Raw genomic sequence first — 54,959 nt, forward strand, 5'->3', positions numbered from 1 at the left:
ATAATGGTATAGAGTGTCATGAGTTGAAAGTCACATTTCAGTAAAAATGGTGATATGAATAATATATAAGTGAAAAAACTTATAATATATAAGATAACAAAACCTATAGGGTATACAGTGCCAAGAATTTAATATAAGCTCGAATTTGCTTATTAGATAAATGATATATATAAGTAAAGATATTTATAAATTTGTCTTAAAATTTTAGGTTGAAAATAGTTTGTTTTTATCTTATACATTTGTTCACATCTTTTTTGGTGTCCAATTTTTCTGGTATTTTTGATATTTTTCATGACTTTTGCATTATTTTTTGCCTAATCAGAAAATTAGAAAATTAATCTTTTTTCTTTTGTGAAATTTCTATATAATAAACATTATTTTCTGTTCAAAATTTAGTATACGTGAAAATATGATGAAAAATTAATTATTTCTATTTTCTCAATGAATTTGAAGAAAGATACATATACTTTTGTCACAATTTTAGCAAACTTCCAGAAAAAAAAAGCTGAAAATGTCTTTGAGAATAAATTAATGCTTAAAATCAGTGATGATTTCAATTGAGATTTATAAAATTAATAATTTACAAATATGCAATCTTATAATATATAAATTATTTCCTATCGTACTAAATTTATAGATTAAATTTACTAGTTAAATAGAATTTAATTAATCCGTTTGTTAAAACAAAATATATTAATAAATAAATTTTACAACTTGACCCTTAAATAAACTGCGTAACTGTCATAGCTAACATTGCGAGTAGCTGTTCAAAATGCATGACCTATTATTGAGGCAGGAGAAGGAGAAACAAATATATCGTGTTGTCTTAATCAGATAATTTTTTATCAGAAATATTATTATTTTTTGTATTCATAGTGAAATTGTTTTCGATAGAAACCCAACAAATTTAGCAACACATGCATATTTTCTATACACAACAGATAAAATCGTAATAATAACATTATCAAATAGTTTTTCATAAGCAAATATAAAAAATAAGAAAGAAAATGTAAAAATTAAAATTACTTTTTATATGCAAGAGCTCATTTATTGATGCTTTTTTGTCTCTCTTTTCTTTTTTAGTTTTGATTTTTAACTTGTATATATCTTATAAAAAAAATTATGGAAAAATTCACTTAAGAAATCCAAATTTTACTTCTTTTGAGATAAAACCATCGTCTACATCCAAATTTTGGAAATTGAAATTAGTTTAGGTATGAATTAATTTGTAAATTAAACTTTTAAAATCTTTTATATTCTTAATTTATACTTAAGCTGATTTTGACTTCATTCCAGTTTGTGTAATTTTATAAAGTTTCACAAATGTGTTTAATTAAATTTACTCGATTTATTAATATAAAAATAATGACACTATTATTTTGACACATAAGAAAAATAGACACATTTTACCTCCATTATTTTATTCTTAAATATAAAATCAATTTTTTAATGATGAAAATAATGAGTTATGTGCAAACAATAGATAAAAAAAACATTTTTCTAAAAATAAAACAATGTAGATATATTGTTTCACTGAAAACATAGTAACTAAGAACATTATTTTTATAGTACAGCAGACAACTAAGGTCTGAAAAATTACTCCCTTCTTCTTTGACAGACACACACCAATCAAACAGACATTAATCGACAGACTTCATGGTGTGACTAATTAATCTGTTGGATGTAATCCAGAAACAGTATGGTTTAAAGTTTAAAGTTTGTAGATTGGAAATTGAAGAAGTAAATGGAAGGAAGATGAAGGAACCGGCGACAAGAGAGAAAATTAGGCAACCCCATTAGCTATTGTCGCAGTTTTGGAGTAGTAAGATGACGACGACGTTTCAAAGAGAGGGTAGAGGTTCCACGCGTTCACCTATACATGCGGGACAGCGCTGTCTAAGCTCATGTGAATGCCCTCTATATAAACCACTCCTCCTGCATAATTTCACTACCACCAGTGCTCTCATGGCTACTCAAGTATAGACTGCATTCACGTAGCACAGCAGATACAGTGAAGATGGACGAGGGCAAAGCAGCAGCTCAGAAATCTGTTCAGACTTTTGATCCTCAAAAGGCCCCCAAAAGGAACAAGTTTGCTTTCGCTTGTGCCATATTGGCTTCCATGACTTCCATATTACTTGGCTATGGTGAGTGAGTGTTAATAATAAGAACAACTGTACGTAGACATGACATGCATGAGTAAAAATAACGTTTTTTTTTGCTCTTCTGAACTAAGTACTATATATATATATATATATATTGCTTGTGTATTTGATGATGATGACGATGATGTGTGAGTTTGGTACAGACGTTGGGGTGATGAGTGGAGCGGTGATATATATAAAGAGGGACCTGAAACTGACGGACGTGCAAATCGAGATCGTGGTAGGAATCATCAACCTTTACTCTCTGATTGGTTCGTGTCTCGCCGGGAGAACCTCGGACTGGATCGGTCGGCGTTACACGATCGTCGTGGCCGGAGGCATCTTCTTCGCCGGAGCCATCCTGATGGGATTCTCTCCAAACTATCCCTTTTTGATGTTCGCGCGGTTTGTGGCGGGCGTGGGCATCGGTTATGCTCTGATGATTGCTCCGGTCTACACGGCGGAAGTGTCCCCTCCTTCGTGTCGTGGTTTTCTGACCTCCTTCCCCGAGGTAGTGGAGATATATATTTGAAAGATGATTTATTATGAGAGAATAATATTAGTAACGATAACTGATACGGTTGATATTGATGAAGGTATTCGTGAATGGAGGGATATTACTGGGATACATATCAAACTACTGCTTTTCGAAGCTGCCACTTCACCTGGGATGGAGGATGATGCTGGGAGTGGGGGCGGTGCCTTCGGTGATCCTGGCCGTGGGAGTGTTAGCCATGCCGGAGTCACCACGCTGGCTGGTCATGAGAGGTAGGCTCGGCGAAGCCACAAAAGTTCTCAACAAAATCTCCGACTCTCCCCAAGAGGCTCAGCTCAGGCTAGCAGATATCAAAGCCGCGGCTGGGATCCCGGAGGACTGCAACGACGACGTCGTTCAAGTGACCAACCAGAATAGCGGCGGCGAGGGTGTATGGAAAGAGCTAATCCTTTACCCTACACCCGCGGTGCGTCACATCCTCATCTCCGCTCTGGGCCTCCACTTCTTCCAACAGGCTTCCGGCATAGACGCCGTGGTGCTGTACAGCCCCGAGATTTTCAAAAAGGCTGGCCTGGAATCCGACGCCGAGCAGCTTCTGGCGACCGTGGCCGTTGGATTCGCCAAGACCGTTTTCATCTTGGTGGCTACGTTTTTGTTGGATCGGGTCGGGCGTCGGCCCTTGTTATTGACCAGCGTTGGCGGCATGGTCTTCTCGCTTCTCACGCTGGGCGTAAGCCTCACCATCATTGATCGCTCACGCGCCGTGATCAAATGGGCCATTGGCCTGAGCATAGGTATGGTTTTGTCCTACGTGTCGACGTTCTCCGTTGGGGCGGGTCCCATAACGTGGGTGTACAGCTCGGAGATCTTCCCGTTGAGGCTACGCGCCCAGGGTGCGGCTATGGGAGTTGTGGTGAATAGGGTGACGAGTGGAGTTATCTCAATGACGTTCTTGTCCCTGTCTGATAAGATCACTATTGGTGGGGCCTTCTTCATCTTCGGGGGAATCGCGATGTGTGGATGGATCTTTTTCTTTACCATGCTCCCCGAAACACAGGGCAAGACCCTTGAGGAAACGGAAGGGTCTTTTGGTAAATTCTTGTCATGGTCCAAAAGCAATGGTAATAAGGACAGTGAGAACAATGCAGAGATACAACTGGCGAATTAGGAAGAGCAAGACATAATAATGGCGCTTTAATAGCTTTCAGTACTAATTGTCTACTTCAGATTATATTGGTTTGGTATTCTACAACGTAGTATTATCGTACTTCTCTTTATGAAAGTATGGTAACATTTCAACATTCGAACCAAAGCTACGCTTTTAAAATACTAATATTTGTAATGTAACATTTCCTTTTCCCCTCGATATTGTTTGAACATTCGATCGAATTTTATTACCTACTCCATCGGCTTCTAAATCCGTTGCGTACTTTATTTCAATTACAAACACATTAAAAGAAAACAAAACTAATTCACTCACGATGATGGCAAGTGTTCCTAGTGATTCTAACCACATCAAAAGTGACCATCAAATACGAGTAATATTTCTTTCATTTAATTCCATTCTCTATTAATGTTCATAAATGATCTGCAGTCCCATCGTTCAAGTTTATTCCCTTCAATCTAAATTGACTTTAGATGATGATGATAATAATCAACAATAATTTTAAACTGCTAATAAAAGGCCCTTAACAATTCTAAGTCAATTTAGACTCAAGATACAAAGTCATATCGATTTTAAAAACTAAGATATAAAGTGAATTTGAAATTAAGTGATAAAATTTAATTATTTACTAGTAATGAGACAAAATTGAATATAATTAATAAACAACGAGGAAAAAAGAATAATTAAACCTTATTAATAAAATAAAGATTAATTTACTCTCATTATTAAAGTAGTCAATGTCTGGTAAAACATATAGTGCATTCAATATTTATCATAAACTCAATCTGGTAAAGAAGGTAACGGGAGAGCTTGTACGAATGACCTCAATGAATTGTATTTACCATTAATAAATAAGATTACAAAGCTGTATTTTTACACTATGAGGAACCCTCAAAAAAATATTACAGAACTTGTGAATATTCATCGCACTTTACTACAATTCCCTCAATACCTACTATAACCGTGAAAATTCCTCAAAAAGAAAAAAAGTAAAGCATATAACAACAATGAAGGTAAAACTACAAGCAACCATGTACATTTTAGGTAAGGTCTATAGTATCTCACTTTTCGATGCCTTGCTGCAGATATTGTATCAAGTCATAGCCAGCAGTGGTCCACTTATTGTAAGCATCTTTACAAACATGGGTCATGAAATTGGCTGCTTCACGCTCACTCATCTCCGGATGAAATCTCTTCCGAAGATTGCCAATAGGATCACCCCTGCTGAAGCAAGGCAACCCGCTGTCTAGCATTAAAGCTACAGTGGTGATGATCCCATCCATACGTCGACGGGCAGCAAGGTACCCCTTCACACACAAACTAGATGTACACGAAACAGTGTAAGAACGCTTAGTTTTCTATATACATGACTTGCAGGGAAAAAAAAAGTAAGTTCGGAATGCCATTACTACCTTAAAAATTGGCTCCATGTATCACTCTTCATAACACCAGATGGATCTAGTAATTGTGTCATCTCATGGCTCAGCTTAAAATGAGCACTTTCGAAACGCATATTCCCACCCGGAGAAGTTTCAAGGATGAAACCGAAATCAATATGAACTAGCCTTCCAACACTGCATCAGCATTCATATTAGTCATTCTATTTATGGGACAAAAAGGCAGAAGGGGCAGGGGGGCAAACAATGAAGATGTTCTAATACTTCAGAGGCATCTAAAGCTAAATTCAGATCCACTAGAAATTATGACTGACTTTGCTGACACAGTAATAGAAGAAAGACAGTGATCATACTTATCAAAGAGAAGGTTGCCATTGTGTCTATCCTTTGGTTGAAGCAAAAGACTAGCAACAGCATAACCAGCACTGCTAATGATGAAGTTCTGGCGGGCAGCCTCAAAACTGGCAGATCCTACAGGTCCAAAGTCTTGTTGAAATATCTCAAACAAACCTCCATCAGTCGTTTCCCCCATCTGACTTCTACTACGTGAATTTGGCACAACCTGGAAAAGTAAAAAAGAAAAAAAATTACAAAATCCACAAAACAATTAGGACCAAAATATTTTGAAGAGATACAAGGCTAAAATACAAGTTAAAAATTTACATCAAATAATAATAAGAGAACTTTTTAACCTAAATGACTTTCAGTATAGTTAGCTAAACACTTATATTATTTGTTAGTTTAACAAAACATAAAATAATAATATTATTGTCCATAAGAAAATTAGTATCATAGGCCATCATACGCGTGTTGCAGGAGTACCCAACAAAATCAACCAAAATTGTTTGCCTATCAAAACAGTGTGTACGAGCTTGATAAAAAAAAACTTCACATGTAATTCAACTTGTTTGTGTCCAAGGATCGTAAAACTTGTGTTTAACATGATAATTTGACAACCATGCCAGTTCCACGTCCTAGACTGAGAATCCAATTGCCCAAAAGTACACTTCCAAGGACTACCATAAGTTAGCAGTTGTCACTGCACTGGCATTCTCCATTCTGATCAAGAAAACACTTAGACTGATGAACCAAAGAATTCTCACATTGTTGTAGCATAACGATAGCGCACTCACCTCTATTATACCTCTCTCAGGACCAGTTGGCAGAACACCATAAGGATATAAGTAAAGATTAATTCCAACAGCTTCAAATATATCACTAAGTAGTGATATTACTTGAAGGGCGAGAACATCTTGTCTACAGTCATCTCCGACCTTCAATGCAATAAAATAGTCAGCCCAAGAACCACAAAACACTCAAATTAAACTTAATTGACAAGAAGCAAGAAAACAATCACGCGTTGCAAAAAAATTGGTTTATCCAAAAACTAACCATACTCCAAACATGTTGCTAACTACTATTTATTTTGCTCATATTTCACATGAAACTATCTCAGCATCTACCAACCCAGTCCTAAAAAAAAGGAAAAAATCTATAGCGTACTTTAAGAAAATATACATGTATAGCTAGGGTATACATGAGCCATACTAAGAGTATAGTTTGAAAAGGGCTAATTTTCCCAAGTCATACAGCGGAATGTTCTGCAGTTTTGTTAACAGGATAACAACTAAAAATCTTGAAATGAGCCTACAAAGGATATCATGAATAAAACCCAGCTAACCTTGAAAATGCAAGCTTGTGGCTTTTCATCACTTCTGTCCCCATCTCGATCTACTACATTAAAAGTAATCATGATTGGGACTTTTGCAGCTGATTGTAAGGGAATACCACTATCCACTCGAATTCCCGTAACAAGTTTGTTAGGAGCTGTTGGGAGATAAAGGTCCTCGCCATCCAGTTCAATTTTCTCCAACTCCCTAGCAGATGGTAAATATAAACACTAGCTTCCACCAAAAAAACATTGAAAAATTAACTTAATTCACAATTAAAATATGCCTTCAGACATTTGCCCAGTACCTCCGAATACCAGCTCGGCGTTCTTCTTTAGGGAGTGGAAATAGTACACCAGAGATGGATGTAACTTTGTCAAAGAAATCAAACTCTCTTTTAAATATGTCAAGTGCCTTTCCCCTAAAACCGTCAATTATGCGCTGCCTTACAGCTGGCAGCAGTTCTAGAAATGAACCATTCTGAAATAGAAACAGAAACAAACGTATAAAGCATGATTTAAAAACAAAAAATCCCGCAGATTCTATGCTAAAAATTATGAATTCACATCGAATATATTTAAATGTTAGCTATACATTTTCTTATATACTCTAATCTAAATTGTAAACTACAAAGTCATGGACAGGTTCATTAAGCTAGGCACGGACCGGAAGAAATTGTTATTTTTTGGACTTTCAATAAATTTCTGTTAATAATAAAAATGTGATTGAAAGAGTGTTATAGTGTTTGATGCTAATATTTCCCCACTATATTTCTCACGAAGTACTGAAAGTAGTGAAGCATATTTGAATGCCAAGTGCCAAAAATTACAGACAACACTAGGATGATGTCTCTGCAAATTGAGGAACTTAAGGTAATGTGAGCAACAGCCATGTTGATACTAACTCGAGATAGTGTTTTCTCATTGCATCTTATTGATTGACTGTCAGGACAACAAGCAATTAAACAACATAATTTGATTGCGGGCATACCGATCTGACAACTAAGAGACCAAATAGTTGATACGTAGAACCTCATCTTTAATTCTGAAGCCAAGAAATAGGTAAGGACTAATTGTTATAACCGTAAGTCTAAAACAAAAACTATATTTCCTCCTATTTATGCCTTAATCACCTGCTTTGGAGTCCAGGAATGCATCTCACTTTGATTATCAATACGACAACTTCTTGCTTCACTCTGTTGCTCTTCTCTTTCAATTTCAAAAACAGAGGATACCTTTCACAGTGCTTGATCTGATGCCAGATAAGTTGTTGTGTTATAACTTATTCTGTGTCATAAATAGCTGTATTTTTTTCTGTATCTATTGTATCTTATCCCAAAGTAGGCTATAGGTACACTTCTTCTATCATATCGATCACACACACTTACAAACTTGTCCCTAATTTCTATCCGCTTTTGACTAATTCAAACAACCTCCTTATTCACTATAATTCTCTTTGCTTTCTTTTTGCACTATTTCATTTTCCATCTCTCTATCCAAACAAAGGCTAAGGGTCACTTTGTTAGGCATACAAGAGAGGGGAAGCCAAACTTGACTTAGAGTCAATCAATATAAAAAAAACTCTTAACTAATTAACTACACAGCATATGAAGAAACATTCGTTTGGGCTTTAGCATACCTTCCCACTGTTTGGGTCTTTTCCTGTCTCAGGTACAGTCTCACCCTGCCAAAAATAAAATCAGTGTTATTAAACTAAACAAATAACTTGCAATGCACACGTTAACGATAAAAAAAAAGGAGGGGGGGGGGGGGGGACCACAGTCTGAAAGTAAGAAAAACATAATCACAAGTCATACCTGCAAATGCCAGATAAGAATATGGGCAAATATGTCACTTCTTTGCGCAGCTCTAAGCAAATAACCTTCAACTAATTTCTGCAAAAAATAAATTTACGCATTTGGTTCTGAGAAAAATCATTGAAAGTCATTACTGACCTTTTATTATTTACACCTTCCCCGTCAATTATTAGACATTGACTTCAGAAAATGTTAAATTCAAACAACATTAAAAAAAGGTTAGAAATTTTCATTTGTTAAATGTCTGAGCTGAAGATGTTTTCCTCAATGAGATTTTTCATGAAGTCAAGATATATATTAGAAGTGACTAAAAAAGTAAAACAACAACGCATAATGAGATTCAACATGGAGAAAAATATTAGTTTTACTGACGTATTTTTGTTTTAGCTCCAATGCTATTTTGAAAAATCTAAAAGTGGTCACGACTGTAAAATTACAAGGCTTATTTAATGGTGAAAGAAAAGGTAAATTGGCTTTTATATGTCCATCATGCAACAGTAGGAAGAAAGCACACACAAAGGGAATAATTCATGAAAATAAATTTCAGTAGATATCTAACCCCTTCATCATGTCGCAAGGACTGCACCAGCTGTGGCATGAAAAAAGTTACTCGTTCAGGAGGATAGGATTCCAAAACCCTTAGAACATATGCCATAACCCGTGGGTGTCCCTTGTATGCCGGAGTAAGGAACTCTAGAGCTTGTGTAATAGAACAAGGAGCCCAATGAGGCAATTGTTGCAAGAGCACTGAATTATCATCAACTGCCTTTGGGGTGATAAAGAAAGGTAATGCTTCTGGTATGTTGCGGACATCCACTATATTTTCCTGTAAAGCAGAGACTGGTAATTAAATAGTCTTCGAAACATGACAAAAAATATAGCTCAGTTAAGGCTGATTATATTCCCTCCTTCAACACAAAGCATATTACTTTTGAACGATAACAATATAACTATGAATTTCTTAGTGGAATTTAAAATGTATGAAATTTCTGTTCAGGATACACAATTTAACAGCTGAGCAATGGATGTATGCGTTCACTTTGGGGGTGTTTGGTAGAGGGGATTATTGTAAGCTTCCCACCCTAATTAAAGTAGCTTCAATAACTCCTTTCTTGTTACTTCAGTAAAATGTTTCCCAGTGTTGAAATAATCAGTAAATTTATGTAATCATTACGTCTAAGGTAGGGGATTGAGTGTTAGATAACCTGTACCTAGTTCTCTGTCCAAGAAGTCTAGGACAATGCTTTTGGTGTCTCATCTCCCTATTGTATCAACCTTCAAATATATATGAATAGAGAACCATGAGAGGGGTTCTTTAACCCTGCTAAAAATATATTTCTCTGTTTTAATCTTAATACCTAGTTCTTGTAGTCACTCCATAAACTTTTTGGAGCACCAACTCAATTGCTTCCCTATCAACATGTAAAGCTTGTTGGTTGTTTCTTGTGAAGCTCATATTGGCGACAAGCCAGCCAGTGTTAAGTTCAACAAAAATAACATCTACCTATCAATACTGTCAAGCATAACCTGGGTCACCTTTCCCATTGCTGCAGCAGCTGCATAACTTGTATCCCTTGGCTCATCATTTTGCCTCCCTTTTTCTTTAATGAGTTGAAAATTTTTTTAGTCCTTACAGCAGGTTCAACAGTTCCATTCTCAGGAATTTCATGTCCTTCTAATGGGTCCAAAATATTATACATTATTCATGACTTACCTCTTCCTGGATGGGGTATGTCACAAAAATAGGCCTACCAATTAATCCAAGGAAATTATATGGGTGAGAGTCCAAGTATCCTTGTGATGTGACATTCGTTTATTTTCTTCATTGAATTGGGCTAAGACCACGAAGTCACTTGAAAGACCCACACTGGATTATTACTTCACTGCCCACCCTTCCCTGTGCTTTATTTATACATATCATTTCTTCAATGGGATGTGACATATAAGACTCCTCATGCAATTAGCTACTCATGATAATCTCTACCTACATTTTCTATCATAAACCCTGGGTAGAAAGTGGACTTTAAAACTAATCTAACCTCACCCAAAACTAATTTGTGAGGTAAGATTTGTATATTCACATTGAGGACTAAACATATCGAGCACGAAACTAGGTATTTGTAGGTTGTTTGATAATGGCCCAATAACTGATGGCACAAGGATAAGCTCTGATACCATCATTAGGCAATGGACTTTAATTCTAACTTCACTTCAAAAATCAGCTTGTCAAATGACATTTACATCCACTTGTATATAATAATTTGATTTTATCTCTGGGCTTGGGCCCATCTCTTTATATTTTTTCTTTATAAATGCATGACCCTATGTGCTCAATACACATTAGGGATACATCCTATGTTTCTCTTTCTTTTATTTCAGCAATCTCTAATCGATGTAAAATTTCCAACAACATTTTATTGTCTGACAAGACTCAAGAGAACATAGGCAACAGAAGTTGCTCAAAACATTTAAACGTTAATCTTAAACTTATTAAAAAAATTGCCACTTTGAAGAAACTAAGCATTAGGGCTTCCAGTTAATCTTTATCACTGAAAAAGAACATACCTGTACAAGCTGAGTAACTTCTGTTTTTATAAATGTATTGGAAGGGAACCTTGAGGCCAAAGATAAAGCAATCCTAGGATCCACAGAGAAGGCAGTCCTAGTATATTCTACCCATTTATCTGCACTAATCTTGGGTCGGGAACTACTTTCCCTGAAAATACATACCAGGTATTTGAAAGCTTAGGACAAGTAACACAAAACATATAATGAAATTCAAGTGATCAGAAACAGATAAATATATATTTATATACTTTGTGTTAGTTGGCTGTGCCCAGACGTCAAGCCTATCAGCCTCATACTGGCATAGCATTAAAAGTAGCTGCCTCCGCTTTTCTCTTCCTAAAGCATAGTTCTCCATTTGACCCCAAACAGGATGATAGAGATCACTCTAGCATAAATGTAGAAATTCAGATTAGGATATATTGAAGTCCATTTAAAAAATAAAACAACCTTCATAGACAAAGATAAAAAATTAAAAGGACACGATAACAATTTTAAGTTTGAAGGTAAAAAAATTAAAATTTCAAAGTCAACAGTGTAAGTTGATGATAATTTTAGTCATAAAAATATTACCGTATCAGTCAAAGAGTTCCCATTTTCTTGTCCATTTCCTTTTGACCCAACTTGAATGGTATCTCCTTTCATATTCGTGAGGTATTGAACAAATAAAGAAACAGACTGGGCTTCACACTGAGCAAAGTTTGCATAGTTTGTGTCATACCATTCAAGCTCAAAAGCAAACCAACCCAAAGCGGCCCTATAAAAGCACCAAATAGCATTTGCAATTAACCCAAAGAAAGGTGAACATGATGAATCCAATCTATCTCTGAAAGAAACTAATTGTTCCAGCAGAATAGCCCACGTAAATGTAAAGATGCATCATCTGAAAATGTTTATAAAAGCCTAAAGACCTACTTTATTGTAGAGCTAACATGAAATGCTAGCTAGGCCTTTTGCAGTTATACCAGGCCCCGGACTCTCACACATTCAGCTGATTAATCTACCAAAATTTCCAACTCAATGAAATAAATGACAGGTCTAGCATTATTAAGACACATTTTTATCAGTGGAACAGGATATAGTTTTGATTTTCAGTAGAAATGATAAAATAAAAAACTACAGAAGATACACTGAATCTCTTTGAACAGGGCAAAGCATTCAGCTTGAAAAAAAAAATTAAAGCACGCATTGCAAGCATTGTGTTAGGAATCTAGGTAAGAATCCTAACTTTCTAACTCACTCACACACCTCAGTAAAACTCACAACAAGAAATGGTAATGAATTGAACTATATTCACATCAAAGAATCAAGAATACAACTAGGAAAATCTAGGAGCTTAACCTCCTCCACCAGGTCTGAACCGGTCTACAAACTCAAAGGTAAAAACTGTCTACTTGTAACTACAAAAGAGGTCCTTTTTATAGACCTTTTCCCGCCCCCTTAACTGCTCAACAGTTAAGTACTCATCTTTATTTCTCAACTATCTTTCTCCTTTCATAAACCCTCCAGGTCCTAACACACTGTTTATTGGTTAGAATTGAAAGATGAGGGATGATAATTAATGATATTTAAGTCACGAAAAACATTGGAATATTTGGCATACAAATTTCAGGGGATGGGGATAGAGACTGATTTGACTCAACAAGCAAAGTTAATCTACGTAACTTCACCAGTTCCATGTTCTAACTCATCCCAGCAAGTCCAGACAAACTTGACCATCTAAAAAGAGCAGGCCAAGTTGTGCAGTTTCCAGAAAATGTTTCAAGCCACCATGATTAGAGAATTAAAACAATGCAACAAGAGAGGAACTGAATAATGAATACAATTTATGATTACGACCTTTCATGAATTATGGTAAGAACTTACAAAGTACATGCTTCATGAAGAGAAGGGACAAATTGATGAATAAATAATAGCAAACAAAGAATATCGCCAGCACTACTAGCAGTTAGCACTTACAGAATTTGTATATTTGATAAACTAAACAGAAAAACTGAAGGATTTTATTATTACTGATTAGTGATGAATGGTACAAATTTATAGAAGAAACTCCAAGAAGTGTCTTGATGAAGCTAGCTATAGTGCTGACTGCGGGTTGACTTGATGCTGACAAGACTACAACTAACTTGTAACAAAGTCCTAACTGACTGACAGTAGGTTACAGAATGAAAAAATCACCTATTGCAAGCTTTACAACAGTACTTTAAGCATTAAAGGCATGCAATCTAACACGCACATATAAAGAAAATGAAAATTTTAGGAGAAATTCACCAAGAATGCCAAACAAAAAACTGTCACTTGTGTTCACCTATAAATCCGATCTTCCAACAACTGAAGCCCCAGATGAAATTTTTGCAAATTTCCCTGAAACTGGCAAGAGCAGTACTTGAGCCCTAGAAGCATCAGAGTGAAAAAAGTGCCAGTGGCTGCAGGATGGTGTGAAAAATTCCAGGGAAGCTTCGTTGTCCCCTGAAGCAACCTACCAAGGAGCAGGAGTTGCTCCACGCTTTGGTGTCGAACTACCTACATGATACAGGATAAGAAATGATTCAGGGAAGTAATGCAAATAATGGAAATATTTTAAGGTTGAAACTAGATTCAGCATTTTACAACATAAGGGGACAACGCCTCCCTCAATCACGATGTGTATCTATATACTGAATGCTTTAGAAAAAAAATGTTACCAATTAGTACAATAAAAACACTATAAACTAACATTTGGTGGCAATTTAACTCGAAAAAATATACAAGATCCACTAGTCACGAATTAAGTATCAATCTTTAAATAAAGGGTGGTTCATGAAATATGTTTCTTAATTCAATAACCCATATCAAAAAACTATAACATAATTGTTCACTATAAACCCAGTAGATTTATAGAGAAATCAAAGATTTCACATTTAAATATGGCAATTTAAATATAGCACCAAACAACAGAATTTCCAATTTAAATGAGTAACTTCAACTGATAATTTATTGACTACTAATGTATTAACAATCAAAATGCAAACAGTGATTTAAATTCCTGTCTTAGGTTCCTCAAACTAAATAACTTACCCAATAGTTAGTTGTGAATTTCTTTTGCGTGCCATACAAAAATGAAAACATACTATGGGCACTTAGGATCAAAACAAACAGTTACACAAAACAATTTAGACAGAGTGGAAAAATGAGAAAATGCATGTTAATAAATAGAGGAACCTCGAAGCAATCAATGCCTAACCTCAAAACGATCAATAAGAAATCCAAGCCATAGTCGATGAGCAATTATTTGCTCAACAGGATTAATGTCAGGCTGCAATTCAGGTTCCCCAGGTGAAAGGTGAGGCCTGAGTTTTGCAGCAGGTCCAGAAAACCTTGCTTCAGAGGCAAAAAGACCCCTCTTGGTGTCAAGTGTCCATAACCATGCATCAACAAGCTCGGCAAGAACGAGAGCTCCAAGCTCTGGTGCAGCAGAAACCAACCATGTCCATATGAAAACACCAGTTTCCATTGCATCATGGGTAGAAATGTAAGCAGGACACCAGCAAAGAAGACGAAGAAGTTGCGAGAAGCCCTCCATGTTTGATTTGGATCCAGAACTCTTGTCCATAAGAAAAAACATAACTCAGATAAAGGTATGGCATATAGATTCCCTGAGTTCTAACATCCAGTATAACCAACTAAAATACTAGCAAGAAATGTATACCAAATGTGACAAGAGCAGCACAGTAGCCTGAGAGCAAGTATCACGAAATTCAGATCTGACCACTTCCCCACCTTTCTCTGCTACGTTGACAAACTGCTGAAGCAAACGCACAAACTTATTAAGCAACATTCCATTAAAAGAGTCATCCTCAGCTTGTGGGTGCTGAGGAAAAGCTCCCGATATAATTCTCTGAAGTCCAGCTCCAAGTCCAAGACCACCAGGAGGTGCAGTACCGGACTGAAATCCACCAATGCTGTTATACAACCTTCTCATTCCAGCAATTTCTCCAGCATGGTTGCACTTAACTGTTGCTGCAGCTTGGTTACACTTACCAGAACTGATAACATCTAAGTTAAAAGACTCAGATACTTTTAAGTTTGCCCCAGAAGCTGCAGCTGCTGCAGCCATTACCGCAGGAATATTTGCTGTTTGTATTGGCCATTCATTTTTCCCAGTGCCAATTTTTATCTCAGATAAAAGTAAAACAACATCAATTGTGGGCTGTGCTCTTTGCCAAGTATTTGCTTTACAAAGTTTATCCTGATGTGAAATACATACACACATAGTGCAAAGAGAAACTTGTGAGGACTTCATAAAAATAAAGACATAATTACACTGTCACCAATATATACATACACACACACACATATTAGAAAGTAAGTAATAATCAAAATGAAAGGGATTTAGGCACAATAAAATACACGCAACCACCACACTTTTGGACCAGTTCCGAATGGAAGTTAAGTACAATCAGATTTAAGTACAACCAGTAGAGAGCAAATCAAAGGAATTTCAACAGAAGGCGCAGAAGCATAAAATCAAACCTTAAATTTTCTAATAAGTTACTTTTTTGTGCAGAGAATGACTATAAACCCAAGCAAAAGATCATCAAGCATTTGACACTGGCATAAAAAACGGATTTGAATTATAATTTTCAAATAAGCTTACAATTATGGTCTTATAGGAAACAGCATATCACAGCATGCCCTCCATATTGTGGAGAATATGATTGTGATGATGATGACAAGGTAACTACAAAAACTTAAAATATTGGTTTTCAACAATGAAACAGATAAGCCCAACCTGAAGAAGGCCCTGGCTAGTGCATGGAGCACTTGAAAGTGATTTAATTATCCAATCTCGAACAATTCTCTGATACAAGGTACGGACTGTGGCTGTCCAAGCAGGATCATTGATGATGGTAGTAGAAGAGTCGTCACTAAATGAAAATAGCATAGAGTCTATGCAGGAAGTATACCATAACACCTGCAAATATACCATTAATCTTAAATATATTCCAGATGTCAAGAAAGAAAATTGAGAAGGGAAGTAACTAAATATACTGTAACCATAATCAAAACAGATACTGTTGAAAATTTACCTGTGGAAACTTGTCTCTCAGTTGAGTCAACAAGTTCTCTGCAATATCTCGTATATGATCCTCCCTCTGGGACAGACTCTTTACTAGAAAACAGGTATGCATTGTAAGAACTGAATCCCGGGTCTCAGCATCATGCCCTATTTCAGACAATCGTTCTTCCTGAAGCCAGACCAATCAGTTGTGTCCATAATCCATATGGTCAAAGACACAGAAAACAACACAAAAATCAGTCTTTAACCCCAGAAAACATAAACACAACATAAATGAAAGAACCTGTACATAATCACAAATGTACACCTAATCTACACTGTAGTGTAACAATTCATAATCACTAAACTGGGCATGAACCCGTTGAATTTGTCAATACAATTATTCAACTATAACAATCTTCTAGTTTTCCTTAAGGAGTTCAATTTTGGACATAAAAAAAAAAGCAAATGCAGATGTTAATTATTTAAAGAGTAAACACTGGCCTTTTGGGCTTCGAGTCCAATTCAACCCCATAAGACACGCTGGAGGTGATCACAATTAAGAGGGCTTTCCAACACATTCTCTCTCAATACCGAGGTTATAGACTGAAAGTGTGACAATGCAAGTGACCCTGATACCAACTTAGAAAATGACCCAAAGACTTAACTCCACAATTTTTCCGGTCATCCCTACATAGGTTGCCCTTACCAAGACACTAACAACCAATTCTAATATACACTGCAATTAAGCCAGGCTAGCGATGACCACAATTAAAGCCACATATTTCAATCCTCTTTTATCACCACTTCAGTTCTCCACAAGAAAGAATCAGGTGACATTTTAGATGCTTGTGGGACTGTTCTGAACAAACTTCTTGATGCCACTTAACAAAGAATTATGAAGTTGCATTCATAAATATAAAACAATTGGTGCAGCAAAAGTTACTTGCTTCAAACAAAAAACAGAGAATATTATAGACTTGTTATACACACTTGGCCATTTTTCATACCACCTTAAATATTTGATATGAATAGTAAGCAATTGCTAGATCAATTTAGACAGTAGCTGCTTATCACTAAGTAAATATGTCCAAGCTTCATGGGTTGAGGTTTACAGGCCTCAGGATGAGTACACAAAACGGGAAGTATTAGCAATAAATGAGGTCCAAACTTTAAACAAATGCCTACCAGCCACAACACAGCTGTTTCAAAAGCCCTGTGGACAATTGCTGTTAAACACTGAAAGACAGCTGGCATTAAATTTGGAGTCTTGAGATATTCAAACACACAAGTAAAGGCACTTCTTGCAGCATCAATAGCGGTGCCACCATTTAGGATTCCACCATTGCTGATGAAGCGGATGATCTCAAGAAAAGCTACGGCAAGAAGGTAAGTCGCCTTCACTCCTGCAAAACAAATAAACATAAGTAATGCACCACAGTAGTCAGGATAGAGTGAAACTTGTACCAAAATTAATATATAATATGAAATTGATCACAAAACATGTCTTAGAAGAAATAATAATTAACTTTGATGTTTGCTAGTGTCACATGGCGATACACAAGTCGTATGGAAAATGCCAGTCTAAGGCATGACAACACGTTCGAAAACTGTATGCGGCACCTCTCTAAAAAGTTGAAGGTGTTCACAATTCCTATACTAAGAATTAATGAATTATAAAGCAAGTGCAATCCACCTGAGATTGTGGTCATTGCTGTGACATCAACTCTCCCTCCTAAAGCTGCAGAAAGAGCAGCTCGTTGGGAAAGAGCAGCTTTCTCATTGCCACTGCCTTGACGGCTACCTGGGTTGTGCAAAGCATTTAATTCTAACTCGTCCTCAAGCCATTTCACTGAGCTAACAACCTGGGCAGAAACAGCATGATACAATATTAAAAGTTCAGTCCAGTAAAAAGAAAATTTAATTTTGGGCTGAAAGAGAAAGTCAATGAATTCATAATAACTTAAAGAAGTATGGGAAGAAAAAGTAAACGGTACTGCACTCTTTGATAATGATGAAACACATAACAAGGCAAAGCAACAAATTTCCCAATGATATAATATAAAAACTATAAACATACACAGCAAAAATGTATCAATGGAGTTGTTTACCAAAAAACTTGAAGACCTTCAAGGATCAACTTACAAGTGGAGGAGTCCCCTGAGAAATTCGTTGAACAGCAGAAGACCACTCCACATTCCACATATATGGTCCATTTACAGCTTGAAGGGAAATGGCACCGGTGCTTCCGACACTGTTCAGTGTGGTAGAAACTGACTTTGTAGTCACTGGAGTCTTCTGTATTGGTGGTGCTAGGCCAAAAAGAGCAATATAGAACCATAGGTTGCGAAATAGTTTTAAAAGTGATGGCTCCGCATTTAAAGTAGGATCAAAATCAGAACAAATCGCAGCAACTGCAGGCAGCAGTGGACCCAGGAAATCTGCTCCACTCCTGCAGTGAGTGAGCATCAGATGTGAAATCTTCAGAAAGCATAATTCATCATGTAAATAAAATTTAATTTAAACCTATCCAAATCTTAAACTATTAAACATTATTAGAACATTGTAATGTCAAGTGCTTAGCAGAGTAAAACAGGTATACCTTCCACTTTTAGCCTCTGCAGCTAAACCAACATCTGAGCATAAGGAGAGCAGTCGATGACGAAAATCTGAGCGCAGTCTATCACCAGTAAGACCACTAGCAATAACAAGAAATCCTGCAGGTAGAGTCTAAAATGTAATTCAACTAGTGAGAATCCATTTGACAATATACAACAAACAAACCAAGTCTAATGTATTATTGAAATTTTTAGATACACTACATACCTCAACTCGCTCAGTCGTTGCTTCAGCAGCCTCTGTTTTGCTTTCAGCTGATCCTACACTTGAAAGTTTGTTCAAGTAACTTCTAGTCATCAAAACCACTGTCTCACGGTAAGATTTGTCAAAACCTAAACTGGCCATTCGAGACACAGCGTCAAGAAGCTGTATGGATCACAATACAAAAATGTAAGATTCATGATACAAGATAAGAAGCCAAAAGATTGACAGATAAATGAACAAAGGGGAGGTTATATCAATTTCAAAATACATGCTCTGAAGGCAAAGTTCCATACTCGGAGTCTCAACAAACTAGGCGTTGAAGCATCACCCTCTTCTAGACTTTCAATAAAAAGAGGTAATATCACATCTACAAGCTCAGATTTGTTGACTGCAACACTGAGCTCAGCGAACAGCCGTATAACATTAAGCTGTACAAAAGGTACTGCAGGTTTCTCTTGGTTTTCCTAGTGGCAAAACAGGATTCTGTAAGCATTCAAATAATTTAACGCAAGACCAGAAACATTAAATTAACATGCTTAAATTAAAAGGATGTCAATAACTGAAGATCCCATTATGAAACAGGAAAAACATACTAACCATATGACTTGATAAAATTACAAATGCAACTGGAGATTGAGTGGATGCTGAATTTGTGAAATCCGTTAAACAATATTTGGGAATGTATGAAATACAAAATTAGCGTGTATCACGTCTGAATGTAAAGACATGATATACGTACAAAACCAAAACAAATAACACAGTAAAATGCTGACCCGACCAGATATTCATTTACTAGTATTTATCACCAGTTTATACATTATGGGCAGATGACCATTAGTAAGTTTACCTGCTCTTCATAATCATTCCGTTCACGTATGCTTGTCGCTAATCCCATTATGTATGTGTCTACAGGGGCTCGCTCCTTTTCCCAGCATGATTCAATAATCCGACAGCTGGCCTTTGTGACACTCTCAAACATGGTCCCCTGGTTGTTACTCCAGGTATCAGGCTGTGAAAAAAATATTTTGGAATTTTAAGGAAATATCAATTGGAATGTAACTAGAAAACAAATCATCAATGGATATGTAATATTGAAAAGTAACAAAGCATACCTGAGCGCAGACATTGAGAACAATTGGCTTTAGGCGAATGAGCAAAATGCGCAGCGGCTGTCCTCCTCGAGCAATAGCAATTTGTCCTACCCCTAGAAGCAATGAATCGAAGAGCTCTTCACACGATCTCAACTTACGCCATCCAGAGAGTAAGCATGCCTCAGCAGCATCTATTAAAATTGCAACTGCCTCATAAACCAACCTCTTAACAGACCTTGAATCAGAATCCAGTGCCGAGAGGCTCTTGATTTTCAGGTTCACTGCAGCTTTATAAACTGAAAGTTTCGTATTAATCCTCGCTTTTAAAAGTGACCCCTGCTCATGCCAATCCCTCTTCCTGATCTGAAAGAAAACACAAACACGAAATGGGCCTCATTCTTAAGATTAACCTAAATAGAAATGCAAGCAACACATTCTTGTAAACAGTTTCTACTGTTGGTTGAACTTTATTGGAACTCGTAAAATTGTGTCGGTCTCACTCCTTATTAATGTCTCATTCATAATGTCGTAATTTCCAACAGATGCTAACCTTCAGCAAAAATGTTTTAGAAAACCTGTTGCTAACATTCCTCTTAACCTGAATCCCAACTATCATCCACACAGTGAGGAAAGAAAGATACACGCTAATTCACATAATCACAATAAATAAAGTGACTAAAGAGGGAATTATAGAAACATATTTTTACCTTCAGAAAAACAGACAAGGACTGTATCTGCTTCTTCCCAATTAACCTAACCTGCTCCAAAAGTCCGGACTCAATGTGGACATTTTCCAGCACGTGAGCAATCAAGTTAAAAGCTGTCTCCTGCCTCTCCAAGAACTCCACAGACTCTTCCTCGAAGGAAATAACTTGCTGGGTAGACGAGATTGGTCCAAGATTACCATCATTTAAACCCAAATTCAAAGCCAATAGATCAGCACTGGACCTGTAAACATGGTGGGGGCCGTTCACCACTCCTCTCGAGGATGCCGTACTACCATCTTCAGCAGGCTTAGAAGCCACACTGCTCGAGGAACCCGAAGTATTCTCATTCCCGGGACTGTCATTGTAATTGGTCAGGGGTTGGTGGTTTACACTGATGGGCGAGCTCTGAGACGATGAATTTTCCGCAATGAGCAGTTCCCTCGGAGTGCATGCAACAGAAATAGTATGCGAGGAGAATTGATCGATTAAACAAGTCACCAATCTGTTGGCATCGGACGACGAAATTGGGATATAGTTCTGCGACACACCGGCCAAGAAAGCCCTAGCAATGCTGGAGCGAGGTTCGCCGATCGCGGAAATGATTACTTCGCCGGCGAAGGCAGTGAGCTCCTCGGCAAAATCCAGCGACGCTTGCGCGGCCTTGGAGACGTAGCCGGTGAAATCGACGAAAAAAGAGGTCACGGAATCGGCGTTGAAAGGGTGCGGCCAGAAGGACTGAGTGAAGGAATTGGGAACGGAGCGTAGAAACTCGACGACGACGGACTTTGGGCGCAGATCGGCAGAATCGGGGCACTTGGAGAGGAAGCGCGAAACGGCGAGGACGGCATTGAGCTGAGAGCGCGAAACCCTAGGAGATCCCGCCGTTAGGTACTCCGGCGGAGGACATTTACCGCATATCCAAGAAAGCTTGTCGGAGAATTGCGACGGATTCTTCGCAATGAGGTCGCATAACTCGATTAACGCCTCCATCAGATTTGCAGGGAAAATAAATTCAAACGGAGAACGAAGGGAATTGATCCCGACGCGAGAGGTGACGCATTCAAATCTTTTTCTCTCACTGCTAACCACGCAGCAACATTGTTGCTGTTCTTCTGGTCATGCCATATGCTTTCTTTCTCTTTTAATTCCTTTCTCGTTTTTCTTTTCATTTCGCTTTTGGCGTTGTCTAGGATTAGAATTAAAATTAAGTTTAGAAAATTCAGATTGGAGTGAGAATAGGATAAAATATGTTTTTTCTCCTTATAAAATTAAAATGTTTACATTTTTTTATCTTAATTTTTCTTTTGTTTCAGCTTTTCTATTGTTCTTGACGTAATTTGATTCATAAAATAAATTACAAATGTCCCTTTTCCTTTGTTTTAAGTTCAGGTTTTTATTTTAAATTCTATCCATTATGTAAATTTAAATAAATGATTGATTTTGTTATTTAGCAAACATGTTAAATAAAATATATAATAATAAAAAAAACTTATTTTGAAATTTACAAGAGTAATGAATTATCTGGAAAAATTTAATAACTTTTTTATAAATAACTTTGGGAAAATATAATTGTTAGTTAAAGTCTCACGTTATATAAACATGAGAAAGTAAAACAGTGAAAAATTCATTAATTTGTTGTTTTCAAGTTTGAATAAAAAAGAATGTTAATATTTTATGTGATCGAACTCATATTCCATTAATATTGTATCTCTTCGATAAATTTTTTCCTCGTACCTAATATAATCATGTTATATTATTGCAGTATCTATGTGAGTTAAGAATATTGTTTATCTTATTGAAAAGGATAATGATACTTTTAATAACATTTTTTTAACAATATTTTAACATTGTTATTATGTGATTGGTACAAAATTATTTCACAATCAATACTAATAATCATAAACACTAACAAAGATCAATTACAAAATGACACATAGAGAGTATTAAAATGCTATCAAAACAATGATATCAAAAGTATAATTATCCAATTGAAAATGAGACCAGTTTGTAGGTTTTCAGATATTGTTATGTGCAAAAATGCAAAAGCTCAATTATAGTACTGGTGTTGCAGAATAAGGACAATCCAGGGAGGGAAGAGATCTAGCAGATGCTGCTCAGATTGGAACTTAATTTGTTGGTTTTTAAATTGCATTGTGTGTGAGGTGCTTGATGTGTTTGATCGAAAAGGACAAATAGGTATTTTTTGAAATCTTCTCCATGAATATTGTTCATGCAATTTTTTGATTGGTTAATGAGACTGTTCAGTCATGCATGCACTTAAAGTTGCAGTTAAGGGTTGTTAGAATAATGGATGTGGCAGAGTCAAAAGAACAAGAAAATGCAATTTTAAGGAAAAAGTATGGGGAACATGTTATCTTCTTTTAATGAATTTGTTTTCTTACTGAATAGAAAAATTGCAAGAAAAATAATATGTTTGGTACAGAGAGAAACACGACGAACGTTTTTAATGCCTCAGATAGAGTCATATTTATAAGCAGTGTTATTAAAAATGAATTAAAACCTGTGAGTTAATTTCATCTATGTGAATTTAAGTTGGGTTAGATTTAAAAATAATTTGAAGTATTTAAGTTGAGTTAGATTCAAAGTAATTTGAAATTTTGACACAGTTAAACTTGAATCCGGTTTACTAAAACCTGTTATGTAATGGATTGAGTAATCGACATATCATAAATTTTAAATTTATATTAAAAAATGAAATTCTAAATATGAATTTTTCTATGTTGTGCATGGTACGTTCAACACTGTGATATTATAGATAGATAAATGACAAAAATAATTAATGTTACATATTAATATGTTTTGTATTTTTGTATTTTAGGATTGAATTTGAAGTTTAACATAATTTAAAATAATATTCTATTTCTTTTATTTTTGGATTATATTTAGAATTTAATATCATTTATATTGTATTTTGATTAAATTTTATTTAGATTTTAATTAGAAAAAAATTGTTATATTTTAAGGTTAAAGAAAATAATTATATTTAAGTAAGTGATGTTTAATGCACTAATCAATGATAGACTGAATCAGATTTAAATTTTTTGGATTAGCTGATAAATAAACTGGATTGAGCTAAGTAACAACTCCTAATAAATTGAATCAAATTCAATATCTTGTTTGAGAACACTTTTTATTTGTAAGTATTTTTATTAACAAAAGCAAACATAATATAATAATATTTGAAAAAGTTCATGTATTTCATTTGAAGATATTTAATTCTATAGATTCTTCTTTGTTGAATTTATCAATTTATGTATTGATTTTTTTTTTATGAATATAATATTATTAAAAACATCTTTAAAATTACTACAAACAATGAAGTAAAATACATGCAAAAATAAATCTTTAGCTGTTCATTTGTATATGTGTTTCTATCTATTTACATGTTTTAATTTTTATTACAAAATACAAATATAATATTTATACAACATTCATTTTAATAATTTTTTATTAACCATTATTTCTCAATAAACTCGTATTAGTATCACTGTAATACTAAAGTCCACATTCACTTATCTTTACATGAGATATTATTAAAATAAAATATATAAAAAAACATAAGAAATCACATGATAAATATTACACTTTATAACATAAACAGATTATACATATTATAAAAGTATATATAAAATAAATGGAGGTAAAACATTAAATTGTTTATAATGTTATTTGTGAATAAGAGTAAAATTAACTAAGTAATCAACCCAATATTTTCTTGTAAAACAACATGAGAAACTTTAATACTCCAATAAATTACTTGTTAATAAAAAAATGTCATCCATAAAAATCAAACACTAATAGAAATGTACACTCGTAAAAAAAAAACTAAAAAAACTACTTACATATTTATCATGACTTTTTCTAAAAATACCAATACGATAATTCCTAGTTGCATCATTAATATCTATCTTAAACTAATTAGTAAATAAAATTTGTCATATTATCTTGTAAATAAAAATACTATACACTTCTTAGTTTCGATATTGAAAATTTTATACACAAAAAAGATCAAATATTATATTAATCATATGTTTTTTAAAATTATTATTAGTCATACGCACTAATTATTTAATTTGAAAATAGTATAAGTAAAAGTAATTTGAACATGAAATTTATTAAAACTTTTCATGTTTCAAATAATCTATATAATCATAATAATGAGAGTTACTTTAATCACTTTAAACAAATAACTATAATGAGACTTCATAAACTAAATAATAAAATATAGACTGAAAAACTAAAAATATTGAAAAAAAACCCTTCAATCATTCTCACAAACTTCTAACAATAAAACAATGAAAGAACAAATGTGAGAAAAATTCAATATTGTTTTCATACAAAGAACACTTAGAACATAACCCCTTTTTTAAATATGCAAATCAATAGATAAATTATCATATAACTTTTAAAGAACCAAATGTAAGACCCGTAAATTTTGGATGGAGGGGACATGGAGGGGACATGGTGGTCACCCACCTCTTTGACTATCATTATGCACTTATTGGAGGTGCATTATCACTTCTGGAAGCTTAGCAAAGGGAGAGCCAGCATTCATTTTCCAAATACATTCTTTCTCTCTCTTAAACTTCATTCCAAAACATTGCTTGCTGCCGAAATGAATGGCCATGGGCCGTGTGGCTATGAATCAAAAGCATAGAAGAGAGCCATGTGGGAGAGCAGCCAGAAGAAGGGAACCCTTCCTCCCTTCCGTTTCCAGCCGTTCAAGGAGCAACCATGGGAAGCTGTACCAACTTCCGAAGGGCTGAGAGGAGGATCTGGTTGAGCATCTGGTGAGAAGGGAGTCCTTGCAGCAAGATCTGGGAGAGGAAGTGAAGAATTGTTGAGGTTACAAAGAGATCTGGAGCTGCACGTTTGGGAGGAGATAAATCTCAAAAAATTGCAAGGAAGTCTTCAAGAGGTAAGGGGAGTTTGTTTTATTTCTTTGATTTTTAAGATAGTTGTGTTTGCTGCAAATCTGGGTAGGATTTGGGAAGAAGGGGATGAAGATAGGGTGTTTCTGGGTTTTCTCTGGAACCTGCGTGATTCTGCAGAATTCTGCAGAATGAGCGTACGTCCAATTTTGGTGAGTCAAAATTGGACGTTCGTCCCAACAGTGCTCGACCAGATAGTGGTCGACCAACTTCAGAACGTTCGTCCAATTCTGGTCAAATTGGACGTTCGTCCAAATTGATTGAGCGTTCGGTCCTGCACGAACGTCCGAGTTCGTTCGTCATAATATAAGGGACGCTCGTCCAAGTGGTATCTAAACAGTAACTTATGAGCGTTCGTTCGTAACTTAGTATTTTGGTGGAGTAATCTTGAACGTTCGGCCTTGATCTCAAGACGAACGTCCGTAGGTTGTAATGAGCGTCCGGTCATACTATGGATTAACGAACGTTCGTTCTTTGAGGATGTTTGATCTTTATGCGCTCGTCCAAACAGTGAGGAATGCAGGATGGCGTCCAATGGTTTAGCGATCGGCCTAAGTAATTGATCTTAGCGTTCGGCTCCGTAGTGAGCGTTCGGTTTTTGGTATAGGTGAGCGTTCGGCTTTTGGATATAAATGAACGTTCGGTTTTTGGTATAAGTGAGCGTTCGGTTTTAAGTGTTCGGTGTGGATCTTGGACGTTCGTCCTCGGTTTTAGTAGCGTTCGTCCTTGTCTTTCTGAGCGTTCGTCCTTGGCTCTGGCAGCGTTCGGCCTTGGTTTTTGGGAGTGTTCGTCCTTGGCTCTGGGAGCGTTCGGCCTTGGTTTTGGGGAGCGTTCGTCCTTGATTTGTGAACGTTCGTCCTTGGTTTGTGAGCGTTCGTCCTTGGTCTGTGAGCGTTCGTCCTTGGAGCTCGATTAGGTTTGGTGTTTATCGGCAGCGTTCGGCCTTTTATGAGGATCGATTTCAGAACGTTCGTTCAGACAGTATCAGAGTTGGAAATAACGTTCGGCAATGCATGAATCCGTGGGAGTATTTTGAAGCAATTATTGAGAATTGTGGGTTATTTCTTTGATCCAATATTGGTTTAGTTATACATATTATTGAGAATATGTATGACTTCGTGATTGAGCACGTTTATTCTAGTTATACATATTATTGAGAATATGTATGACTTCGTGATTGAGCACGTTTATTCTAGTTATACATATTATTGAGAATATGTATGACTTCGTGATTGAGCACGTTTATTCGGTTAGAGGTGGTACATACACTATGTTATTTACTTGTAACTTCGTCGGTCTTTTTAGCATTTTTGCTAGTCTCACGCGTGAGACGGAGATTCGAGTGTCACCTTCTTCTGCGCGAGGAGGTGAATGTCTCGCCCACTGACTTCGGCTCGTGTTGAGTATAGTGCATCGTTACGCGTAGTATCGATGTTTTTACTCGTTAGTCCTTGAGGAGTCGGGGAGATAGGTCTGAAGTCGCGATGGATGACGGCTCGGGTCGCCTGTTATTGAGAGCAGGTTATGACGACGAATTACAAGTAAACGACATCAGTTTATGAAAGACTAGTCTGCAGAGTCATGTGAGTCGATTTATCATGGGGATTGTTATAGTATTTGTAGTGGGTTTATAATGTGATAATTCTAGTTATTCATCTGCATGTTGTGGCTGTGGCTTCTAACTGTGATAGTCGTACAGATACGGGAGAGATGGTAGTGCAGATAAAGTTGGATTTGGAATACTTCAAGAGAGAGACGGGAAGTAAAACTTGTTGGATCTATAGGTAGTAACGAGCGTTCTTACTAACGACGTTCGGTCTTCGTGTTATTTATTTTCTGGTAGCGAGTGTTATTAGGTAACAGTTGATCTTGATGTTAGTGGATCTGAGGTAGCTAGCGTCCGATCTTAATTTGGTAACCTGAGGTTTAGTTTGATTACGTTCGGTCAGTACTGAGGTGTTCAGCAGAGTACTCTAGGTGTTTAACCCAGACTCAAGCGTTCTTTATTATAGTGTTTTGTCTCGTAGCGATGGTTCTTAGGGAATGATCTTTATTGGTGATGTTGCTCTGAGGATGTAATCATTTATAGGGAGTGACCAGCCTTGATAGTCGTTGAGGTAACAATCGATTAATAAATAGTGATTAGTTGTGATGATGCATGATTCAGGAAGTGATCATTCATAGGTAATGCTCGGGTCGGATGATGATTGTCTCAGGTAAGGATCATTAATAGTTAGTGGTTGTACGTAGGGAACATCCGGTCTCGATGAGGTTACCCTCAGATAGAATTAAATCCAGTAAAGTGATCAATTAAGTGTTCGTCTGAAGGGTACTTAATCTGTGGTGTGCGAGATTTGATCTTTGAGCAATCGTTCGAATAGTGTTCGAAGTAATAGTAATTGTTCTAGTAGAGTACACTGTCTTAACGTGAAGTCTAAGCACTTGATCTTAATCAGCGTTTGATCTTTTGGTATTCAACCTAATGGTATTCGGTATAATAGCGTTGATGTTTAGTTTCGAGCTTAAGTGATCAATCTTAATGTTCGTATAAACAGTATCCGATGTAATATAAGTTCGTTGATTTATCGTTTGATTCAGTAATGATATGATATCTGGGTATGTATTGAGGTTGAGTGCACTGTAGTAGGATGTCTTGATCTGTGGTTGATTGTGGATATATTGAGGGGACTAAGAATGAAATCACAAGTGGGGCACCTTCCATTGATTTGCTCATCAATGTATCATCCGGATGAGAGTCTATTGTGTACTGGATTGATTATTAGGTATTATGGGATGAGTGTCCAACAGGAATTGTGGTACGTTGGTTTGAGGATGTCTGATTTAATTATCATATGATATTTGTGTTGAAATAACTATGCAAGTTTTATAAATGATGTGTTTCAGGTTAGCTCACCCTTACTTTGCTTGTTTGTGCATGTGAATGCGATGATCGTATAATGTGTGATGTTATACGGGAGCAGTTGAAGGATTGTCACGTGATCCTGTGCAAATGGAGGAAGAGATGGAAGATCGAATTAGAAGGATTCAAGGTTATCTTTGCAGTTGCGTCTGAGCTTAAAACTGATGTATAGATTTTAGTTTATGTTCGGGATGTTATGTATTATTACAACATTTAAGTTTTGAATATAAATTTTAATTTTTAGGGTGAATTTTTGGGATGTTACACCAAAGGTTTAGGTGAAGAACAATATCCAACTAAATTAAATTCCCAATCCACACATTTCATATTAAAAGAGTAAAGTTTTTTAACAACTTTTTGAGAAAGAATGTTAATATCGTTCAAAGTACAATTAGACACATCCTCATTCTCATTAACCATAAAAAAAGAAAAATCATATAAATTGATAACAACAGACATGAAATTTCAATAAATACATGTCCAAGTTGAGGTAAAAATAGAATATAACATTACTTTATCAAAATAAGGAATTAAAATCAATTTAAATGTACAAATGTCAACATTCCCATTATTATTCTAAAAATTAATATAATCACATTTACATACTCTTTAAAATGTAATTTCAACAACAATGTCATATGCATCCTAACATTACTCTAAATTGACGAAGTTTTAAAAACATAATTTACATTAAAACCACACAAAATAAAGAGTAGTCTCTCCTTATTATTTTTATCCTTAATCCAAACAAAATTTTGAATTCACTTTTCTAACACTACTACAAAAAAGTGCATAGATAGCGCTTTTTTTTATCATAGATAGCGCCTTTTAAGCGCTATCTATGATGGCGCTATCTATTAATAGATAGCGCTTCGAAAAAAAGCGCTATCTATTGGTGTCTGACAATAGATAGCGCTTATTTAAACAAGCGCTATCTATTGGTCTAATTTTTTTTTAAAAAAAATTAATAAAATATTTCAAAAAATAAAAATTCAAAAGAAAATATAAAATATTGATTTTATTATATACAAATTTATTGGTTCTATTATAAAAAAAAAATATAAAATATTAAGAAAAATATGAAAAAGAGAAAAGTATCTAAAAGAATGTTCATAACTACTAATACACTAATATTTCAAAACTCTCCATCATGACTTCTTGCTCTTCTAAGTAGTTGTTATTGATTCATTATGCTTCTCTTGCACATCACCATCTGCTGTTGGAAGGAAAGGGCTTGCACCATGAAGAGAAAAAACTGAATACGAAAACCCCTTAACTTGTTCAATCATTGCCCCTACTCCCTTCAACTCCCCAAATCTTAAAATTGTACCATCCATATAGAATTAACCTGCAGAAAATAAGTATGATCAAACATGTTATGTATCAATTCGAAATGGCACAGAAGCATTAGAGAATTTCAAATAGTTGTTACCAGTTACCAGAAAATACACCATATTAAGTACTTTTCTAATTATTAAGAGAAAAAAGACAATTAAATCATAAATATATAACTAGAAAGTAACATGAAGCCGTTGTGACGATGACTATATATATCTTACCAAAATGTAAAAATCTCCTTGCCAGCCCTTATAATGAACCCATGGGATTCCATAACAGCCATTCAAAGTACTTTCCAATGTAAAAAATATAAAACTGAGAACTACATAAGTATCATTAGATCAATTGAAGCTAAAAGTATACTTTCTTAATAATCATGTTCAAACACAAAAGGAAGATTACTCACCTGTAAACTTTCCACTCATAAGGTGACCCTTAATTGCAACCCTTCAACCAGTTCTTTGTTTCTACAAACAAGCAAGGAATTTTTAGTAATTAAATACAAATGCAACACAAAAAGATGACAATCCCAAAATATTAAAATTAATAGTTTATACATATAACTATAAAACAGAAGTTAACATGAATAACCCAAAATATTTTAGGCAAGCATAGACTGAAATGGTAATATTCAACTAATATTTATATTATCCTAGGTTTTCTAGAGCTAAATACTCAAATCAAAATTCTATATTTTTAGTAAATGTTAAGTGCTGAAGGTAAAAGCTTTACCAACTCCAAAACATAAATAAGCTCCATAGCAATAGCTTTGAATTGGCGAGACACCATTATGAAATCTGGATCTTGCTCCACTTATTCCAGCTCTAGATTATAAAAATGGAAGCAACTAGTCTTCAAAGATAATGAATTATATTTTATCAATGGTTGATTCATCATGAAAGAATTGTAAAATTCTTTTTTTCCAGTTTATCATAATGCTAAAATGCCATACTATTAAGCTGAAAACAACAACAAAATTCTTAATTCATTAAACTATGTCAACTATATGGATTACATGATACCATTGGGTACAGTCAAAAAACAAATCCTTAGAGAATTATTCCCCGTGACATCCCTTTTAACAACTTCTTCCAATGTTCTTCATGGTCCTCTACCCTCTTCCTCCAAAGAGACAAAATATCAAGTAATGGGTAAACCTTGAAAAGGTTGCTAAAATTTTTGTCACATTTTGCATGCACTCACACTCCTCTCCATCCATCACAGTGCACCTAATTTGGAGGGGACATCCGCAAAGGTAAAAGGAAAAGGTTAATATTAACCAATATAGTCTTTTGAGCATATAACAGAGTAACCTTAATTAGTTAACAAGATTTAGCTACTTACCCAACTTCCACTATCTGAAGATCCCAAACTTTCTTGCATATGCCACAATAATGCTTTGATTTTGTTAACTGAAAAACAAAGTGATTTTAGGGACTGGAAAAAAATTCTAAACAAGTCCAGAACTTGAATTATGATGTTTTAGTTCCAGAACTAAATACAATCTATGAGAAGAAAATGATATACAAACTCTTTCATGTTCTACATAGGAATTGGCTCCCGACCCTTAAATCCTTTTTCTTCTTTAACATCTTATAAGGAAGGTTCAACCCACAAGCTTCACAAGGCCACATCTCTTTCTTCTCAAATAAATCCTGCAATGGAATTAAAATCAATGAACCATTGAACTTTGGCAGAATTCGTTATTTATACAGAGTAGTAATTACACGATCAAAGCTTACAGAAAAAGCATGCCAAGTCAATTTTGGGACTACAAATGAGAAAAAAATCACAGTGCCAGAACCAATTTTCAGTGGAAAAATAAGTACTCTAAATTTACAGAAAAAGCATGATAAGTACAAATTTCAATTCTAAGTTTAAAATGTGAGAGTATACCTTTGTTGCTACTTCTACTAGATTACATGAAATTGCAAAGTGGTTTTGAATCAACATTAAAATCATCTTTTTCTAAATAAAATATCCACAAATTCACATATTAAATCATCTTAAACCCTCTTACACTCAAAAATCACCAATAAAAACATTATATATCACCCAAAATCAGAGAATCCACAAAGCCATACCTGCAATGCAAAACTGATCAAGAAAAAATTAATATCGTGGATTCATGAAAATTGAAATATAAAGGAACCCACAATTTTATATGTACCAAGGCATGACTGTTTGAATGACAATGAGTCCTGTCAAAAACCCTAGAAGTAGAGCAAGTTATCAAAATCGTGAAAGGAGAAAAAGCTTAAAACCCTACAAAAAAGTATTAAAAAAATAATTAGAGGAATGAATGAAGTTAGTAACCTCATCTTGATGTTTCGGATGGAAAGGGTGAAAAATCGAAACAATCAGCGATTAAAACAGAGACAATGTGTCGATAGCACGGAAGTGTCTGGATTCCATCACAGAGGTATTATATCATAGTCTAATTTGATCTTTAACTATTATTGAGTAAATACCAATTTAATTCCTATAAAGGACAGAAACGTGAATGGGTAAAGGGATTAGGGAAAATCTGAACACCCCACTCAGATTTATGTTATGAGAAACGCAACTGGTGAAGAAATTGGGGAAAATGACCCCTTCAACCCAACAAGGCAGCAAATGTGGCTGACCGGTGCAGGAGCAACCCCCTTCAATGATGGCAGCATCACGACGGTAGGCTCACTAGCGGGTTGGGTCCCAACGATGACAGGTTTTACTTGTGGTTGGTTTCGCTCACGACGAAGGAGAGAAGAAAAGGAGGGAAACGTCGGATTCAGACGAAGGATGCACAAGAAAGGCATTTTTAGAGTTACTGCTGAAAAAATAAGGAGAGAAGAGAAGGAGAGATTTTGAAAAACAACAAACGAGGGAAAGAAGTGAAAGGGTGAAAAGTTTCAGGGTAAGCACGAAGTGAAATTTGGAGGCAAGTACGATTCGATTTGAAATTTGGGGGCAAATTGAAAGTTAAATTTGGGCGTAGTGGGTTTCATGAATAAGTGAAACTGAAAATTTAGGAAGGTAAGAAGAAGCTTGAAGAAGAAACGTAAAAGAAGCACGCTGACAAGGGGAACCGAAAACCTCTTTTTAAAACATTTTCAAGGTATATAACAGATAGCGTTTTTAAATAAAAAACGCTATTTATTAGATTTTTTTAAATTATAAATTTTAAAAATAATATTAATTATCTATAGACAGCGCTTTTTTAAAAAAATGTTATCTATTGTCATAGATATAGATAGCGTTTTTTTAAATAAGCGCTATCTGTTGTTTCGCATATGTATAGATAGCGCTTATTTAAAAAAGCGCTATCTATTGAGCGCTATCTATGAGCAATTCTGTAGTAGTGTAAACAAAAACTTAATATGTCATTTATAAATTTAAAAATTATAAAACAATAAATCAATCATTACCAAATTTATTGAAAGAACATTATTACAAATCTAATAATCAAAAACTAAAAACACATCTCTTTCCAACCCCACAAAAATTGATACTCAAATAAGTACAAAGAAAGAGAAGTTTCATGGTAAATTTAACAAAATCATAAAAAGAAAACATTATGTGAAAATGACTCGTAACATTGTAATAACTTATATTTCATTTTTACCAAGACTGATACTTAATCAAAAGGGAAAATATTATGATATCCATTCTTTCAACAAAAAAGAATTTCATTTTTAATAATACAATGGTGCAATCTTTTAAAAGTTACGACAAAGCTCCTCAGTTTTTAAATTATAACCTGTATTGTTAGATGTTTACCCTTAATCAGACGAAAAGTTGTGGTTTTGTTTCTAAAATTTGAGAAATTTATCAAAAAAATTATCAGTAATAAAAATAAGTTAAATAAAATAAATAAACAACTTAAAATAGAATGTTTAGTTGAAATAATTTAGGTAATCAATATTTCAAATAGTTTAATTTAGTTTAGTTTATTTTAATAAATCATGATATAAATAGGTTTAGAAAGTACTTTGAATAATTCAGTTCAAATAGTTTAATTTAGTTTAGTTTATCATTTCACATCTATGAATTTATTACTATATGAAAAATTAAAATATTAGTATAAATACCTCAACTAGTAGTACAGTTTGAAATTTGGTTTGTATAAAGTTTGTAGGGACAGTTTTGTCTCTTTCATTCATTCAAAAGAGGACAATTAGAAAAGAGTATTTATGTGATGTGGGGGTGATTATTAAATTTGACCCAACTCATACCAAAATGTAGGTGTGATAATCAGTTCATCCAACTACACACATAAAGCCTAAAAATTCAAATCAATTATGTTATAACACTTAGGTGAAGTTAATATATATCAAAATTTATATATCGACGGTAAAAACTATATATCTGAATAAAAAAAATACAAATATTTAAAGTTAATTTTTATAATTTTATAGTTTTACTATTTTATAAAACTATAAATGTATAAACTTATGAAATTATAATTTTTAAAATTTTAAAATAAAAAAATTAGAAAATTATGAAATTGTATAATTATGAAATTATAAAATTATGAAATAATAAATTATATATTTTTTTTAGAAAAGGTGTGTCAAAAAGTTATAACAGAAAAATATATTCAACTTCTCTGTAATTAACCCTTAAGTCATATAAAAGTATATAATAGATTTTGACAAAAATTCTGAGTTTAGTTTTAGATTTTGACAAAATTCACATAGCCTTAGGAATCCAACAACTTAAGCTGAACTTAATGTATCATTCAAACAAACTAACAAATTTTTAGAAGATTGTAAAATAAAATATAGATTAAATTGGAGTTAAATTTGATTTAAAAGTGTAATTCTAGATCACCCATGGATGTACAAATAGAGGTTATCTTTTATTTTATTTCACTGTACTCTTAGTTCAAAATTATATGATTTAGTGAAATATCAACATAGCAACATAAAGAGTCGATACAATGTGATTATTGAATTAGTAATTTACATGGTGGAGTGTCAAATTCTCATTCAAGATAAAAAGAGTGAAAAATATCTTTTATATATATATATATATATATATATATATATATATATATATATATATATATATATATATATATATATATATATATTAATAAACAATTTAATTTAAACAAAAACAAAACGAGGATAAATATATATTATCATCAACATGAGTAAGAGAAAAAGAACCATATTAAGTCTCATTCTCATACCCATATTAATGTTGATATATATTACTTAAAAAAATTATGGAATACAAAGTATGAACACCGGAACATATATGTATATAGTTATTTCTGTTCTTATATTCAATTGAAAAAAATAATATCACTCAATTGAAAAAAATAATATTACTCATATATGTGCTTATATTCAGTCAATACGAAGATTCTCATTAAAACAAAGACAAATTTAAACAATATTATTCTCAAAAACAGATTGCCATCTCTAAATATATATACATGATACATTTAAGTAACTATGTTATAATGTCATATTTTTTAATATTTGTTATTAATTGTTTTTAGTCAACTATATTATATTTTCATACTTTTAATATTTGTTATTAATTGTTTTATCCATTGTATGCTTAAATTTGGATCATCCTGCCCCTTTCCAATGCTAAAATTCCTCTCAGACTTTTCTTCTTTAATTTAAATCAATATTGTCACGATGTTCTTAAATCTTTTTTCAACCATTTATTTGAAATAATATAACGATGCAACAACAATTGTAAGAGTTGATAACAAAGCTGCAGTAAATGTAACCGTAGAAACAAGACCAACATGCTTATTTATGCCAGAAGGTATTCTCCAAACAATATGACTGTCGTAGACATTAGCATCACCTTTTTCCAATTGGAAGAAGCAATAGTGATTTTCCACCTTGTCCTTTGTGCTACAACGAACTAACATATCCGGTGCACCAAATTCAACTGTTGAGTACCCAGTTTCATTTAGAGACTGCAAAAAGAGAGAGAAATGATTTAGTTCAGACTCTTAAAGAATTCAATGTGAGTAGGAAGTTTTATGTTTGGCAAAATAAGATAACCAGTGTATATATATATATATATATATATATATATATATATATATATATATATATATATATATATATAAAACATACAAATCTATTGTCTGAAAGTTTTTGATTTAAAATTGTGTCTTGGTCTCTTACATGGGTTGCTTCACCCCTTATTGATACCCTCATAATCTCCTATCAAAATATCTTACAATAATACCAGAGCTGATGGTTCATTCTAAAAGTATAAAGTAGGTGAAAAATCCTAAAAGTTTTAAGAGTTTATTACTACTAAGACACTCGTACTCGAGGGAAAGATGTTCCGACTCACACTTAAAGAGAGACATTGTTAAGAACTCAAGGTAAGTTGAAAGTTTCACGTTATGTAAAAGTGAATAAAATGACTAATATATGAGTAAAATGATCCACAAACTTATTGTCTTAAGATTTTTTATTGAAAATGATGTCTTGACCTCTTATATGGACTTATTCACATTTCATTAGTACTAAATTTTCGTAAAATCTCCTATCAAAAAACCTTTCAAAGGCAGTGTCATATTCTATAGTGTACCCTGCTAAATGACATGTAATAACACTAGTATGACAAATGTTACTAATACACCTCTCACATTTGCTTTCCAATATATTCTCTTATGTTAAGTAAAGTTTTGTGACTATAACTAAATATGCAGTCTCATTCCTCCTTTTTTTGGTCGTCTCATACTCAAACTAACAGAACTCGAGTAAATTTCAAACAAGGGAGAAATTTAGAAGTTGATAACGATCCTCGTACTGCTATAGTATTTTTTTAAAGCCACATTCGTTTTATTTGCAGAGGAACAAATTAGTGTTATTAGCATAGTATTACAATATTAGAATCGGTGGTAAATAAAAAGTAATTAGCCTAGGTGATGTTGCTTCAACTTGTTTATAATTATCATTTGGATGTCTAGTTGAAGCAATTATCATGGTGATAAACTGACAATTCCTTCGTAATTTGCTACTGTTTTTGTAGAACATTAGATTTCAAAGACAAGCTTAGACGAATGTGGTAAAGTAACTGAAACATAACAATCTTACTTGATATCGAGCATGCAAGGGAAGCTCAGTCTTGATATCAGTTGGCTTTTGAAATATATTTGGGTCTACAACTAAGTGAATTTCAACAACAGAACGATTGGACAAAAATGAAGGTAGCTCCAAATTTGTATCACCAAAGACAGCTATGTCACTGAACACTGCAATACAAAGTGTAACTAACTCAAAAGAAACAAATTGACAATCCTAAAATTACAAATATGAAATTCTTTTACATTTTTCTGTACAAATATGAATAACAAATGTAGATAGAGTATTTACCACCACGATGAACAAGATGTTGTAACTCAAATGGGTCAGCAAAAACTCCGGAAGGAAGTCTTTCAATAATTATGAGTTCACATGAGTGGCTCAACAGTTCAGACAGAGACTTTAAATGTTGGCTTTGAAATTTGATCAATGTCGACACACTACGATGGGAACCTTCACCCGTAAGATTGCGCTTTATATCTGACAATCTCCAAACAAGATCATGATTATCTGGAAGCACTTCACACAAGCTAGAAGTGACTTCTTGAGACACAAAGTTTTCGAAATCGGAATTGTGTAAATTGGTGTGTCTGTCATAATAGGACTGCATCAGAAATTTATTCATGGGAGAAAATTTTTCGGAATCCATAACCTGAAAATGCAAGAAATCATTTGACAAAATTAAAAGAAAATAAAACATATCATAATGCTGCAAGGTTGTGCCATCAATTTCTATTTCATCAAAGACAAGGGAAGATCATTTATAAAGAAAGGGTTTTTTTTACTAACCAGAGGTGAAAGTGAATGAGCAATTCCAGGCGACCATGTAATAGAAACCCATGCTAATAAATGAACGAAGGTTTGAATAGTTCCCATGAAGAAACAGAATTGATTGTATAATGGAAGGGTAAGTTACGGTATAAAGAGATATAAGACGCGTCCCTGTAAAAGATCTCGTTAGTTGCAGATTCAGTGATATAGCAAGAAATCTGATAACACTAATCATGTATTAGAATCCAACTTAACATTTTGTATCAATTATAGAAATCATCACCACCGAGACTTAAACGGAAACCCGCATTCACCCACCTAGAATTCCTCCTAGCGCCTCCAAAACGAAAACCCCCACGCCTTAACTCCAATTCACTCACCCACCGTTACCAGCAGCATTCAATGCCCTACCGCTCGCCCTTGGCCGCCCAACCTCCTATAGCTGCCGGAGGGTTTTGGGTTTGAAAGAATAAGAACAGGAAAGAAAGACTAGAGAGGAAGAGAACGGAGGAGAAGAACGAGTGATACCTTCTGCTGGTGAATGCCTCGACCCCTATTTCGCTGGCTAATTGGGCTTTTCGATCCAGCCCACTCGTAACCCAAACCACAACCCCGCCACATGAGTATTTCTCCTGCACCTCCACACATTTATCTCTGCACCCTCATATCTTTTGAAAATTCCAAAATTATTTTCGCAATTCAAAAAATCCTATATCTTTTTTGTATTTCAACATATTTCAAAATCAGTTCAATATTTTTTTCTTCAATATTAGATTTTAAAATTTATTAAATAATTTTTTTTTCAATAAATTGTTAAAATCTTTGAAAACTTTTTAATAAATTTCAAAATTTATTAAATAATTTTTTCTTTAACAGATTTTTGGAATCCGTTGAGCAGAAATATGTGGAAGTGCATAGAATAACACATACAAAGTATAATAAACGAAAATTCTTTAATTTATTTTATTTCCGTCATACATTTTTTTAATTCCTAATTAATCTGTATTTTGTTTTATTATTATTTTTAATTAATTTTATTTAATTTGAAATTAATTGTAAAAATATTGCATTGCAAATTTTACAACTATTATTATTTTTTCAAAATAAAAACTTTTCTTCACACGAATAAATTTGGGTGTTAAATAGTCATTATTACTATTTTTTATTATGTCGCCCTTGTGTGAACTATGGTTGTCAAAGAAACAAAATAAAACCATGCCAAATAAAATTTGAATGTTGTCGCATGCATTTTTTTTTAATTTTCCCTTCTCTACTAAAATAATGTTTTTAAATAGAAAATTTATTATATATAATTAATTTGTTTTCTTAAGTTATAATAAACAGTGTTTATATTAAAGTATACTAATTTCTTTGTATTAAACTAAACGAAAAATATATATTAGTTAAAAACAATAAAAATATATTCACTTGATTGTTTGTATAAGTCAGCCATGTTGACCATTTAACTCCGCTGAATAAAATATAAACAGAAACATATTTAATATGTTAGTACCGATATATTTACAGTTATTATATACTAAAGCAAAATTATTGACAATATTTGTTATGTGAAAAAAATATAACCTATTATTCTACCGTATAAGATATAAATTAAAACTCAAACCAAGTTAGACATTTTGATATTATGAAACTCAAAATAAAAAATGGTTAATGTATACAGAAAACCAGACTGTAAAATTAAATTTCAAAAACAGATTGTAAAAGATTGTAAGAGATGTTTCCCAGTTATAAGTATAGTTCAACACCAATGATTTATTAATTCTGGTGCAACTTACTTTGAATATGCAACAGTTCACTGATTAGAAAATATGATTCTTATATGATTTTATACATTCATTATTTTCACTTAGCTTTTACAATATATTTTCCTCTAATACTGTAAGGTTAACCCAAGGTAAGCTATATGATAATAATTGAGATAAACTCATAGCTGATTCTAATCATGACTTAGAAGGTGAGTTTCAGTCTAACTCGTTTCACAAAACCGGCTTATAAAGTAAAGTTTGGACCTCACTTATATATTATAAATTGGTCTTATTTTTAGTGAAACGAGACTTCCAACCATATATTAGGTAAAATATTGTGTTGAAAAGCTAATATTTCTTGAAAAAGCAACGTATATAAGAACCTTTATACAATCAAAGTGATACTGAATCATAAATAAACATCGCTTGAAACTAACTTCAATTAGAAAACTAACATGAAAATCTAAAACAAATAAACAAATCTTGATATTAAGACAAAACTTAGTCACAAAAGTGGTTCCTAACGAGACAAAATCTAATGACAATCAAACAAAAAAACCAGGTACGAGCTGATTGACCAGAATCTTATAGGTATCATAAAGAAGACGATCTTTGGCACCAGTTCGATGGACCTCATTGTGCTTGCAGAAATATTTGAGATGATTAAGTGTGCAACAACCAAGCATCTGGCTAAGCAATAAAAACAACCAATTAATCTCCTTTTGTTTTTGGCAAGGATGGGTCTGCTGCTGCTTTCTCTTCCGCAAATAGGGCATTTTGGGAACACCGGACTCGTCCAAACATGTGGAGCTCTATTATGCCACCTATGTTTTCCTTTGCTAATAAATTGACATAAGTCATTCAATTTCTCTTCCAAATTCAGACTCAACTCGAATTCATGCTCGCACCTCTTGCAGTGAACCTTTCCTTTGATGGTGTTGATATTATTCTCCAATAGATATTCCTTACTGTGGACGCTAGCTCGCTGATTCTTCGCCCAAGGAAACAACGCAGGAACAGTTTCGCTCCTTCCTTTGCTCCGTCGAGTACATGAAGTCCGACGAGACTTACCCAAAGAGCGTCTAACTGTGGAAACATTTTTTGCCGCTTCAGCAGGTGCATTTGGAGGGTTGGTGTTGTCGTTGGAAGATGACGATGAAAGATTGGTGTTGCTGTTGTCGGAGAATGACGCCAAAGAATTTTCTGAGGAAACATTTTCGGTCGCTTTAGCAGGTGCGTTTGGAGGGTTGGCGTTGTGGTTGCAAGATGCTAACGAAAGATAGGTGTTGTTGTCGTTGGAAAATGACGCCAAAGAAGAATTAGGGTTAGGGTTTAGGTTAAGACTAAGATCAAGGTTAGGAAAATCTGTTTGCATTAAAGGTAGGTTTGATTGAAAAGAGTCTTCTAGGAAAAGAAAAGGTGTTGTTTCCTCTGATCCTAGGAAAAGGAAAGGTATTGTTGTTTTCTCTGATCCTAGGAAAAAGAAAGACGTTGTTGTTTCTTCTGATCCACCACACTTGAGTGAGAGAGTGAGATCTACTTCTCCTTCTAACTCCATTGAATTCTTTCTTTCCATTGATCCCAAAAAATTTAAGACGCTATGTGTATGTCTTTGAAACTGACAGAATGGAAGAATATATATAAAAAAAAATATGATAGGATTTGACAAAAGATGAAGATATAAGATTTTTTTTATGTTATATCTTTTAAAAAGATAATATAGAAGATATATAGATAATGAGTGTAATTTAAAATTATCGTTTCCATGGATGTCTGTAATTTTGAGATACTGTTTCAAACATTGAAAGTTGGATGTTCGAATTCTGATATTAATGAAACTGGTTTGAAGTAACAGAATATTATTTGCTATCTCCTATTATCTTATATCTCTTTGGATTCTGAAATTCGAAAAGTAATAAAAAGGAGTTAAAACCTTTTGAAAATGATTTATCCAGTGGTTCTATTATGTGTATCTAATATTATTTTAATTTATTAGAGGCGTTGGGAGAAGGCAATACAACTTTGTTGGAAAATTTGAGAAATTCTAGTTGTTTAAAAAATTTAAATTTAAATATCTTATGAAATATTTCTAAATTTTTTACAGATAATATGTCATAATATAATCATTTATTATTATTGAAACAGAGAAACGGGATACAGAAAGAGAGCAAAAAACAGCAACAGTGAGATATGAATGAATGATATATTGTAACGTTTAAAAGCAAAGCTTATATACAAGGTTTAGTTACTGATAATACAGTAACAGAAAGTAACAGAAAAAAACGAGTTTAATATTGTTTGAATTACACCACAATACTCTTCCTTAATTCAAACTTCATTCAGAGAAACAACACCAATTCTTCTTTTCAGAAAATCAAATCTTTCACCAGTCAAAGCTTTAGTAAACACGTCTGCCAACTGCTCCTCAGTTTTGCAATGTGAGAGCTCAATTCTCTCTTTATTCACCATGTCTCGTAAGAAGTGGTACTTCACTTCTATATGTTTGCTTCTCCCATGCTTTACAGGATTATTTGCCAGATTGATGGCAGAGGTATTGTCCATCATTAATTTCACAGCATTCTCCCTCGTAACCTTCAGTTCTGACAGTAGTTCTTTAAGCCAAATACCTTGGCAAGCTCCATAACATCCTGCTATATATTCAGCCTCGCAACTGGACAGTGCAACTATGGACTGCTTCTTTGAACACCACGAGATAGGTGCATCGTTCAGGAAGAAGATGTATCCTGAAGTGCTCTTCCTTTCTACCAAATCTCCTCCATAATCCGAGTCACAAAAACCTATCAACTCCAGCTCACGTTTCTTTCTTCCATAAGGAAATAAGATTCCAGTATTCAAAGTGCCCTTTATGTATCTGATTATGCGTTTCACAGCGAGTAAATGACTTCTCCTGGGCTGATTCATGAATCTGCTCATTATACCAACACAGAATGCTAGATCAGGTCTGCTATTGCACAAAAATCTCAGTGATCCAATCATTCGTTTATACACCGTTTCATTTACTGTTTCCTCTGCATCATCATTCATCAACTTGACATTTACCTCCAATGGACTTTTCACAGCGTTGCACTGATTCATTTTAAATCTCTCAAGCAGATCTTTCACATACTTACGCTGATGCATAATCATCCCAGCCTCGGTATGCACGAATTCCATTCCAAGAAAATAACTGAGTTTGCCGAGATCTGTCATCTCAAACTCAGTCTGCATCTTCTTCTTAAAATCTTCAATATCTTCTATATTTGAACCTGTTATCAAAAGATCATCTACATACAAACAGATGATTACCAATTCTCCACCCGAGGCTTTAACATATACTCCATGTTCAACAATACACTTGTTGAAGCCGAGATCAAGCAAATACGAATCAATCCTTTTATTCCAGGCCCTGGGTGCCTGTCTTAGACCATATAGAGCTTTGTGCAGTCTATACACCATGTGTTCTTTACCCTTTTCACTGAATCCAGGAGGTTGATGAACAAACACTTCTTCCTCCAATGCTCCATGCAAAAATGCCGACTTAACATCCAATTGAAACAGCTGCCAATTTCTTTCACATGCAATTGCAACAACCAAGCGAATGGTCTCCAACCTGGCTACAGGGGCAAAGACTTCAGTAAAATCCACACCTTGTTTTTGCAGAAACCCTCTGGCTACCAACCTTGCTTTATGCTTTGACACAGTGCCGTCTGGGTTTAGTTTTCGTTTGAAGACCCACTTCACACCGATACACCGCTTTCCAGGTGGCAGATCAACAAGTTGCCATGTTTTGTTTTTCTCGATTCATCGAAGCTCATCAATCATTGCTTCCTTCCACACGGGTTGCTTTAAAGCTTCATCCACCTCCACGGGTTCTGCCCCAGCCATAAGTGCTATATGTAGCACATCTCCTTCTTCACTTATCTCTGCATCTGAATATATCTCATAGTCAGAAAATCGTGATGGTCTTACCGTTTGTCTCCTTGGTCTCTGCAATGTTTCATTAAAACCAAGACTGCTGCTTTCAATGGTTGGTTCATTTCTCTGTTGTATAAACTCATCTGTTAGTCCATGCACCAGTGTCTTCTTCAAGCTTGAATGCATGTGTTTCCAGTCCCATTGTTCATTCTCCAACACGACGACATCTCTACTAATCACCATCTTCTTGTTGACTGGATCATACAATTTATACGCTCCAGTCACATGATATCCTACAAACATCATCGGCTCTCCCTTATCTTCGAGTTTGGATCGCTTCTGGTCTGCAACATGCACGAATGATAACGATCCGAACACCTTAAAGTGCGTTACAGATGGCTTCTCCCCAGTCCAGACTTCAAGTGGAACTTTACCCTCTACTTTCTTTGTAGGACACCTGTTTAATATGTACACAGCTGTTGACACAGCTTCTGCCCAAAATTCTCGTGGCAACCCTTTTTCTTTTATGAGACATCTTGCCATATTCATGATGGTGCGGTTTCTCCTTTCCACCACACCATTGTGCTGCGGCGTATAAGGTGCGATAACTTCATGCGTGATTCCATTATTCTGACAAAAGCTCTCAAAATCAAGTGAGGTGTATTCTCCTCCTCCATCTGTTCTGAGAATTTTCAACACCTTACTACTCTCCTTTTCTACACGAGTCTTATACCTTTTGAACAATTCCAGGACTTCACTTCTTGCTTTGATCAAGTACACCCACATCATTTTGCTATGCTCATCAACAAATGCAAGGAAATATCTGTTGCCTGCCAAAGAGGGTACCTCAATCGGACCACAGACATCAGAATATACTATCTCAAGACACTCCTTCGATCTCTTCTTTGACTGAGTTTTGAAAGGCTTTCTGGTTTGCTTTCCTATCAAACACGACTCACATGCATTTACTGGTAAAGATATATTTGGCATACCTGACACCATACCATTCGCACCAAGCCTCTGCAAATCTCTGAAGTTCAAATGACCAAAACGTAAGTGCCACAACCAACTATCTTCTTCCTTTACAGTAGAAAAACACTGTAGATTTTCAAACGCCTCCAAACTGACTTGAAAGGTTCTGTTCTTTGAGATTTTGCTTCTCAAAATCAGCTTCTTATGATTGTCAAAAAGCTCCACCCTATCATTGTTTCCCATGATCACAGTATATCCCTTCTCGACTAGCTGCCCAATGCTAAGAAGGTTACACTTCATTGCCGGAACAAGCAAAACATTGGAAATAACTGCCTGTGAACCATTTCTTCGTTTAATGATTATATCGCCCATACCTTCAACCATCAACGTACTATTATCTGCAAACTTGACTCTGCTTTTCTTGGTGCTGTCAAAATTAATCAGCCATTCCCGGTTATACGTCATGTGGTTTGAGCAGCCCGAATCAAGATACCAATTATTGGTCAACGGTTCCATGCAATCAGTAGTTGTCATTACCATCAAGGTCAATGGCTCTGAATCTGATTCTTCTTGCGCAATGTGAGCTTCTTTACCTTGAAATCTTTTCTTCTGTTTGCCTTTTCCAGAGAAACATTCGTATGCAAAATGCCCGAGTTTGTGGCAGTTGAAGCATTCAATGTTTCGTTTATCTTTCTTTTTCCAACCCTTCTCAAATTTGTTCTTCTTTTCTACAGAATCTGATTTTTCATCTGATTCATCCGCACCACTACTTTCTTTCCTCCATTTTCCTTTTCTTGACTTACCTTTCCACTGCTTAACATTCTTTTTCTCATCATTCTTGACATGGTGAACTTTTAGAGCCTGCTCATTAACCTGGACAGAGTTCCTCTCATGCATTTTCATCTCGTGAGCCTCCAAAGAACTTTGGAGTTCTTCTACTTTTAACCTTTCAAGATCCCGTGATTCCTCGATTGCCACCACAATGTGATCAAACTTCTGGGGCAACGATCTCATTATCTTCTCTATGACCATGAGATCAGTAATCGTTTCACCGCATCTTTTCATTTGGTTTGAAGTCGTCAACACTTTGTTGAAGTACTCGCTCACCTTTTCTCCTTCATCCATCTGCAGATGCTCATACTGCCTCCTTAACGTTTGTAACTTCACTTTTCTTATTTTATCTCCTCCGGCATGACGTCTCACTAGTATACCCCAAGCCTCTCTTGCTGTGGCTGCATTCTGAATCATCTCAAAATGCTCATCATCCACGCATTGATGGATGATAAACAAAGCCTTATCATCTTTCCTCTTAAGCTCCTCCTTCTGCTCCTCCGTGTCATCTCCAAGACCAGACTCATACCCCCTTTCTTCCACAATTGCACTGACGCCTTGATAACGGAACAAGACTTTCATTTGTGCACTCCACCTGCTCCAGTTTTTATCTGTGAGAACAGGGAAACTCGCAGCAGGAATATCGGCCATGACACCTTCTCTTTTCTTGCCCAAGAACTATCTTCTTGATCTCTTTCAACCGTCTCAACCACGCCCTTAGCCACCACAGTATCACCGTGAAGGAAGTTGAAGACGTCACTCACAGGTTTCTACAACCTACGCTCTGGATACCACTATTGAAACAGAGAAACGGGATACAGAAAGAGAGCAAAAAACAGCAACAGTGAGATATGAATGAATGATATATTGTAACGTTTAAAAGCAAAGCTTATATACAAGGTTTAGTTACTGATAATACAGTAACAGAAAGTAACAGAAAAAAACGAGTTTAATATTGTTTGAATTACACCACAATAATTATTATATTTGTATTTTTAAAATATTATGATATAATGATTGATTATTTAATATTTCAAAATAAAATTTATTTTATTATATTTTTAAAATATTATGATATAATAATTGATTATTTAGCATTTTTAAGACACAATAATTTTTATTATATTTTCAAAATATTATGATATAATAATTATTGATTATTTAATATCAATAGGATATTAATATCTTCAAGTAAATAGAAACTATTATAACCTAGAAAATCTATAAATATAAGAAATAAATACTTAATTATCATATTCAACTATAAATCTCAATTTTGATATGTTTTACCTTCATCATATTATTATAATTTATAACATATCTTTATTTTTTTATTAACTTAAGTATTATAGAGTTTTTTTAATAAACCCCTCTGCTTCTCTTTAAACTCAAAGCTCTCTCACCAAAATACAATAATTCAACTTTTGAAAGTCTCATTCTATTAAAACAAAAATAATCTGATTCAACTTACTTTACAAAAATCAACTTGACAAACTATAACAAAAAAGTAATACTATCAGTACCATTGCCAAATAAATTATTTCATTTTCTAAAATTTGTAAAAACTTCGACAACATCTTCAAACCAACTTATTTAGGAAAAAAGCATGTATATTATTATTTATTTATTATTATTTCATGGTAAGAATTGGGAAAGGTATACTGTAGAGAAAAAACGTGAGTAATTTTTTTAAACTCATTTATAATTTATATTTTAACTCTGAATTTGTTCTAATCATTTCTAAGTTTATAATTGTGATATAAAAAATGTCAAATTTTTCTTTTAATTGGTTTTGAAATTGGTTTTTTGGCGATATAATACCAATACAATGGGATTCCCTCGTTTACCATACTCATATATATATATTTTCTCCATAAATTATAATTCTTAACTTTTATTCACAACCTTTTCATTTAAGTTCCATTTTTTATTGTATTTTAGGAGAATTATAGGAGGTCTTTATCCTAAATTTTTGAATTTTAGGAGTGGAAGATTAACCTCATGTCAGTAGATCGAGTTACCATTATTTATAACTCTCTAGAGTATAAATAGTAGTATGAGTGCACACCTTCATTGACATAATTAAGTCTAAAGTCAACTAATTATATGTTTTTATGAGTTATATAATGTTTTATTATTGAACTAACATATGATGAATGAAATTCTTTATGGAGTTTTCTTTTAAACACTATTTCACTGTGTTGTCTCTTTTGTTGTTTTTTCTTTTGTGATGATCACTTTATTAGTGGGAGCAAACGAGGGATATGTGTTGAAGTATGCTTACTGAATAATGGTGATGTTACATAAAGTTTTGGTGGTCTAAGTTAAAGCTGTCAAAACGGGCCACCTAGTTCGGCCCACCACGGGTTGGTCACTTAGTGAACCAACCCAACTCGGCTCATTTATTAGCGAGTCAGAAAAATTTGAACCTGGCCCGATCCACCACCACGGGTTGGTGGGCAAACGGGTTGACTCACTTAATTACAATTTTTTTAAAATAAAAAAAATTACAAACTTTCTATAATTCAAATTTAAACAAATTTTACTTCCAAATTTCATTCTCAACATGAGTGTTTAATTAATTTTGAAAATAAGGAATTTAAATAATTTTTTGAAGAAATAATAAATATTTTTTTATAAAATTAAAATTAAATTTTAATAAAATAAAATTAGGTAGGTGGGCTAACCCGGCCCACCATGGGTTCAATCCGTATGAGCCCAGTTTAAATGAGTCGGGTTAAAATCTGACCCGCATAAAAAGAATACAATTTTTTCAAATCCAATCTGGTTCAAACCTGTAGTGGACCGAATTGACCCGTAAGTTGTGACCGATTTTTACAGCCCTAAGTAGTTATCTTTAGTACTTTTAGATATATATTCATCAATATAGTTATTTTTTCTAGATAATTGTACTATTATTGTATTTATAAGTGGTGACAAATATGCTTTGTTATATAATTTTATAACATCTTATTTTATCAGCGGATTATAATTTGGATGTTACATAATGTACTTTTTAAATTATCCTTTTTTTACCTAATTTGTTTTTAAATACAAAATTTATTATATACAATTAATTTGTTTTTTTTTACCTAATTTGTTTTTAACAAGTTTATATTAAATCATACTAACTTTTTTGTATTAAACTAAATACAACTGACAATATTTAATACATTGATATTTGAAAAAATATATATTTTAGTTAAAAATAATAAAAAATAGTCACTTGATTAAGTGTTTTCATAAGCCACACATATACTAACCATTTAACTCCGGTGAGTAAAATATAAACAGAAACCTATCTAATACATTAGTACCAAAACCAACCGATATTGTACCGTTATTATATACTAAAACAAAAATATTAACAATATTTATTATATGAGAAAACTATAACCCACACCGTATAAGATATAAACAAATGTGCTTAAAACCCAAACAAATTATGATTGCTATAAATCGATTAGACAATTTGATATTATTGAATTCAAAATAAAAAATTGTTAACGTATATTGTACAGAAAACAAGACTATATAAACTTAAATTTCAAAAACAGATTTTAAAAGGTGTTTCCCAAATTATAAATATACTTAAACACTGACAGTTTATTAATGAAAGTGACACTGAAATCATAAGTAAACATATGTTGAAACTAACTTCAATTAAAAAACGAACATGAAAATTTAAAACATCTAAACAAATCCTAATATTAAGACAAAACTTAGTCACAAAAGTGGGTCATAATAAGACAAAGTCTAATTCGCAGGTGCATTTGGAGGGTCGGCGTCGTGGTTGCAAGATGCTGACGAAAGACGGGTGTTGTTGTGGTTGGAAAATGACGGCCAAGAACGGTTAAAGTTAGGATCAGAAAAAAACATTTTGAGTAAGAATAAGTTTTTCGGAAGAGAAAATACTTTGGAAACAATTTCAGCTGCTTTAGCAAGTGCTTTTGGAGGGTTTGCGTTGTGGTTGCAAGATGCTAATGAAAGATAGGTGCTGTTATCATCGGAAAATGACGCCAAAGAAGGATTAGGGTTAGGGTTTATGTTAAGACTAAGATCAAGATTAGGAATATCTCTTTGCATTGAGTGTAGGTTTGTTTGTGAAGAGTCTCCTTGAACAAGGAAAGATGTTGTTTCCTTTGATCCTAGGAAAACGAAAGGTGTTGTTGTTGTTTCCTCTGATCCACCGCACTTGAGTGAGAGAGTGAGATCTAGTTCTTCTTCTAACTCCATTGAATTCTTCCTTTCCATTTTGCTTCAAGAAATTAAAGTGATATGTGTATGTCTTCAAAATTGAGAAAAAACAAGCAAAATAGAAGAATATATAGAAAGAAAAATATGAGAGGATTTGATAAAAGATAAAGATATAGGATTTTTTTTATGTTATATCTATTAAACAGATAATAGAAGAGATATATAGATAATAAGTGTAATTTAAAATGATCGTTTCCATGGATGTCTGTAACTTTGAGATACTATTTCAAACATTGAAAGTTGGGTTCGAAATCTGATTATATTAATGAAACTGGTTTGAAGTAACAGAATATTATTTGCTATCTCCTATTATCTTATATCTCTCTTTTGGATTCTGAAATTCAAAAAGTAATAAAAAGGAATTAAAACCTTTTGAAAATCAGTCATCCAGTGGTTCCATTCTGTGTATCTAATATTATTTTAATTTATTACAGGCGTTTGACAGAAGGCAATACAACTTTGTTGGAATATTTGAGAAATTTTAGGTCTTTAAAATATGTAAATTTAAATATCTTATGAACTATTTCTAAAATTTTGAAAGATAATATGTCATAATATAATTACTTATTATTATAATATATTTTTAAAATATTATGATATAATAATTGATTATTTAATGTTTTAAAATGAAATTTATTTTATTATATCTTTAATATAATATTATATAATAATTGATTATTTAACATTTTTAAGATATAATAATTTTTATTATATTTTCAAATTGTTATGATATAATAATTATTAATTATTTAATATCAATAGGATATTATATTTAATATCTTCAAGTAAATAGAAACTATTATAACCTAGAAAATCTATAAATATAAGAAATAAATACTTAATTATCATATTCAACTATAAATCTCAATTTTGATATGTTTTACCTTCATCATATTATTATAATTTATAAAATATCTTTATTCTTTTATTAACTTAAGTATTATAGAGTTGTTTTTAATGAAACCCCTCTGCTTCTCTTTAAACTCAAAGCTCTCTAACCAAAATACAATAATTCAACTTTTGAAAGTCTCATTCTATTAAAACAAAAATAATCTGATTCAACTTACTTTACAAAAATCAACTTGACAAACTAAATAAAAAAAAATAATAATAGTTTCAGTACTATTGCCAAATAAATTATTTCATTTTCTAAAATTTGTAAGAACTTCGACATCTAATTCAACCTACTTATTTAGGAAAAAAACATGTATATTGTTATTTCATGGTAAGAGTTGGGAAAGGTATACCTTACTCTTTTTTTTTAACTCATTATAATTTATATTTTAGTGAAGAACAGTGATGTGTAGAGTCATCTTGATGGTATAAGTGGTTATGTTACTTTTAGATATATTCCTTAGTATAGTTTTTTTTTCTAGATAATTTTATTAATCTTGTATTTACAAATGTTGATAAATATATTTTGTTTTATCAATTTTATAACATCTTATTTTATCAGTGATAAACAGCTTAAAATTGGAATGTTACATTGTGATTTTTCTTTTTATATCTAATTTGTTTTTAAATACAAAATTTATTATATACAATTAATTTGTTTTATTATGTTATATTAAAAAAAGTTTATACTAAATTATACTAACTTTTTACTATTAAATTAAATACAAAAAAGTTATTATTTTCAATTAATTTTTTTAAAGATCAAGACTTTTGTGAATCTAACTGACTATATAATATATTGATACATGAAAAAAAAATATTTTAGTTAAAAATAATATAAAGAATAGTCACTTGATTAATTATTTGCATAAGTCAGACATATATTAACCATCTAACTTTGGGTGAATAAAATATAAACAGAAACCTAGGTAATATATTAGTACCAGTTATTATATACTAAAACAAAAATATTAACAATATTTATTATATGAAAAAACTATAACCCACCGTATAAGATATAAACAAATGTGGTTAAACCTCAAACAAATTATGATTGCTATAAATCGATTAGACAATTTGATATTATTGAATTCAAAATAAAAAGTTGTTAATGTATATTGTACAGAAAACCAACTTAAATTTCAAAAACAGATTGTAAAATGTGTTTCCCAAATTATAAATATAGTTAAACACTAACAGTTTATTAATTCTGTGCAATTTGCTTTGAATATGCAACACTTCACGAATCAGAAAATATGATTCTCATATGATTTTATATATTCATTATTATCACTCAGCTTTTAGAATAAATGATATATTTTCCTCTAAGGTTAACATAGGTAAGCTATATAATAACAACTGAGTTAAACTCATAGCTACTTTAATTTTTTTGCACTATTCTAAAAAACCCTTTAGTTTGACATCATACCAGTTTAGTGGAATTCTAATGGAAAAAAATGCATACATTTTTTTAAAGATACTTGAGATTCAACTCATAAACCAAAAAATCTTAAATATAATGGTTAAGTTAAAAAGCTAACATCTCTTGAAAAGAAAACGTATATACAATCAAAGTGATACTGAAATCATAAGTAAACATCTCTAACTTCAACTAAAAAGCTAACACGAAAATTGAAAACATCTAAACAATCTTAATCTTGAGACAAAAGTGGTTCCTACAAGACAAAGTCTAATGAGAATCAAACAAAAAAACCAGGTACAAGCTGATTGACTAGGCTCTTATAGGTGTCATAAAGAAGACGATCTTTGGCACCAGTTCGATGAACCTCATTGTGCTTGCAGAAATATTTGAGATGATTAAGAGTGCAACAACCAAGCATTTGACCAAGCAATAAAAACAACCAATTAATCTCCTTTTTGTTTTTGGCAATGATGGGTCTGCTGCTGCTTTCTCTTCCACAAATAGGGCATTTTGGAAACACCGGACTCATCCAAACCCGTGGGGCTCTATTATGCCACCTATGTTTTTCTTTGCTAATAAATTGACATAAGTCATTCAATTTCTCTTCCAAATTCAGACTCAACTCGAATTCATGCTCGCACCTCTTGCAGTGAACCTTTCCTGTGATGGTGTTGATATTATTCTCCAATAGATATTCTTTACTGTGGACGCTAGCTCGCTGATTCTTCGCCCAAGGAAACAACGCAGGAACAGTTTCGCTCCTTCCTTTGCTCCGTCGAGTACATGAAGTCCGACGAGACCTACCCAAAGAGCATGTATCTTTGGAAACATTTTTTGCCGCTTCAGTAGGTGCATTTGGAGGGTTGGTGTTGTCGTTGCAAGATGTCAACGAAGGATTGTTGTTGTTGTTGTTGGAAGATGACGACAAAGAAGAAGAATTAGGGTTAAAGTTAGGATTAGAACAAAGTGTTTGCATTAGAGGTAAGTTTGTTTGAAAAGAATGTACTGGGAAAAGGGAAAGGAAAGAGGTAGGAGTTTCCTCAGAAGTCCCACACCGAAGCGAGAGGGTGAGATCTAACTCATCTTTCCCCTCCATTGAGTTTTTCCGATACGTGTTCAAAATTGACAAAAGCAGAGACAATTGAAGAATATAAAGAATATTACGATAGAATTTGACAAAAAAAATAAAGATAAAGGATTTTTTGGTTATTATTAAAAATATAATAGATGATAAGTGTTATTTAAAATTATTGTTTGGATCGATGTCAGTAACTTTGAGACACTTTCAAGTTTGTTCAAACATTGAAAGTTGGATGTTCGAAATCTGATATTAATGAAACTGGTTTGGAGTAACAGAATATTTGCTATCTCTTACTATCTTTTATCTCTTTGGATTCTGAAACTTGAGAAAGTATTAAAAAGGTAGTTAATATATTTTGGAATCTGGTTTGTCCAAAATCAAATAACGAATTAAAAAGTATAAAAACTTCCCATTGATGCATTGATATACGTATAAGACTTTAACTCCTTTTCACAGATAAGTCTGGGAGGAGTTAAAACCTTTTGAAAATCATTCCTGTTGGTTCCATTCCATGTATCTAATTAATATTATTTTAATTTATTACAAGGCAATACAACTTTGTTGTAAATATTTGAGAAATTCTATGCAAGCTTGTTTAAAGAATTGAATTCAAAACAACTTAATATATATTATGAAATATTTCTAAAATGTTTACTGATAGTATATTATAATATAATCATTTGTTATTATATTATATTATATTTTTAAAATTTTATAGTATAATAATTGATTGTTTAATATATTTAAGATAAAATAGATTTTATTATATTTCCAATATACTATTTACATAATAACAAATTATTTAATATCTTTATCAATTTTATTATATTTTCAAATATAATATAATATTTGATTATCTAATATTTCTAATATATATAATATTTAATTATTTTTAAATAAATATAATCTATCACGATTTAGAAAACCTATGAATACAATTCCACTGTAAGGAGTAAAGACTTAATTATCATACTTAACCATGAAATTTATGTTTTATATTTTCTATATCCTTCTTATATTATAACAATTTTACTTCCTTATTAACTTAAACATAAAAGAATTTTTTATAATGAATATTGTTTTGCTTCCCTTAAAAACCCAAAACTCTCTTATTAAGAGACAACAGTTCAACTCTTAAAATGCTCATTCGATAAAAACAAAAATCATCATATTCAAACTTACTTTTCAAAAATCATCTTGACAAACTATTTAATTTTCAGTATGATTGCGAAATAAACTATTTAATTTTCTAATATTTGTAAAAACTTCAACATCGGATTCAAACCTACTTATTTCGGAAAAAAACATGTATAATATTATTTATTTATTTATTTTTCATGGTAAGGGGCGAGCAAGGTATACTAAAAAAAACGTGAGGTAATTTTTTTTTAACTCATTTAACTCTGATTTTGTTCTAAATTTCAAATTTTATAATTGTGATAAAAAATGTGAAATTGTATTCTATTTGTTTTTAAATTAGTTTTTAACGATATAATACGAAAATAACGAGATTCCATCATTTTTACCATATTCATTTATATAATTATGTTCTCCATAAGTCATAATTCTTAAATTTTTTACAAACTTTTCATTTAACTTCCATTTTCATTGTATCTTACATTGAACAAACCCAAAAAATTTAAGTATAATTTGAAGAGTTAATTTTTATAAATCTTAATTGTAATATTCAATATGGGTTAAATATGTTTTTGGTCCCTTAACTTTCAGCGAAAATTGGAATTAGTCCCTCTTCAAAACTTTGGACTAATTTAGTCCCCAAACTCTAAAAATGTGTGAATTTAGTCCTTTTAACCAAATTTTGTTAACTTTATTTGATGTTTCAAGTGCGTTTCATGATAGCATTTGAGTTGTTTA

General features: G+C 33.3%; 4 protein-coding genes, 1 long non-coding RNA gene and 1 pseudogene across 6 annotated transcripts; 2 read left to right on the forward strand and 4 right to left on the reverse strand.

The window, feature by feature from the left end:
• Nucleotides 1-1,582: 1,582 nt before the first annotated feature.
• On the forward strand, nucleotides 1,583-4,006 carry LOC124834960 (polyol transporter 5-like). Its single transcript, XM_047309799.2, has 3 exons — nucleotides 1,583-2,147; nucleotides 2,309-2,655; nucleotides 2,741-4,006. Exons 1-3 carry the CDS (start codon nucleotides 2,018-2,020, stop codon nucleotides 3,806-3,808), a joined length of 1,545 nt encoding a protein of 514 aa, XP_047165755.2. The 5' UTR covers nucleotides 1,583-2,017; the 3' UTR covers nucleotides 3,809-4,006.
• Nucleotides 4,007-4,624: 618 nt separating this feature from the next.
• LOC124834955 (phosphatidylinositol 4-kinase alpha 1) lies at nucleotides 4,625-22,084 on the reverse strand. Its single transcript, XM_047309792.2, has 26 exons — nucleotides 20,913-22,084; nucleotides 20,227-20,568; nucleotides 19,962-20,123; nucleotides 19,408-19,578; nucleotides 19,118-19,276; nucleotides 18,894-19,021; nucleotides 18,437-18,743; nucleotides 17,988-18,156; nucleotides 17,480-17,697; nucleotides 16,323-16,481; nucleotides 16,025-16,207; nucleotides 14,942-15,481; nucleotides 14,477-14,836; nucleotides 13,562-13,776; nucleotides 11,827-12,010; nucleotides 11,505-11,641; nucleotides 11,254-11,404; nucleotides 9,248-9,514; nucleotides 8,689-8,766; nucleotides 8,511-8,555; nucleotides 7,180-7,352; nucleotides 6,884-7,079; nucleotides 6,336-6,476; nucleotides 5,556-5,764; nucleotides 5,218-5,379; nucleotides 4,625-5,125 (listed from the first exon to the last, which is right to left on the reverse strand). The coding sequence occupies exons 1-26, from the start codon at nucleotides 21,900-21,902 to the stop codon at nucleotides 4,867-4,869; spliced, it is 6,105 nt and encodes a 2,034-aa protein (XP_047165748.2). The 5' UTR covers nucleotides 21,903-22,084; the 3' UTR covers nucleotides 4,625-4,866.
• Nucleotides 22,085-25,509: 3,425 nt separating this feature from the next.
• On the forward strand, nucleotides 25,510-29,034 carry LOC148202691 (uncharacterized). Its single transcript, XR_015784805.1, has 2 exons — nucleotides 25,510-25,851; nucleotides 28,846-29,034. It is a non-coding gene; the product is annotated as an uncharacterized LOC148202691 (long non-coding RNA).
• A 6,664-nt stretch (nucleotides 29,035-35,698) lies between these two features.
• LOC148202692 (uncharacterized) lies at nucleotides 35,699-38,461 on the reverse strand. 2 transcript variants are annotated; one of them, XM_088110359.1, is made up of 5 exons: nucleotides 38,264-38,461; nucleotides 37,964-38,116; nucleotides 37,466-37,826; nucleotides 37,187-37,344; nucleotides 35,699-36,048 (listed from the first exon to the last, which is right to left on the reverse strand). In XM_088110359.1, exons 2-5 carry the CDS (start codon nucleotides 38,048-38,050, stop codon nucleotides 35,785-35,787), a joined length of 870 nt encoding a protein of 289 aa, XP_087966485.1. In that variant the 5' UTR covers nucleotides 38,051-38,116; nucleotides 38,264-38,461; the 3' UTR covers nucleotides 35,699-35,784. The 2 variants fall into 2 exon arrangements, with proteins under 2 accessions (XP_087966485.1, XP_087966487.1); XM_088110361.1 differs by having other exon boundaries at nucleotides 38,201-38,461.
• A 1,795-nt stretch (nucleotides 38,462-40,256) lies between these two features.
• LOC148202693 (uncharacterized) lies at nucleotides 40,257-41,086 on the reverse strand (annotated as a pseudogene).
• An 11,194-nt stretch (nucleotides 41,087-52,280) lies between these two features.
• LOC148202694 (uncharacterized) lies at nucleotides 52,281-53,099 on the reverse strand. Its single transcript, XM_088109672.1, has one exon. The coding sequence runs from the start codon at nucleotides 53,097-53,099 to the stop codon at nucleotides 52,281-52,283; it is 819 nt and encodes a 272-aa protein (XP_087965798.1).
• Between the last annotated feature and the right edge of the window lie 1,860 nt (nucleotides 53,100-54,959).

Source organism: Vigna umbellata, chromosome 3 (assembly GCF_029865625.1).
Source record: "Vigna umbellata cultivar VRB3 chromosome 3, Vumbellata_1.0, whole genome shotgun sequence".
Classification (NCBI taxonomy): Eukaryota; Viridiplantae; Streptophyta; class Magnoliopsida; order Fabales; family Fabaceae; genus Vigna; species Vigna umbellata.

What these genes read in the sequence shown, in the direction of transcription:
- LOC124834960 (XM_047309799.2), top strand. Translation starts at nt 2,018, where the DNA reads ATGGACGAGGGCAAAGCAGCAGCTCAGAAATCTGTTCAGACTTTTGAT. An exon ending in TTCCATATTACTTGGCTATG is followed by an intron (nt 2,148 to 2,308) that starts GTGAGTGAGTGT and finishes AGTTTGGTACAG; the next exon opens with ACGTTGGGGTGATGAGTGGA. An exon ending in TTCTGACCTCCTTCCCCGAG is followed by an intron (nt 2,656 to 2,740) that starts GTAGTGGAGATA and finishes ATATTGATGAAG; the next exon opens with GTATTCGTGAATGGAGGGAT.
- LOC124834955 (XM_047309792.2), bottom strand. Translation starts at nt 21,902, where the DNA reads ATGGAGGCGTTAATCGAGTTATGCGACCTCATTGCGAAGAATCCGTCG. An exon ending in CGCCGAGCTGGTATTCGGAG is followed by an intron (nt 7,080 to 7,179) that starts GTACTGGGCAAA and finishes ACCATCTGCTAG; the next exon opens with GGAGTTGGAGAAAATTGAAC. An exon ending in CTGAGAGAGGTATAATAGAG is followed by an intron (nt 5,765 to 6,335) that starts GTGAGTGCGCTA and finishes TTACTTTTCCAG; the next exon opens with GTTGTGCCAAATTCACGTAG.
- LOC148202694 (XM_088109672.1), bottom strand. Translation starts at nt 53,099, where the DNA reads ATGGAGGGGAAAGATGAGTTAGATCTCACCCTCTCGCTTCGGTGTGGG.
- LOC148202692 (XM_088110359.1), bottom strand. Translation starts at nt 38,050, where the DNA reads ATGGGAACTATTCAAACCTTCGTTCATTTATTAGCATGGGTTTCTATT. An exon ending in CTCATTCACTTTCACCTCTG is followed by an intron (nt 37,827 to 37,963) that starts GTTAGTAAAAAA and finishes TTGCATTTTCAG; the next exon opens with GTTATGGATTCCGAAAAATT. An exon ending in ACATCTTGTTCATCGTGGTG is followed by an intron (nt 37,345 to 37,465) that starts GTAAATACTCTA and finishes TTTGTATTGCAG; the next exon opens with TGTTCAGTGACATAGCTGTC.